This window comes from Oryctolagus cuniculus, chromosome 7 (genome assembly GCF_964237555.1).
Source record: "Oryctolagus cuniculus chromosome 7, mOryCun1.1, whole genome shotgun sequence".
Lineage (NCBI taxonomy): Eukaryota > Metazoa > Chordata > Mammalia > Lagomorpha > Leporidae > Oryctolagus > Oryctolagus cuniculus.
Window position 1 is genome coordinate 77,291,541 of NC_091438.1, and position 72,089 is coordinate 77,363,629.

The 72,089-nt window shown below is 43.7% G+C and overlaps 1 protein-coding gene across 1 annotated transcript; it reads right to left on the reverse strand.

Annotated features, from left to right (window-relative positions):
- Window positions 1-7,006: 7,006 nt before the first annotated feature.
- On the reverse strand, window positions 7,007-31,467 carry DR1 (down-regulator of transcription 1). The gene is made up of 3 exons (XM_002715855.5): window positions 31,248-31,467; window positions 19,702-19,865; window positions 7,007-9,028 (listed from the first exon to the last, which is right to left on the reverse strand). Exons 1-3 carry the CDS (start codon window positions 31,465-31,467, stop codon window positions 8,882-8,884), a joined length of 531 nt encoding a protein of 176 aa, XP_002715901.1. The 3' UTR covers window positions 7,007-8,881.
- Window positions 31,468-72,089: the final 40,622 nt, after the last annotated feature.

Genomic DNA, 72,089 nt, shown 5'->3' on the forward strand with positions numbered 1-72,089 from the left:
GTATGATCGAACTGCATACGCAGATCTAACACTACTAGGCTTAGAAAACATACTCTGCTCTGTATATAATACATCAAATAAATATTTCTGAAATAATACTATCTCTTCATCTCTTAATAATGCTTCTATACCCTGCTATATAGATTCTAAAAGTTTAGTAGCGATATAAATATGAAGTTAATGGCATCTTTTATAGTCATAAAAGAAAAAAACCTTATTAGAAGGTATTTGCATAATCAGACAATTGATCATTCTGTATATTCCTCCAGCAGTCAGAGGATACTTATATGCCCAAACAACAAGCATAGTTTTGTCATCTTTTGCTAGATACCTATAATCCTTTCTGATTCAACACCCAGTTCCTAATAAAAATCTCTCAACACTAAAATATATTCTGACAAGTCTCCTTCTATCACTGCTACTTCTATATTAGTGACAAGCACTATTCATACAAAATACACAAAGGCAAGAAACGAAAGGAAACAGCATGGACTATATTATTCTCCAAACTCACTATACTGTGCATAAGATATGGAGTTTCATAAATAAAACACTGCACATTTTGTCAGTTATTTTTAATGGTAGGTCTGTGATAGCAGTCTACCACCTGGGACTCCCAATACCTACCTCACATAGGTGATGAGCAAATAAGTAAAATATATAGATCATATACAAAGAGTGGGTCTCCTGTTCATGTCACCTTTATCACGCATTATGAATTGCCTTTATATGTGCATTCACTGCTCTGTTTCATATATAGATTTGTGCACTCAAAATAGCATGCCTATTAGGCACTCAGTTATTTGTATACAAACATGTTCATCATAGCATTACTTAAGCAATCCAAACATCTAACAATGGATGAACAGAAAACAAAATGTGATACATAATACAATGGAATATTATTCAACCTCAAAAAAGGCAATTCTGGTACACGCTACAATATAATTCTTTGAGACATTATGGTAGGTGAAATAAGTTTGATTCTACTCCAGGAGGTACCTAGAGTAGTCAAATTCAGAGACAGAAAGCAGAATGGTGGTTACCAGAAGCTGAGTAATGGATATAGATTATGTAATGGAGACAGATCTTTCAGCTTGTGAAGATGAAGCACTATGGAGATGCATGGTGGTCGTGGAAGCGCAACAATGTGAATGGACTCTTAACCATTAAGTTAAGAGGTGAGCATCAGGGCTAGAGCAGTGGTATAATGGGTAAAGTTGCCACCTTCAACACTGGCATCCCATATGGGCACCAGTTCGAGTCCCAGCTCCTTCACTTACAATCCAGCTCCTTGTTAATGGCCTGGGAAAAGCAGTGGAAGATGGCCCAGGTGTTTGGGCTCCTGTCATCCATATGGAAGACCCAGATGAAGCTCCTGACTTCTGCCTGGCCCAGTCCTGGCCATTGTGGCCATTTAGGGAGCAAACAAGAGAATGGAAGATCTGTCTTTCCTCCCCTCTCTTTCAAATAAATAAATAAGTCTTTAAAAAAAAAAAGAGGTGGGCTTTTAGCCTACTGGTTAAGAGGCCAGCACACCACATCTTAGTGTCTCCATTCAATTCTTAGTTCTAGCTTCCAATTACAGCTTCTTGCCAATACAGACCCTGGGAGGAAGCTGTGATGGGTCAACTGGACTCCTGTCATCCATGTGGAAGAACGACACACCCAGCTCTCAGCTTCAACCTAAGCCATTGTGGACATTTGGTGAGTGAACTAATGGATGGGAGTTCTCTTTGACTCTCTGCTTTCAAATAAATGTTAAACTGAAATAGTAACTTTTGTAGTATTTATACTTAACCCCAATTAAAAAAATCTTTTTTAAATAACATGTTTGTTAAAAGGTACACATAGCTTGAGCTGGTGTTGTGCCACAGTGGGTTAAGCCACCTGTTGTGATACCAGCATCCCATATCAGAGTGCCCATTTGAGTCCTGGCTACTCTGCTCCCAACCCAGCTCCCTGATAATGCACCTGGGAAGGTAGCAGAAGATAGTCCAAGTAATTGGACCCCTGAGTCTCCAAGCAGGAGACTCAAGAGTTCTTGGCTCTTGGCTTCAGCCTGACCCAGACCTGGCTGTTGTGGCCATTTGGAAAATGAACCAATTAGAACTCTCTTTGTCTCTCCTTACCACTCTGCCTTTCAAATTAAAAAAGCAAAAGCAAAACAAAACAGATATACATAGCAATGAGGTAATATACCTGAACTGTTTCAAATGGGGAATGTCTAGCTAGCAACAAGGTGACAAACCAACAAGCAGGTAGAGATCTATAACTGGACCAGGACCCAAGCAAGTAAGGAATAAGCAGACGTGAAGTCAAAGGTCTCTTAGGGGTGGACACTGGGTGTAGTGGTTAAGATGCCACTGGGGATACCTGTGGGGAGCAACTCGGACTAGACTAAGTTACTGGAATTAAGACTTATTCTATGCATCTGCTCTCCCACAATATGGCGCTGGGAGAGGAGGAAACAGCTTCTACACAGCTGCCTCCAGTTCAACCAATAAACTGTAGGACCTGCTCCTGATTGGAGGAGAGCAGCGTACTCGGCGTGTGGGTAGCAGAGTTGGGATTGGTGGAAGAGGACTATAAAGGAGGAGAGAGACAACATGCACCAGGAACATCTATCTGAAGGAACACCTGTGCAGCCCCCGAGAGAGCCAGTCGGCAGTGTGCCTCTCCCCCGCGGAAGTGGGGAAAGTGGCAGGGGGAACCGCCCTTCCACGGAGGTGGAAGGGATGGTAGCCAACCCGGGAAGAACCAGCAGCAAACCTGGGGAGGGCCGAGCAGACAAAAGAACAACGCAGGGTTTAGTGTCATTCCTCCACGAAGAGGGGGAGCAACATAATGGTGCCGTGACTCGGATATGAAGCCTAGGCAGGGTTTCGTGTCGTTCCTCCACGAAGAGGGGGAGCGACAGATACCTGTACCCCTTATTAGAGTACCTGGTTCGAGAGTCCCCGCCATGCTTCCGATTCCACCTCTGGCTAATGTGCACCAGCAGAGACAACAGATGATGGTTAAGTACTTGGGTCCCTGCCACCCGCAGGGAAGACCTGCCATGAGTTCCAGGATCTTGGCTTCAGCCTGGCCCAACCCCAACTATTGCAGGTATCTGAACCAGTAGATAAAAGAAGATCTCTGTCTCTCTGCCTTTCAAAGAAATAAAAAAATAAAAGATTTGGGAGGGGGGAGTTTTCTGTCTTTCCTAGAAACACACTTACGGCAGAAACTGGTCAAAAGTTAAAAGCTTTGTCCTTTTATCTGCTTTTTTTCATTTATTTGGAGGAACAGGATAAGGATCAGTGGTGAAATATTAGGTGAGAGAAAGGTTCTCATGCTTTTTCATACTAGCCAATCCTACTAATGATACTCTGTGCCACAGACAAGGGGAAAAATGAAGGGAACGTGCCAGGGTTTGTGGTAAATCTTCTAGGGACAGAGAAGAAGGAAACAAGAAAATCCAAGTAAAGCCATTGGAAGCCAGTGCCTGTACTATCTGGATTGGATAATTCCATGATGGTCATGGCGATAGAAATGGACAGTCTGATATAATTTAGAGACCTTGAGGAAATATGCGTGTCTAAGTAAGATAACCAAATTTTTAAAACTCAGTTAAAAATTTAACCATCAATTTTCCCATATAATTTATAAACTTTTTCATACTTTTTTTAAGATTTAATTAAGTATTTTAAAGGCAGAATGCCAGAGAGACAGACAGAGGGAAAGACAATCTTCCATCTGCTGGTTCACTCCCCAATGGTCAAAACAGCTGAGATTAGGCCAGGCTGAAATCTGGAGCAAGGAACCCCATCTGGTCTCCCCAAGTGGATGTCAGGAACTCAAGTCCTTGAGCCATCATCTGCTGCTTCCCAGGCACATTAGCAGTGAGCTGGATCAGAGGCAGAGTAGCCAGAACTCTGATATGGAAGGCAGGCATTCCAGGAGGCAGCTCAACTAACTAGATCACAATGCTTTGGCCCTCAATATACTATTCTCTCTTTCTTAAAGATTTATTTATTTGAAAGGCAGAGTAACGGGGTTGGGGGGAAGAGATCTTCATCCACTGGTTCACTCCCCAAATGGCCTCCACGATTGGGGCTGGGTGAGCTGAAGCCAGGAGCCATGTCTCTCATGTGGGCCATCTGCTACTTTCCCAGGTGCATTAGCAGGGAGCCAGATCAAAAGCAGAGCAGTAGACTCACCCCAAGATACTATTTATGATTACCTAAAACTTGTCATTTTTTTCCTCAGGATCAATAACCTAGTGAGTGTATAATACTGGTCTGCCTACCAAATTTTACTTTATTCCATATATTAATACCAGACCTGCTACAGAAGCAAAATGGAGAGTCAGTGTTGTGGCATAGCAGGTAAAACTGCTGCCTGCAATGCCAGCATCCCACGTGGGTGTTGGTTAGTGTTCCAGGTGCTCCACTTCTGATCCTGTTCCCTAGTGGCCTGGGAAAAGCAGCAGAAGGCCCAACTGCTTGGGCCCCTGCTACCCATGTGACAGACCTGGAAGCAGCTCCTGGCTCTGTCACGGCCATCTGGGGGAGTGAATCATCAGATGAAGGATGGCCATCTAAACTCTTTCAAATAAGTAAATCTCTGAAACTCTCTCTGAAACTCTTTCAAATAAGTAAATCTTTTTTTTTAAAGTAAAATTAGGTCTATTTTAGGTATTTTGAGAAATTTTGAACATTCCAAGACACTAGGCCATTAGGGTAACTCACTGTTATGGTATATATTAAAACGGTATGGGAGCAGGTACTCGGTGCAGTGGTTAAAATGCTGCTTAGGATATCTGTATTCCCTATCAGTATCTGGGTTCCAGCCCTCTCTCTGTTCCATAGCACAACTTCCTGCTAATGTGCACTGTGGGAGACAGCAGGTGATGTTCCAAATACTGGGGTCCCTGCAACCCTTGTGGGAGACTCAGATGAGGTTTAGAGCTCCTGGCTTCCACCTAGCTCAGTACTGGCTGTAGGCATTTGGGGAGTAAACTATCAGGAATAAACCCAGGAATACAGGCAGTCACTAGAAGTTGAAAAGAGCAAGAGAACAGATTCTCCCCTCACAACCTCAAGAAGGAACCAATTCTCCTGATACCTTGGTTTTAGCCTAAGCAAACTGATTTTTTTAAAAAAAGATTTATTTATTTGAAAGGCAGAATTAGAGAGGGGAGAGAGAGAGAGAGAGAGAGATCTTCCATCTACTGGTTCACTCCCCAAATGGCTGCAATAGCCAGAGCTGGGCCAGGAATGGGTATAGGGGCCCAAAGACTTGGGCCATCTTCTGCTGCTTTCCCAGGTGCATTAGCAGGGATCTAGATCAGAAGTGGAACAGCCAGGTCTTGAACCGATGCCCACAAGGGATGCCAGCATCGCAGGCAGAGGCTTAACCTGCTATACCACAATGCCGCCCCTAGGAAATTGATTTTTGACTTCTGATCTCTAGGATTACGAGAAAATAATCTGTGTTGTCTTAAGTCACTAAATTTGTAGTAATTTTGTTACATGATTGAATTTAAATGAAATAGAAAACAGGCAAAACAAATTTATGGTTTTAGAAGTCAAGATAATAGGGGCTGGTATTGTGATGCAGGGGGCTCACTGGCTGATTTGCTTCTGATCCAGCTCCCTGCTAAGTCAGCAGATGATGGCCCAAGAACGTGGGCCCTTGCTGCCCATATTAGAGACCCTGATAAGAGTTCTATGCTCCTGGCTTTGGCCTGGCCCAGACCTATCTATTGCAGCCATTTGGGGAGTGAACCAGTGGACAGAAAATCTTTTCCTCTCCCTGTCTCTCCCTTTCTGTTACTGTGGCTTTCAAATACATCAATCTTTAAAAAAAGGGGGGGGGGGGCAGGGGAAGATTTACTTCTGGAGAGGAATATTAAGGGAAAAGGAGGATAAGCCTAAGATGCATGCATCCTGCAACAGAGCACCTAGGTTCAATTGCCAGCTCCAGCTCCTAACTCCAGCTTTCTAATGCAGAATCTGGGAGACAGTGGTGATGGCTCATATAATGGGTTCCTGGCTCCCTGGCTTCAGCCATGCCCCAGCCCCAGCCTTTGTGGGCATGTAGGGAATGAACCGGTGGATGGAAGCATGTTCTTTCTTCCTGCCTCTTCAACAAATAAATATTTTTAGGAGGACACTGGGGTGCTCATATTCTCTGTGTGTCAATCTGAAGGCTGGTGGTATAGATATGTTTAATTTGTGCAAACTCTTAGTTACAATCTTCTATGTGTATAGTATATGCAATTTTTAATTGGTTTCTTCTCAAACTTGCCAGTCTGGTAATCTGCTAAAAAAGATGGATATATATTCAAGGGGATGGGGAAAATATTTACTAAACAATATCTTTATTACTCAAGTACTTTAAAGGTTTTGCTTCTTTCTCCAAAAGATTTAAAAAATTTTAACAAGTGGCATATAGTTAACTTTGTTTTTAAAGATTTATTTATTTATTTAAAGTCTGAGTTATACAGAGAGTTATCCATCTTCTGGTTCACTCCCCAATTGGCTGCAACAGCTGGTTGCTGCGCTGATCCGAAGCCAGGAGCCAGGAGCCAGGAGCTTCCTCCGGGTCTTCCCATGCAGGTGCAGGGGCCCAAGGACTCTGGGCCATCTTCCACTGCTTTCCCAGGCCATAGCAGAGAGCTGGACTGGAAGTGGAGCAGCCGGGTCTCGAACCAGCGCCCATATAGGAAGCTGGCATTGCAGGTGGTGGCTTTACCCGCTACGCCACAGCGCTGGCCCCTAGTGACTTTTAAATGTTAAAAAAATAAGCTAAAAGTAAATCAATGCATAATTAGCTTTTTTATACCTTGATCCCAGGATTTTTATATTACAAGTAAAACCACATTTTCTAAAATAGCAGTAAATACAAGAGAAAGGCAGGTACCACACACCAAATGATATCTTTTGGGCCTAACATTCTTGACACTAGCAAAAATGGGAATAGAAATCTCCCTATAGATCATTAAATATAAAAACAATTTATAAAACACACCAGAATTTTATTGCTTGAAGAATACAGCATATGAAATCACAAGAATGTCAAAACGAAAAGTCACTAGGCTTCAAACATATAATACATTATCAGATGCAGTAAAATATAATTAACCTGAATTCTGCATCAGAAAGAAAAAAGGTATGGAAAAATATCTAAGTTTACTTGAGAAAGATATACTTAAAATAGAAAGTATAAGGATGTTACAGTACAAATTAGAAAAGCCAACACTTATTAACTTATTATTTCTCTAGACTAGACTACCTTTGGTACTTAAACTTTTTAAAAAACAATTCCTCCTACCTCATCCAAATGCACTTCATGCATATGACATCCATGAAGTAACTTCAACTTAAAACATTCAGCAAAATTAACCTTTTTGTTATACAGGAAAGTGTCCTTAGTAAATGTACAAGATTTTCCTTTATCTAAAACCATGAAAATATGATCATTAAGAAATTTAATACTTTACTTATATACCTTCCAATTAAAATTGGAATCCTGGCAGCCACAATCTATTTTTGGGCTTGGTAATATAGAAATTTAAATGATTTGGCAATTGACAGAAATTTAATTACTTCATACTACCTTAAGTGGCTTTTCCTTTCTGGTTCCAAAATACAAATATGCCATTTCTTCAACACACTGGATTCCTATAATAATCACTACCACACTTTATTGGAATCAAATTAAAGCTTCTCCCTTTTTACGAGCAGGTTGAAACTATGTTTCACATAGGGCTGATCAGTTATGACACGCTTTCTTAAACAAAACCAATCTTAAAGCTATCACTCAATTATGATGAAGGGGACGATGATGCCATTTCAAAAGGTAGCATTGGACTCTCTAGGCCATCTAGTCAAGAAAATGCAAATATAATGCTAAAAACAAACAATAAGTAAACTATAAGTTAAATTAAAAAACAAAACCCTCTTTCATAACAAGCATGCTCCTTAACTTTCATTTCTTTCCCCTAGCAAAGCTTTGACTATTAACGAACCTCAGTTAAACCTCAGAACACAAGCAATTGTTTCACAAGTCCCACCTATATATTTTGAATAATATAAACATGGAAGGACTATATGCAAGTAATACTATTAACAATTATTGAACTGGAGTGAAACAGTAAGAATCATGACAGTCCTCAAAACTGGGCAGTCTTTGAAATGTAATAGTGTAGCTCAAGATGAATTATGCCATATTAAAACTATAGCTTTTATCTTTACACAAAATGAAACAAAATCAAAAACATAACCCACACCAAATTTATACAACCAGTATTAAACATACTTCTTCCTCATTTTTGAATGTCTTATTTTGAAGTTTTTCTCAACAAGTATATTTATCTGAGCATATATATTTACTCATTTTAAAAGACAAAAAATTCAGATACTATAGAACTGAACTATTTTTTTACCAACCTGATCCAATGTCTACTGCCTCACACAGTACCCCTCCCAATAATTTAAAATTCCGAATTTTTAGTTTAGTTAAAAGGGCAAAGGAAACACAAATGTAGATTAAGAGCTTCTGTATAAATTTCACTGTATTATTATAAACTCGAGGTTTTCTGTAACACTGTTTATTGATCAAATAAAGGATTCACTGCTATCTAAAATTTCATAAACACCATTAAAAATTCAAAATTGATATTATACTGAACCTTAAATTTTCAATAGTTCAAAGAGACAGTTTTTACATATATAGCACACAATAGATGAGATTTAACAGCAGACATCTCTAGGATACCAATGGTAAGTCCACCAAGATGCATACAAAATTACAGATAAGCATTTCTTTCACTGTTTTGTTGTGCATGGAAAAACATTTATAGAGGAAATAGAAACTCAGCTGCTGAATTTCAGATATCATCATCGTCTTCTTCATCCTGAGAAGATCCTGCCTGATTGGACGCACTGGCTGAGGCAGCAGCAAGCTGGGCTTGTTGGGCAGCCTGCTGCATTTGAAGCCATTCCTGTTGGGCCAATTCTGCTTGTTGCTGTCTAGCCTGAACACCAAAAACACAAAAGCAAATAATTTTTAAAAAATTTCAATACACATTTTGGTTAAATGTAAATTAAGCCAATAACAAGTCACTTTCAAATTCAATAATTTCATGTTACTATATAATTATCATACAAATGGAAAACATGAACTCGATAAGAAAAGATTGCTTAGAAAAAAAGATTTATTTATTTACTTGAAAGTCAGAGTTACATAAAGAGAATGAGAGTCAGAGAGAAAGAGATCCTCCATCTTCTGGCTTACTCCCAAACAGCTGCAATGGCCAGGGCTGGACCAGACCAAAGCCAGGAGCCTCATCCAGGTCTCCCCATGTGGGTGGCAGGGGCCCAAACACTTGGGCTATCTTCCAATGCTTTCCCCAGGCCATCAGCAGGGAGCTGGACTGGAAGTAGAACAGCCAGGACAGGAACCAGTGCCCATATACGATGCTGACATCACAGGCGGCAACTTTACTACTAGGTCACAACACTAGCCCCTGAAGATTGCTTTTCTACCAAACGCATGGGTCTAAGTAGTTTCCCAAACTTGGTTCTCTTTAAGTGGTTCCTTTTCATGACCTTTTGTTCAATTTAAAAGTTGAAGTAGTTGACAGAAAAATCACAATGGTCTCCTTTTTGCTCCTTTACTATATTTCTCTCTTCATTTTACTTTCTATCCCTTCAAAATACAATTTTTATATAGACATTTTTTAACCTAAAGTTCTCTACTGTAGTGGTTTTAAACCTTAGGGGGAAAGTACTAATACAAAAACACAATAGCTACCCTGTTATTCCTTTTGGTTTTTTAAAGACTTATTTATTTATTTATTTGAGAGGCAGAATGAGAGAGAGTTCTTTCCACTGGTTCATTCCTAAATGGCTGCAATGACCAGGGCTGAGCCAGGTCGAAGCCAGGAGTTTCTTCCAGGTCTCCCACATGGGTGCAGAAGCCCAAGCACTTGGGCCATCCTCTGCTGCTTATCCAGGCACATTTGCAGGGAGCTCGATGAGAAGTGGAACAGCCAGGACCTAAACTGGCACCTATATGGGATGCTGATGCTGCAGGCTGTGGCTTTAACTTGCTGAGCCAAGTGTTGGCACCCCTGTCATTCCTGTCTAAGTTTCGATCACAATTCCCCACACCTGTGCTTCAAAAACAAACTTAAAACATAAAATGTTTCCCAAAAATACACCATACTTTTTTAAAAATTTATTTATTTGAAAGGCAGAGTTACAAAGAGGTAGAGGCAAAGGCAGAGAGAGAGAGAGAGAGAGAGAGAGAGAGAGAAAGAGAGAGAGAGAGAGGTCTGCTAGTTCACTCTTCAAATGGACACAATGGCTGGAGCTGAGCTGATTTGGAGCCAGGAGCCAGAGCTTTTTCCAGGTCCCCGACACGAATACAGCGACCCAAGGACTTGGGCCATCTTCTACTGCTTTCCTAGGCCATAGCAGAGGGCCAGATTGGAAGTGGAGCAGCTGGGTCTCGAATTGGCACCCACATGGGATGCCGGCACTGCAGGCGGCAGCTTTATCCACTATGCCACAGCACTGGCCCCAATACCATGCTTTTCCATCTTTACTACCTTTACTTCTGCTCATAGTCACACTCTATTTGAAATTTCCTGACTTCACCTCCTGAAATTTTAACCCTTCCTTCAAGTCAAATTGAAATACTGTTTTATCTTCCTAGAATCAGTCAAGGTGTAATCAGGAGATCAAAGTCATACTAGTTAAGAGAATACAAACAATTTAATAAAAGACTGTTAGCAGTACAAAGTTGGTACCAGGCAACTGAAAACATAAGAAGTAAACAGTAAGATATTATGTAGGAAATAACTATAGCGAGCAGCCACCAATCCCAAAACAGAAGGAACAAGGAAAGACACTAGAGTTTCAAAAATATAGAAGTTTAGAGGAACCATTCCATGAAATGGAAACTCAGACCTCTGAAAAAGGGTCATATGAACCAGCTATAATATCTGAGTTTGGAGAAAGACTACAAGGGTTGGGATCAAGCTGGCTTCTAAATATTAGAGAAAATACAAACTGGATTCAGTTCCAGCTACAGGAAAAACTGAGGCAGCCAGAGTGAATGCAGAAATGTTGGACTGCTCAAAGGAACTGAAAACCAGGAGGAAATAAAACCAACAAACCCCTTCATCCTTCATCCTTGCATTTTCCTTCTTGAGACCCCTAGAGGGACAGAATCTAATACAGAGTCAGCTGGCAAAGCAAATGTGGTTTGCAGAGTATAACAGCCATTCCATCCCTTCCATGGTTTCACTTTTCGGGTTTCAATCACCTGTAGTCAACCATAGGATCAAACACAGTCTGAAAATATTAAGTGGAAACTTCCAGCAATAAAAAAAATCTGTGAGTTTAAATTGCATGTTATTCTGAGTAGCATGATGAAATCCCATGCCCGGAGCAGGCATTTGGTATAGAATTCAAGACACCTGAATTCTATCTTAGAGTACCTGGTTCAAATCCCAGCTCCTCCACTTCTGATCCAGCTTCCAGCTAATGCACACTCTGGGAGGCAACAGGCGATGACCCAAGTTCTTGAGTCCTTGCCACCCACTTGGGAGACCCAGAATGAGTTCTGGGCTCCTGGCTTCAGTTTGAACTAGCCCTAGCTGTTGCAGGCATTTGGGGAGAGAACCAGCAGATGGACGATCTCTCTGTCTCTCTTTCAAATGGAGTGAAAAGAAGAAAAAGATGGAGGGAGGCAAAGAAATCTCAAGACATCTGTGGGGAGCAACTCGGACTAGACTAAGTTACTGGAATTAAGACTTATTCTATGCATCTGCTCTCCCACAATATGGCGCTGAGAAGGGAGTAAACAACTTCTACGCAGCTGCCTCTCGCCAACTTGAGTGATGACCTGCAGGAGCTGATCCTGCTCCTGATTGGAGGAGAGCAGCGTACTCAGCGTGTGGGTAGCAGAGTTGGGATTGGTGGAAGAGGACTATAAAGGAGGAGAGAGACAACATGCACCAGGAACATCTAAGGGGAACATCTATCTGAAGGAACACCTGAGGTACATCTGAGCAGCCCCTGAGAGAGCCGGCCGGCGGTGTGCCGCTCCCCTGCAGAAGTGGGGAAAGTGGCAGGGGGAGCCGCCCTTCCACGGAGGTGGAAGGATCGGCAGCCAACCCGGGAAGAACCAGCAGCAAACCTGGGAAGGGCCGAGCAGACAAAAGAACAGCACAGGGTCTAGTGTCGTTCCTCCGTGAAGAGGGGGAGCGATAACATCTAATTCTGTTAGTACTAATCCTAATACCCTTTGTCCAGGGTATTCATGCTGTACTTGCTACCCACCTATGAATCACTTAGTAGCTATCTCAGTTATGGAACCACAGGGCTTATACTCTTACACAGCATTGAGTACTATCCGTGAGTTGAGGCATCCATTGAGGGTTCTCAGAACATATCCACTGTGGACAAGATGAGACTATCTACCAGGGTGATCACAAAGCACAGTACAGAAGGGTGTTTTGGGTTATAATTGCTTAGTAACTGGCATACTCCTCATCAAAGTATTCAGCCCAATAGTACAGTTGTTAGTATATTTATATATATATATTTAATACTTCTCCTATAAGATACTAAGTTTCTTAAGAATGATACATGCTTCATCTTTGTAAATTTGTAGCACTATTTATAATATATCTGTATTATACAGTAAGACTCAGATGTTAATTCAATTTTGACTTAACAATTTGTTCATCATGAAGGGTAGGGGTCAGTTAGTAAGTAGTATGGGTATAGGTGATGGTAGTGAAGTAGAAAAATAAATGTTATTACTCTACAAAAAGCTATCAAAGCAACCACAGTATCAGAAACTAAAATAGGAGGAGGTCTATGTCAAATGTTATTAAACTCAAGAGTGACAATTAGGCTGGCGCCGTGGCTCAATAGGCTAATCCTCCACCTAGCGGTGCCGGCACACTGGGTTCTAAGTCCGGTCGGGGCGCCGGATTCTGTCCCGGTTTCCCCTCTTCCAGGCCAACTCTCTGCTGTGGCCCGGGAGTGCAGTGGAGGATGGCCCAAGTCCTTGGGCTCTGCACCCGCATGGGAGACCAGGAGAAGCACCTGGCTCCTGCCTTCGGATCAGTGTGGTGCGCTGGCCGCAGCGCGCCAGCTGCTGCGGCCATTGGAGGGTGAACCAACGGCAAAAAGGAAGACCTTTCTCTCGGTCTCTCTCACTATCCACTCTGCCTGTCCAAAAAAAAAAAAAAAAAAGAGTGACAATTACAATTAGAGAAAAAAGTCACTAAATCAGGTGATCAGATGTCCCTGGTAGGACAGAAGTCAGACTGTAAGGAGTAAGTGGCATACATTTTAGAAAGAAAATAACATGAATCATTAGAGCAAAAGATGGGGAGGCTGGTGGGGAGGGCAAAGACTCATATACGATTAAAGGAAAAGAGGAAGAATATTGCAGTTATTAGAAAAAAACACTGGAAGTCTGGCATTGTGACACAGCAGGTTAAACTACCACCTTTGACACTAGCATCATATCAAAGAGCCGTTACAGTCTCAGCTACTCCACTCTGAATCCCTGTTAATGAGCTTGTGAAAGTATCAGAAGATGGCCCAAGTATTTGAGCCCCTGCACCCACATGGAGACCCAGATGAGCTCCTGGCTCCTGGCCTCAGCCTGGCCTGGCCCAGCCCAGCCCCAAATATCACAGCCGTTTGAGAAGTGAACCAATGGGAGAAAAAACACTGTCATTCTTTGTCAATCTGCCTTTTAAAAATAAGTAAAATAAATCTTAAAAAAAAAAAAAATCACAGGGCAAACCAACTTTGGGAATTTAATCAACCTAAGAATTCCTACTGGGGTAGGCATTTAGCACAAATTTTTTTAAAAGCAGCTTGGGATGCTTGCATCCTCCCTTATCACAGTGCCTGGGTTCTAGTCTCAGCTCTGCTTCTGATTCCGGCTCCCTGTTAACACACACCTTGGTAGAGGATGGTGATGGCTCAAGCAACTGGGTTGCAACTACCACGCATAGAGGAGCCCCAGACTGCTTTCCAGGCTCTTGGTTTCAGTCTGGCCCAGCCTTGGGGGTTGATGGCATTTGGGGACTGAACCAGTAAATGGGAGATCTCTGTCTCTGTCCCTCTTGCTTTCAAATAAAAATAAAAACAATTAAAGAATTCCTACTCTGCGAACTAAATAACTACAGATAGGTATAATTTTGTGACACAGGAAATAATTTAAATTTCTATAATACTTGTATTTGACCTGTTTTTTATTCAATGGTCTAAAAAACCAGGTACAGATTACATTTAAAATTTAACTGACTTTTAGGTACCATATCAGCTCTCACACTTTTCCTCTGACCATAAAAACATTTCTATAGCTTTAAAAATCATTGCTGGTTTTTTTTTTTTGTTTTTTTTTTTTTTTTTTTTTTTTGGTAGGCAGAGTGGACAGTGAGAAAGGTCTTCCTTTGCCGTTGGTTCACCCTCCAATGGCCGCAGCAGCTGGCGCGCTGCAGCCGGCGCACCGCGCTGATCCGATGGCAGGAGCCAGGTGCTTCTCCTGGTCTCCCATGGGGTGCAGGACCCAAGCACTTGGGCCATCCTCCACTGCACTCCTGGGCCACAGCAGAAAGCTGCCCTGGAAGAGGGGCAACCGGGACAGAATCCGGCGCCCTGACTGGGACTAGAACCCGGTGTGCCGGCGCCGCAAGGCGGAGGATTAGCATAGTGAGCCGTGGCACCGGCCTGATGATTGATATTTTATTTGTATCCATCTCTACAAATGAAAATTTTAGTGACATTTACTCTTTTTTCTTTCCAACTTCCTACCTAAATCATCCAAGTATTTTTCTTTGAAAATGCAGTTATGAAAGAAAGATAAATAGGCATATACTTCCTAATTTGCTTCTTTTGGAGATTTTCATTATATTTTTAAGATTCTTACTCCCACATACTAAATGACTCATTTATAAACTTCAGTTAGCTCCAATCTCAACGTATTAAAGGTTCCCCGCTTCCAAATATTTCCTGCTAGCTTCAAATGAGGCTGTCACTGGTTTGCACTTATAATAAAAACTGGGGCCAGTGCTGTGGCATAGAGGGTAAAGCTACTGCCTGCAGTGCCAGCATCCCATATGGGCATCGATTTGTGTCTTGGTTGCTCTTCTTAAGATCCAGCTCTCTGCTATGGCCTGGGAAAGCAGCAGATGATGGCCCATGTCTTTGGGCCCCTGCACCCACATGGGACACCTGGAAGAAGCTCCAGACTCCTGGCTTCGGACTGGCCTGGCTCCGGCCATTACAGCTATTTGGGGAGTGAACCAATGGATGGAAGACCTCTTTCTCTCTGCCTCTCTTTAACTCTGCCTTTCAAATAAATAAATCTTTTTTAAATAAAAAGATTTATTTATTTAAAAGATTTATTCATTTATTTGAAAGTCAGAGTTACGCAGAGAGAGAAGGAGAGGCAGAGAGAGAGGTCTTCCATCCGATGGTTCACTCCTCAGGTGACCGGAATGGCTGGAGCTGCACCAATCCGAAGCCAGGAGCCAGGAGCTTCCTCCGGGTCTCCTATGTGGGTGCAGGGGCCCAAGGACTTGGGCTATCTTCTACTGCTTTCCCAGTCCATAGCAGAGAGCTGGATGGGAAGTGGAGCAGCCGGGTCTCAAACCGACACCCATTAGGGGATGCCAGTGTTTCAGGCCAGGATATTAACCCACTGTGCCACTGGCCCCAAAATAAATTATTCTTAAAAAAAGTAAGAATAAAACTAAAGGAAACTGATCAAAAGATACACTTATGGGGCTGGTGCTGTGGCACAGCGGGTGAAGCCACTGCCTTAAGAGTGCCAGCATCCCATATGGGTACCTGCTCAAGTCCTGGCTGCTCCACTTCTGATCCAGCAGAAGATGGCCCAAGAGCTTGGGCTCCTGCACCTGAGTGGGAGACCCAGAAGAGGCTCCTGGCATCCGATCAGCACAGTTCCAGCTGTTGCGGCCATCTGGGGAGTGAACCAGCAGATGGAAGACCTCTCTTGTTCGCTCTGTATCTGCCTATCTGTGGCTCTGCCTTTCAAATAAATAAATCTTAAAAAAAAAAAAAAAAAGGATACACCTACTTATCAATTTATTTCATATTTAGAACATAAGTACTTGGTGCTCTAGTGGAAGAAGTTTAAGTAACTGCTGTAATTTTACCTTTCTCCAGGTCTTCCTCACAAGAGCAAAGAAATACTAGGGCCCTTTACCCACAAGTCAAGGAAGAAAAGATAAGACGGAGAAGGAAGAAAAAATAGATGATAGAGATAGAGAGGCGAAGTCAGATACGGCAAGCACGTAACTGTTTCTTTCATTTACCTTTTACCCAGAGAGGATAAAGCATATTTTGTTCAAAAGTTCTTTAATAAATTTAAGCAAAAAGGGGCTGGTGCTGAGGCGCTGTGGGTTAAAGCCCTGGCCTGAAGTGCTGGCATCCCATATGGGCACCGGTTCTAGTCCCGGCTGCTCCTCTTCTGGTCCAGCTCTCTGCTATAGCCTGGGAAAGCAGTGGAAGATGGCTCAAGTGCTTGGGTCCTTGCACCCATGTGGGAGACCCAGGGGAGGCTCCTGGCTCCTGGCTTCGGATCAGCACAGCTCCGGCTGTTGCAGCAACCTGGGGGAGTGAACCATCATATGGAAAACCTCTCTCTGTCTCTACCTCTCTGTAACTCTTTCAAAAAAAAAAAAAAAAATTTAAGCAGAAATTGGTGACTAGGTCATTAGCATGATACTGTACAAAGAGTACAGGGAGTAGAAGAAATGAGTTTAAATATAGACTCCAATACTTCCTTTCTAAACTCAATCTGTTCTATGTGAGTTAATCTTTCTCAGCAGACTAAGCTGTGTCTTTTTTGTTGCAGCACAATGCCTGGTAAACAGTGAGGACTTCAGTAAATATCTGTAGAAGAATTGAATGAATGAACGTTTCATGCCAAATTTCTTCAACTCTGTTTATTGATATATAATTGGAAAGAATAAATTTTATATTATTTCATTAAAATCTCTGAAAGGTACATAAAGCATCTAGCAGAAGACTCTCTTTCATCAGTTATTTAATTTGGTACCCTGTAGATGATCTGCAATAGCAGAGAATCAATAATTAATAACCATCAGTGTTTTGTGAAAAATCATCACTACTTTCTACTTAATATTCATATGGATTATAATACGGTTTCCATGTGTTCATCACTACCTCAAAAGCATTTCCTCTTTAGCACCCATCAGATTGTCATGAGGATTTAATTAAATAATACAGGCAAATTACTTGGCAATGTGATTAACACATGGTTGGAATGCAGTAAGCATTAGAAACCTTTTATTTTTATTAGTTTAAAGGGTACCTGATAGCTAGTGCCTCATAACACTTAAGACTCAAATGCTCTTTGATGCAAACCAAACTGGCTGTTACAGATCAGAAAGATCAGCTATAGAGCTAATCTGTAAGAGTTTATCTAAAATGATACTTCCTATTACTAATGATTACTACAGTACCTGCTGGAAAATCTCACTTCTATTCAATCCAAAATTGCCTTACAATTTCAAACAAGGGCAAGACTTAGTTAAAACAAAAACAAAACAAGTCTTGTCATCTGCTCTCTTGCTTTTGTTTGTTTGCTTGTTTTTGTTTGTTTGTTTGTTTGCTTTTAAGATTAATTCACGGCCGCGGCTCACCAGGCTAATCCTCCGCCTTGCGGCGCCAGCACACCAGGTTCTAGTCCTGGTCGGGACGCCGGATTCTGTCCCGGTTGCCCCTCTTCCAGGCCAGCTCTCTGCTGTGGCCCGGGAGTGCAGTGGAGGATGGCCCAAGTGCTTGGGCCCTGCACCCCATGGGAGACCAGGAGAAGCACCTGGGTCCTGCCATCGGATCAGCGCAGTGCACCGGCCGCAATGCGCCGGCCGCGGTGGCCACTGGAGGGTGAACCAACGGCAAAGGAAGACCTTTCTCTCTGTCTCTCTCTCTCTCTCTCACTGTCCGCTCACTCTGCCTGTCAAAAAATAAAAATAAATAAAAAAAAAAAGATTAATTCACTTAAAAGGCGAGTTACAGAAAGGGAGAGGAGTCTTCCATTTTCTGGTTCACTCCTCAAATGGCCGCAATGGCCAGAGCTGGGCTGATCAGAAACCAGGAGCTTCTTCCGTGTCTCTCACATGCGTGCAGGGGCCAAGCACTTGAGCCATCTTCTGCTGCTTTCCCAGGTTCATTAGCAGGGAGCTGATCGCAAGAGGAGCAGCCAGGTCTTGAACTGGTGCCCATACAGGATAGGGGCACTGCAGGCAGCATCTTAACCCACTTTGCTACAGTGCCAACCCCTTTTGCTTGTTAAATAAAAGAATATTAGTACTTGGTGCTAATGTTTTCAGACCAGGCATTAGAACTCTAACAAGGAAGAAAGATGAAAAGTTTCTCTCTCTCTCTGTTATACTAGATCTTTAAAATTTTTTAACATTAGGGGCACATATCTCTGCTGGTAGTTAAGATAGGTCAGGATCCCCACAACCCTTACTGGAGTACATGGGTTGTGTGGCATAGTAGTTTAAGCCCCACCACCTGGCACACTAATATCGTATTGGAGTGCTGGTTCAAGTCCAGGTTACTTTGTTTCAGAACCAGCTTCCTACTCATGTGTTTGGGAGGAAGCAGGTAATGCCACAAGTACTTGGATTCTTCCTAGCTGTGGGAAACCTAGATAGAGGTCCAGGCTCCTGGCTTTAGCCTGGTACAGCCCTAGCTGTTGCAGGCATTTGGGGAGTGAACCAGCAGATGGAAGATCTCTCTTCTTTGCTTCTCCCTGTCATTCTGCCTTTCAAATAAATAAATAAATCTTTGAAAAAAAAAAAAGGATTAGAGCATTTTCAAGGTTTATTGAAGACCTAATATTTTTTAAAGATTTATTTTATTTTATTTGAAAGGCAGAGTTAGAGAGAGAGGGAGAGGCAAAGAGAGTGAGAGATTTCCCATTGGCTGGTTCACTCCCCAAATGCCCACGATGGCTAGAGCTGGGCCAGTCCGAAGCCAGGAGCCAGGAGTTTCTTCCAGGTCTCCCACGTGGGTGCAGGGGCCCAATGACTTGGGCCATCCTCCACTGCTTTCCCAGGCACAATAGCAGGGAGCTGGATTGGAAGTGGAATGGCTGGAATTCGAACCTGTACCCATATGGGATGCTTGCTCGGCAGAACCTGCTACACCACAGCACTGGCCCCATTGAAGACTTAATTACCAAGTAGATGTTAATCAGATTTTCCTTGATCATAAAATGTAATATAGTATCTTCTCATCATTCATCATTTTAAATCTAAAGAACATATAGGTACTCTTCACATGCATTTAAATTCTATGAGGAAAAAAACTAGCATAATAAAATCTCAATATTTATTTGGTGAAGTTTCCACTTTACAAAACAGGTTGTTGTAAATAATTCATTTTTACACAAACCATAGTCAAACCAGCCAGTTCTACATATCAGATTCTATAATCAAAAAATTAGCCAGAGAAACAGAATCCTCTGGGAACGTATGTTAATTTAGGAAATGATTTCAGAAACATGTATTATTTCTGCTAGCAAACAGGGCGGAATTCAGATGAAAACAATTTAAAACGCATTACTGTGCTTGTTTCGGCAGCACATATATTAAAATGCATTACTTACTTTTGCAAATAATTCTTGTTGTTGCCTCAATAACTCCTCTTCAGGAATGCCAAGGTTTTCCAAACGAGAACTGGCCTTTCTTCTTTTTAATGCTACAGTCTTGCATTCTTGTAAGACTTCTTTTACTTCACTGATGTAAGAACCAAAGCCCAAACTTTCTAGTGCTAGAGAAATGAAAATATGAAAGGATGATAAAACATAGCTCTTTCTCCACCAAATAACATCAAGTTTTTATGGGTTTTTCTTTGAGGGAAAGGAATGTTTTCGTTGTTTTGTAGTAATTATATCTATTTTATTGTCGTACACAATTGTCTGGGTAACTAACACAAACTATTTTATCAACTTTCTTAATATTAGGTTATAAAGCAGTTAAAATATAAGGAACATTTCAAGGCATAGACTTCCAATTTTTTCTTCCTAATTTCTAAAAGATCAAAGCATTTCCTGTGAAAATAAAAGGTCCAATGTAAAAGCATGTGGTTTTAGTAAGAAAAATATTTTCCTATAATACTCATAGTAAGTCAAACATCATTAAATCAGTCACTTTCTCAAAGAATACAAAAAAGGAAAATATTTGGAATATGTTAGTAACATATTTTGTGCCATTTGGCTTAGAGAGAGTGTGCTGGTAACACATGCTCTATTAAGTCTCAATAGAATAGGATGAAAGAACAGATAAATTTTTCTTTTGTCCAATATAACAGAAAGCTATTTTTAGCAAAGACACTAAAACTGCCAACTTTAAGAAATACTGGTGGAAATAACTCATGAAATTCAGCATTTAGTTAGCCAACAGGTTTCCCTTGAAAATAAAATGTAACAGGAAGCACTATAAAAACATTTTCAAACGACGTGGCTGAAAAACTGGGTTGAAAGATTGACTACGAGGATAGAGGCATAAATAAAAAATTCTTTCCCTTTCCTTTTTTTGTTTTACATTTAGAAAGAAAATTTTCTGAGAAAAATAATGCACTCTATAAATATCTTTTTAAGCAAACAGGACACAAGATTTCCTTCTGGTTCACAGTATTTAATAGTGATCTATTTGTTGACTAAATCGTATTTTGTATTCTGAGCCAATAATGAAATACAGGTGGTGAAAAACACAGTGTATCAATTTAGCTCATCAGTTCTTTGAAAAATTATGATGAACTACAATGCCTTCAGCAAAGATGCTCTCAATTCTAACTTCAGGAATTTGCTCTTGAGGGAGAACACCAAATGTTCCTTTACAAAATCACATTCCCATGTAAGCTGTGTTTTTTTTTTTAATCCATTTTGAATAATTTGCAACTTTATTTCAAATGTTAAACTGTTTTCCCCAACCTTCTTTAGAAATAATCTGATGCCAAAAAAGCAGGGAACTATTATTTTCATTTTAATTAGGTTAACCTACTTCCCCAAAAACACACCACCCCCACCCTGGCAAAAAAAAAAAAAATCTCAGAAATGTATTATTCTCATATGTACATCAAACTGACCACTACATAATCCTTGACTTTGAAGAGTTTGAAGTGTAACAGAAAAATAAGTGAAGGAAGCTGGCGCCACGGCTCACTAGGCTAATCCTCCGCCTTGTGGCGCCGGCACACCGGGTTCTAGTCCCGGTCGGGACGCCGGATTCTGTTCTGGTTGCCCCTCTTCCAGGCCAGCTCTCTGCTGTGGCCCGGGAGTGCGGTGGAGGATGGCCCAAGTGCTTGGGTCCTGCACCCGCATGGGAGACCAGGAGAAGCACCTGGCTCCTGCTACTGGATCAGCGCGGTGCGCCAGCCGCGGTGCGCCAGCCACAGTGCGCCAGCCGCAGTGGCCATTGGAGGGTGAACCAACGGCAAAGGAAGACCTTTCTGTCTCTCTCTCACTGTCCACTCTGCCTGTTTAAAAAAAAAAAAGTGAAGACTAGACAGCTTACATGTTTTCACTTGAAATAATGGACTTTTTTTTTTAAAGTGTCAACGTTAGAAGGCAAAGTTTTTGCTTACTCTTTTCTTGTTTTAAAAATACAATATAGTAGGCTGGAGCTGCGGCTCACTAGGCTAATCCTCTGCCTGCGGCGCTGGTACCCCAGGTTCTAGTCCCGGTCGGGGTGCCGGATTCTGTCCCAGTTGCTCCTCTTCCAGGCCAGCTCTCTGCTGTGGCCCGGGAAGGCAGTGGAGGATGGCCCAAGTGCTTGGGCCCTGCACCCGCATGGGAGACCAGGAGGAAGCACCTGGCTTCTGGCTTTGGATTGGCAGTAGCAGCCATTTGGGGAGTGAACCAACGGAAGGAAGACCTTTCTCTCTGTCTCTCTCTGTCTAACTCTGCCTGTCAAAAAAAAAAAAAAAAAAAAAAATACAATAGAGTACTTCAGTAATATTAGCTGAAAACAACACTAAAAGAAAACAAGTAGATGGCTCATGATTTCCCACCATACTCTAAAGTTTGATCTCATTAGATCTACATAAGGTCCTTCAGGAACTAGCCCCATCTACCCTTTCCAGTTTTATTTCTGCCATTAAATCCCTGCATACTTCTGCTAAATCTAACCACTCAAGGTTTCCCAACAGGAACCAGATTCTCACATTCGAACTGATGGTAATGCATTCAAAGCACAAATAAATCTCATCTTCAAAATAAGTTTGCCTGATTCCTCCAAATAGATGTAATCTTCGCCTTTTGAAATCAGATAGACTCAGAACAGAAATTTGGTTGACACAGTAGTTGTATAACCTTGTTTATGTTGCTTAATATCTCTAAGCTTCAGTTTTTCCATACATAAAATGAGAACAGCACCTATTTCACAATCCTACAATCAGAAGAATGGTTAAAATACACAGGCCCTGCAGCCGAATTGCCAGGGACTGACTCAACTCTGTCTCATACTAGTTGTTTTGACGCTAGATAAGTTCCTTCAGCTCTGTACCTCAGTTTTCCTACCTCTAAAAAGAATAGCAGAGACTGTCATTGAGGCATAGCAGGTAAAGCCACTGCCTGCAGTGCCAGCATCCCAAATTGGTGCCAGTTCATATCTAGGCCGTTTGACTTCAGATCAACCTACTAATGCACCTAGGAAAAGCAGCAGCAGATGGCCCAAGTGTTCGGGCCCCTATACCAATGTGGGTCTGGAGACCTGAGCATTTGGCTTTCGCCTGGCCAGAGCCCTGGCTCTTGTGGCCATCTGGGGAATGAACCAGTGGATGGAAGATCTCTCTGTCTCTCCCTCCAACTCTGACTTTCAAAATAAATAAATATATCTTAAAACAAAAAAATCTCATTGGATCAGATTAGCGTGAGAATAAATTAATAGAGAGGGGCCAGCGCTGTGGTGTAGTGGGTTAAAGCCCCAACCTGCAGTGCTGGCATGCCATATGGGTGCTGGTTCAATTCCTGGCTGCTCCACTTCCGATGCAGCTCTCTGGTATGGCTTGGGAAAGCAGTACAAGATGGCCCAAGTCCTTGGGCCCATGCATCCATGGGGGAGACTCGGAAGAAGTTCCTGGCTCCTAGTTTCAGATCAGCTCAGCTCTGGCTGGTGTGGTCACCTAGGGAGTAAACCACTGGATGGAAGACCTCTCTTTCTCTCTCTGGCTCTACCTCTGTTAACTATTTAAAATAAACAAAATAAATCTTTAAAAAAATTAATCATAGATCCTAGCCCACAGAAGAAACAAAACAAATACTATTATATTGTTATTAGCTTTAGGATTGTCAACAATTAATATGAAACATTTAACACAATGGTTAACACATAAGAATCACTTAAACAACTTGAACTATGTATTACTCAACTTTATTTTTTCTCTTAAATCTAAAAGAGCATCTAATAACTGTTATAAGACTGAAATAAATATACAGCTACATATTATCACATTTAAATTCAAGTTAAACAAGTATATTTATAAAATATCAAGTTCACAAGATAACAATCAATACAATGGAGAAACAATAATTTAAAATGGCATGAATTGCTAGGCATTAAGAAATCTTCCTTCAACCATGGACAGCATGGGTAAGAAACAAAAACCTCGTCTCTGAAAACATTTAAGGCTCAGAATACTTTTTTTTTTTTTTGACAGGCAGAGTGGACAGTGAGAGAGAGACAGAGAGACAGGAAAGTCTCCCTTTGCCGTTGGTTCACCCTCCAATGGCCACCACAGCCGGCGCACTGCGGCTGGCGCATCGCGCTGATCCGATGGCAGGAGCCAGGTGCTTCTCCTGGTCTCCCATGGGGTGCAGGGCCCAAGTACTTGGGCCATCCTCCACTGCACTCCCAGGCCACAGCAGAGAGCTGGCCTGGAAGAGGGGCAACCGGGACTAGAACCCGGTGTGCCGGCGCCGCAGGCAGAGGATTAGCCTATTGAGCCACGGCGCCGGCCCAGAATACTTTCAAAGAATTTGCGGCTGGCGCCGTGGCTCACTAGGCTCCAGTATCCCAGGTTCTAGTCCCAGTTGGGGCACCGGTTCTGTCCCGATTGCTCCTCTTCCAGTCCAGCTCTCTGCTGTGGCCTGGGAAGGCAGTGGAGGATGGCCCAAGTGCTTGGGCCTTGCACCTGCACAGGAGACCAGGAGGAAGCACCTGGCTCCTGGCTTCGGATTGGCGCAACACCGGCCGTAGCGGCCATTTTGGGGGGTGAACCAACAGAAGGAAGACCTTTCTCTCTGTCTCTCTCTCACTAACTCTGCCTGTCAAAAAAAAAAAAAATTAAAAGTAAGGCTAAAGTTAACATTTAATATTATTTGAAGAGCTGCTATATATAAATAACTATACTCTCAATAAATGGTTTAACAGGAACAGCCACAAATTTAATTTCAAAAAAACTGCACTGACTTAAACTCAATTTGAAACATATTTAGGCAAATAGATAAACAACTGGATGAATTATCTTTTTTAAACAGGTTGATATATCATTTGTTACTATGCATTAGTAATCATTCCCATTTTGTACAAAGGAAAATATTAAAGGACTGTGAAATGGTTCCTAAGCAAGGCCAACAAATACAGTTGTACAGGTCATTGAGGACCCAACACTATACTATCTCAAAGGAGGCCATCCATACTGTAAACATGATAAATCTCTGTTTACTGTAGTACTTTTTCTGGCAGATGGTAACAAAGGTTTTTAAGAAAGGGGAGCAGCCAGCACCATGGCTCACTGGGCTAATCCTCTGCCTTGCAGCGCCAGCACACCGGGTTCTAGTCCCAGTCGGGGCGCCAGATTCTGTCCCGGTTGCCCCTCTTCCAGGCCAGCTCTCTGCTGTGGCCAGGGAGTGCAGTGGAGGATGGCCCAAGTGCTTGGGCCCTGCACCCCATGGGAGACCAGGATAAGTACCTGGCTCCTGCCATCGGATCAGCGCGGTGTGCCGGCCGTGGCGGCTATTGGAGGGTGAACCAATGGCAAAGGAAGACCTTTCTCTCTGTCTCTCTCTCTCACTGTCCACTCTGCTACATCCAGAGGAGCCGGTGCTGTGGCATAAAGCCACTACCTGCAATGCCAGCATCCCATATAGGTGGTGGTTCTAGTCCTAGCTGCTCCACTTCGAATCCAGCTCCCTGCTAATGTGGGTGGGGAAGCAGTGGAAAATGGTCCAAGTCTTTGGGCCCCTGAACCCATGAGAGAGACCCAGATGAATTCCTGGCTCCTGGCTTCGGACCAGCTCAGGTTGGCCATTGTGGCCATTTGGGGAGTGAACCAGCGAATGGAAGATCTCTTTCTCTTCTTCTCTGCCTCTCTAAATAAATAAATAAATAAACAAACAAACGAACTATTTCCAGAATGGTCTATAGTGTATATTACAGGAGAAAAAATATTTTGCATATTTTTCAACTTCAAAGACATATTAACAAGTCACACTAACTTTTTAAATAAAGGTAAAAACTTCCTGCAAATAGCTATAATCTTCAGGTTTCTTATTTGATAAAACCTTTGTACTCCTGAAAATTTGTTATAACATGAATTTGTGTGAATCACATATACTTCAAATGCATTAAGCAGGTTTTCCATTAAAAAATGTGAAATACAATATCTTGTAGAATATATAAATCAGCATTCTCTAATTTCTGGGTTTTTTTCTTTGTGAAGAGGAAAGAGTGATACATTTCACTTAAAATACATTCAGAAGAAATAAGCTGAAGTGCTGTATTAGCTCACCAGACTAGCACAGGTTTCTGAAGACTCCTAAGTACTATGTCCACCATGGCTATTTCTACTTCAGGGAATCTGGGACAACACTGAGACTAATGCTGAGTAGGAACTCAGTATCGTTCATCTTTTCATCCTCAGCACTATCTAGCACAATGCCATTACTTAACAGTATTTGGTAAATAACTGATGGGTACAAAAGGAAAACAAACACAAGGTATATCAATTTTAAGAAAATAAAATAAAATCTCCCTGGTGCTGCGGCTCAACAGGCTAATCCTCCACCTAGCGGCGCCGGCACACCGGGTTCTAAGTCCGGCCAGGGCGCGGATTCTGTCCCAGTTGCCCCTCTTCCAGGCCAGCTCTCTGCTGTGGCCTGGGAAGGCAGTGGAGGATGGCCCAAGTGCTTGGGCCCTGCACCCCATGGGAGACCAGGAGAAGCACCTGGCTCCTGCCTTCGGATCAGCGCAGTGCGCCGGCTGCAGAGTGGCGGCCATTGGAGGGTGAACCAACGGCAAAAGGAAGACCTTTCTCTCTGTCTCTCTCTCTCACTGTCCACTCTGCCTGTCAAATAAATAAATACATAAATAAAATAAAATCCTACCTTGAAAAGTACCTGATTATGTGATAAATCATGTGTGCAGACCAAATGGCCTGTGTGCCTTTGGAAAAACTATCTGGATGAATGCCTATTTAGGAAATATAACATAATATTTTCATAATAACTTCTCTGGAATCGCTCAAATCCTGACTTCAAAACTACTTCACATTCACTTGCCAAAACAAACTGTGGTTTAGGTTTTAGTGCAAATCTACTCAAAGTGTGGTCCATGGAATTACACTAAAACTGTTTAAAATGGCTGTGATGAGTTAAGGAAATTCAAAATAAGCATTCAGGAACCTCCACAGCAGCGCAACAGTGTAACTTCATGTCTACTGAATCTAATAATATAAAGCTAAGTTTTTATCTTAAAATTTTTGCACTTCTAGAGACCACTTTCGTTGTATTTTACAGAAGTATCAGTGTGAGAGGAACTAGAATAAAATAAATGTCCTTCACCGAGACAGCTTAGAGTAGCTCAATGACTAAAGAAAAAATTACCCAGACACCTTTTCATACTTTCACTACTTTCAATTACTATTCTTAGAAATGGGGGGGGGGGGGGTGTAGCAAGAGATTAAAATGCAGGAAAAAGAAAATAGTATCATTTAAAAATAGTATTATTGGGGCCAGCGTTGTAAAGGCACAGCTGCCATGCCGGCATCCCATATGAGCACTGGTTCAAGTCCTGGCTGCTTCACTTCTGATCCAGCTCTCTGCTATGGCCTGGGAAAGCAATAAAATATGGCTCAAGGCCGGCGCCGTGGCTCACTAGGCTAATCCTCCACCTTGCAGCGCCGGCACACCGGGTTCTAGTCCCGGTCGGGGCGCCGGATTCTGTCCCGGTTGCCCCTCTTCCAGGCCAGCCCTCTGCTGTGGCCAGGGAAGTGCAGTGGAGGATGGCCCAGGTGCTTGGGCCCTGCACCCCATGGGAGACCAGGAAAAGCACCTGGCTCCTGGTTCCTGCCATCGGATCAGCGCGGTGCGCCGGCCGCAGCACGCCGGCCGCGGCGGCCATTGGAGGGTGAACCAACGGCAAAGGAAGACCTTTCTCTCTGTCTCTCTCTCTCACTGTCCACTCTGCCTGTCCAAAAAAAAATATATATATATATGGCTCAAGTCCTGTACCCACATGGGAGACCAGGAATAAGCTCCTGGCTTCGGATCAGCTCAGCTCTGACACTGTGGCCATTTGGAGTGTGAACCAGTGGATAGAAGATCTCTCTCTCTCTCTCTCTCTCTCTCTCTCTCTATCTGCCTCTCTCTAGCTCTGCCTTTCAAATAAATAAATAAATCCTTAAAAAAAAGTCTTATTTATACTTTGATTTTGTAAATGGCATCATGATGTAAGATTAAACATACAGACCAGGAGTTTAAGATTATAATCAGTATCACTTTAAAAATTATTTATTATAACATTTTTCACATAAGATTCTCAACCCGAGTCTCAATAACTTCAAGCTATACCTGAAATAAATTACTACTTATAAAAGGGTACTTAAACTTTATGAGAGAATAGAATTTTATGCAAAAAATTTTGAAATCCATGCATCCTTTCTTCATAATATACACTTTTCATGAACTTTTTAAGACCCCCCCCATATGCATGGATTTCAAATTTTTGTATCAAAATAAACCCTTTAAATCCATTTTCCTACCAACTTTGTATTTGCATACATAAATAAGGAAATTTAATTAAGATATTTGCCTAAAGCCACGGAATTTCTGGAGTAGAACTTAAAACAGTTTTTCATTCTCATTATTAATTCCTTCTACAACAGAACATACGTGTTCACAAAAAATTAAAAAAACAATGAATGAAATGAACACCACTTATGGCTCAGAATCCCCTCTACTCATGTAACTGTAATCTCCAACACCAAATCTACTTTCTTAAACTCAAAATAAGCAAAACAGAAAAAAAGTTTTTTACAACTAAGTCATAGTATTTCAAAGATGTACTGTTGGTAAATATTAACTTGTATTTTACACAACTGCCTCAGATCACAAAGTCTAAGTCATTAAATTATTACTAGAACAACCTACAACATGTGAGAATTATTCCACTTTTAAATGTATATTCTTTTTTTTAAATTCTTATTCCACTTGGATATATCTTATATTCCTACATCACCAATGCTAACAGAAGTATAAAAAAGCCGTATGTTCCATAATTTCCCTAGCTTTCCAGAGTTAGTCCATACTTTAAACATGCAAAACATATACACCGTGAGCCTTTCTTTAACAAAAATTTTAACCTCTCAAAACAAAACTACTTTAAAATTATTAAGCAATGAGCTTATAATCATACAAAATTTATCCACCAATTGGGACAAAATTTCAGATTCTTACCACTTAACAATAGTAATACCACAAGGAATAAAAAGATAAATGTATAAAACTATAAAAGCTAATAATTTTTAAATTAATAAATCATCCTTATTACACAAGGAAAATGCTTTCACTGTAACTTTCTGTCTCATACATTAAATTGAATTTAACATATTCCAAAGTTGAACTATTTAGCACACTACAGCTGCACTTTTACTCCATCATGTCAATCAGAAATCTAAATATATCCTAGAAAACAACAAACTTTCTCCCAAGACAGACTGTAATGTGTTATTAGATTTTTGGAATGACCCCTACTTCTGTAGTGTAAACAAATGTTTAGCCAGATCCTGTTGAAATCTTTTGCAACTTTCATTAGAAAGGCAATATTTACAAGAGATCCTTTTCCTTTTTTATGAGTTGCAAAGGAAAATTATAGCTATCTGTGTTGAATACTCTTGTGAAAGACTGACGACAGCAATCACGCATACAACTGTAAAAATAAAAACACAAGAGGAAAAATAGACACCTTGGCTTTCATTCTACTTGCTGTAGTATTCAGCACACCAACCAGGTAGAAAAAAAAATATTAGCTTTAAAAATCGAACATGATTTTTTTCCTAGGGATTTTTTTCCTCATTATGTACTGAAAGGGCAGGCATTTGGCAAAACAGTTGGGTCCCCGCTTCCGACACCCACATCACCTAAAGGAGTACTTGGTTCAAGTCCTGACTTCTCTGCTTTGGATCCAGCTTCCTACTAATGCACCTGGGAGGCATCAGGTAATGGCTCCAGTATTTTTTTAAAGATATATTTATTTATTTGAAGGTTAGAAAAAGAAAAAAAGAAGATTCACTCCCCAGATGGCCACAATGGCCAGGGCTGGGCCAGGCCAAAGCCTGGAGCCAGGAGCTTCATCTGGGTCCACCCACGTGGGTACATGGGCCCAAGCACTTGGGCCATCTTCCACTGCTTTTCTGAGGCCATTGGCAGGGAGGTGGAACAGAGGTGGAGCAGCCAACACTCCAACCGTAGCCCATACGAGATGCCAGCACTGCAGATGGTGGCTTAACCCGTTGTGCCACAGCGCAGCTCTGTCACTCATGTGGGAGGCCCAGATGGAGTTGGCTTTGGTCTGACACAGCCTTGGTCTGCTGGGAGCATTTGGGGAGTGAACCACCAGCAGATCGATGAAAGATCTCTGTCTTTCTGTCTTTCAAATAAAATGAAGGAAAAAAAAAAGTTTTAGAACTACCTTCAGGATATCACAAAGAATCAACAATGAATCATTTAATCCTTTCATCAATATTGACAATAAAAGATTGGATATGATCAATAAAAGCAGAAATGTTCTGTACTTCATTAAAGTCACCTTTTAAAAAGTTAAATTCTAAAATTGAAATTGTAGACAACTGCCTGTCTGTCAAAATGATTAAAATTAACCATGATTTTTTTCTGATTTCAAAATCAATCATTAGATTTTAATTAGGTATTATAAAAAACAAGTTTTCACCTCAAACTTTTTCATTAAGAGTACATGTACAAGTCATAGAAAGTGCCTTCCAAAACACTGTGACTTGTAAGTACACCACCCCTCGCTAAAACCATCAAAATCCAGTCTCCCAATTCCATAATACCGGACTAAATCCTTTCCAAGTTTGGAGAAAAGGAACTATTGAAACTTTCAGAAGTGCTATTCAATAAAAACTTAAGTGCTACATCCAAATGGGAATGGAAGCAGGGAAGGACGGGGAAATGTTCCATTTAAAAAAAATCTCTTATATAATCTTTCAATCCAGGTTTTTAAAATCTATCCCCAAAAAATAAAGCAAGCAACATAAAAGCAAAAACAAACAAAAAAAGAAAGAACACTCGCCCTTTTTTTTTTTTAAAGAAAACTGAACAGGCGTGCATTACTAACTTGATGAACCTACCACAAGCAAACCATTTTTAAAGGAGAAAATACACTCCCTTTGTTCAACACCAATTAACTTTTCTTTTAAAAACATTCACGTAAAGAATTCTGCTATTCATGTAATCAGAAAGTGCATCTTCTCGTCCACATTGTTGTGCTGGGACTCCGCTCATGCCTGAAGTTTCTGTCTGAACTTTAACTTTCCAAGGGAGAAGAACTGGGCTCCTTTCCCACTCGTCTTTCTTCTCCAACTCCCACTTGGGGCTGCCAATCGTGGTTGCTCTGGCTTCCCCGGCTGCAGATGGAGACCCCCACCAACACTTTCCCTCGTAGGGATGTTCGCTGACCTAAATGTTCTCCCGACAAGTACTCGCCGGCTGAAGGTATGGCAAGAATGCTAGCTACACAGGTATGTTCTTAAGGCACCAGCTGCTCCCAGGCGCCCGTGGCTTTTTCATTAACAGCACTCACCGGGGAAGAGATCCGAAGGCGTGGGCACGAACCGGTCCCACGAACCGTAAACAGCGCCCCCTTCCCCCGCGCCGGACCCTCACGGAAACCAAATCCCATTCAAGCGACTCACCTTGGATGACGTGCTCCGGCGAGATGGTCTTCTTTTCCGATTTGTTGCAAATCTCGTTGGCTTCAGAAGATATAAGGTGAATGAATTCAGTGCAGCAGTTCACCACCAGCTCTCGGGCATCGTTGGCCACCCGGACATTGGGCAGAGTCTCTTTGATCATCTTATTGATAGCAGCTCGAGGGATCGTGAGATCATCATCGTTGCCAGACGAGGAAGCCATCGTACCTTCTTGTCTCCCGCGCGCCCCGACTTTTCAAAAAAACTCCCCGGCCCTGGTCCCCTACTCCACGGAAATTTGTCAAAAGGCCGCCCTGATGCCGGGGGGCGCTCTGAAGAGGGTGTAGAAAAATGAGGAAGGGGGAGGAGCGCGCCCTCGAGAGGGCGGGGAGCCCTCTGGTGTGTGATTTAGGGCGAGTTTGGGGAGAAAGTCGGAGGAAGAGGGGGGTTCTGGGGACAGCACTGCTCAAGCTAGGGAGGAGAAAGCACGATGGTCTGGAAATTGGCTGGAGAACCACCTTCGGTATCCTCTCAGAGGGGCGGGCGCTGTCGCCTAACCAAGTCCCCAACGGCGCTGGAGCAGAGGCAAGATCCAGGGGCACTGGCCTCGCCGCAGGACCGGGCGGACACCCACCGGGCTCGGCTCTACAGAGCCCGAGCCCCCGCTGCCGCCGCCGCCAGCAGCCGTTGCCGCCGCCTCTGCCGAACCATCCTTCAGACACCCGCGCCGCCGCCTCACAACATGTCGGCCGCGACCGCTACTGGAACCGCGGCGGACGCCTGGGAACGAATACGGACAGAGCCAGGCACCGGGGGTGCCGCAGGGGCGGCCGGCGTGGCCGTTTAGCTCGAACGCAGATCGTAGAAGCCGAGGCGGCGGCAACGGTGGTCCCTTCTGAGCCCAGGGAAGAAGGTTTGCTGGAAGCCGCTCCCGACACCCTTTGCGCCACCGGAAGCCGCTTCCCCCCAGCTTCCCCCACCTCCCAGACCGACTTCCGGGTGTGGCTACCTCCCTTCCCCCACCCTCGTGGGCGGGAACCGCCCGTCCTCGCAGCCAGCCGCTTCCGCTCGCTGCTGTCCCAACACACGCGCTGGGACCCGGGACCCCGTTCCCTGGCTGGGGCTAGGGCTGGGGCAGGGCGAGCGTGCGCCTCGCTGTAGCGGGGGTCCCAGTCACGCGCTTGCTCTGCAGCTGCAGTGCCAGACCCGGGAAGGGCCGGCTGGAGGGCCGGGCGAGAGGAGATCGACTCAGGCCTGGAAACAGTCAGTTAGCTGCGTTCGGGGACAAAGCAGGGCCGGGTATTGTCAAAAGAAATCTACCCAGTTACCCGAATTGGGATTGACATGGAAAGGAGCAGGGTCTGGGCCCAGGAGTGGTAAGCGGGGAAAGCAGACCCCCACGTGCGTGTGCTTGCACTGTCTTGAAGAGGAAGCTTTGCAGATATGTAATTGATGTTATTCGGATCAAAGCTCTCAGGGCCTCCACCTATTTTCTCTTTCATGGGAGACAACTTAAGAGAAGTCACGAAATGGCTAAGCCGGAAACTGGAAGTCAGACGCAACGTATTAACATTACAAGGTTCCAACTTGGCCATTTTTCACGGTTTACCACCCCCCCACACACACACACACGTTGACTTCTGGAGGGGAAGAATGATATGGCATCCTCTGATTTTTGCTTCTTTTCACGGTAATATCAACAGGTCTCGAGTTTTTCACAGAAATTATGTTATTTTAAAAAACAATTTTTATATTGTCACGTAGGAGAGGCTACATTGTACATAATGGGATGTTGCAATTTTCAAAAAGATACCATTTCAGTCCATTTGGACACATTTCGTTCAATCATTGTTCTTGATGATGTTACACAATTGGGTTGTTTGGAATGTTTTCTTAAAATTTTCAGTCTAAAACCCCAAATGTGCCTCATCAAGAAGACTTTATAGTTTATTACACTGACTTTTTAATATTTTCTCCAGAATCTTCTGGGTTCTTTAATTTCTCAAGTGTACACCCTTGTTTTTTAGTGCCATTAAGTTAATCAAAACAAAATGTCTTTCATAACATGAATTTAAAAACTCTCCAACATAGGAATGTGAAACTTAGATGTATCATCTTTGCAATGTGTTTAAGACAGTTTACTGGTGGTTTAAAGACACTATAGTGAGAGCAGCCGGTTGGGACATCGGCATCCCCTCTCAGAGTGCCTGGATTTGAATCCTGGCTCTGTTTTTGATTCCAACTTCTAGTAATACAAACCCTGGGAAGTAGTGGGTAATGATGACTCAAGTAGTTGGGGCCCTGCCACCGACATGGGAGACCCAGATTGAGATTAAGTTATTATGTTGTCTGAATTTATCTTGTCCCCACCAAGTGTATCCATATGAAAAAGCTAGTCAGCAAAAAAATCCTGAGGTATCACATTGTCACCAACCTAGATCATGTCACCACTGAAGAAAATGTAACAAATTTGTTCTCTTATAACATTCATGCTATTTACTTATGCTATATAAGTCCATAGAGCACACCATCTAGTAAATTTATTATTTTACGCTTTTGTAGTATGTGTACTATAGAGACCTAGATTCCAACCCCAGCTTTTTTTACTTTAACCTTACTTTTTTCTTAGAAATGGAAATATTAAGTAACTCACTGGATTTAAGGTCAAATGAGAGGATATGTGAAAGCATTTTTATATTATATAGTATTTTTTAATATTTTTATTTATTTTACTTGAAAGAGTTACACAGAGAGAGAAGGCGAGGCAGAGAGAGAGAGGGAGAGTGAAAGAGAGAGAGAGAGGACTTTCATCTGCTGGTTCACTCCCCAGATGGCCACAAAGGCCAGAGCAGCACCGATCCAAATCCAGGAGCCAGGAGCTTCCTCAGGGTACCCACATGGGTGCAGGGGCTCAAGGACTTGGGCCATCTTCTACTGCTTTCCCAGGCCATAGCAGAGAGCTGGATCAGAAGTGGAGCAGCCAGGACTTGAACTGGCACCCATATGGGATGCCAGCACTTCCGGCCCCTATATTGTATAGTATTATATGATGTTATATAGTTTATTATCTTTATCAGGTCTAGGCAGTCTTCAGTAATATTACCAAGTATTTTATGCCTGAGAGGAAACTAAATAGAAATGGTAGTGCAATACATCATGACATATGCTCATCTGTATATATAAATGACATTTAAATAGTCATTTATATCCCTGTTTTTGTTTTTGTTTGTTTGTTTTACTTTTTTGACTAGAATTAGACAGTGAGAGAGAGAGAGACAGAGAGAAAGGTCTTCCTTCTGTTGGTTCACCCCCCAAATGGCCGCTACGGCTGGCGCTGTGCTGATCCGAAGCCAGGAGCCAGGTGCTTCCTCCTGGTCTCCCATGTGGGTGCAGGGCCCAAGCACTTGGGCCATCCTCCACTGCCCTCCTGGGCCACAGCAGAGAGCTGGAGTGGAAGAGGAGCACCGGAACTAGAACCTGGCGCCCATATGGGATGCTGCCGCCACAGGCAGAGGATTAGCCAAGTGAGCCATGGTGCCGGCCCATTTATATCCCTGTTTTAAATAGGCTTTTTGAGGTAGGCCTTGCACAGAAGGTTAAGCCCCTTCTTGGGACTCAGGCATCCCATATTGGAGTGTTGTCTGAATCCCGCTGCTCTGCTTCTGATCCAGCCTCCTGCTAATGTGCCTGGGAAGGCCCAGAACTTGGACTTCTGTTACCCACATGGAAGACATAGATGCAATTCCTGCTGCTGGCTTCAGTCTGGCCCAGACCTAGCTGTTGCAGCTATCTGGAGAGTAAACCAGCAGACGGAAAATCGATTCGTGTCTCTCTCTCTCTCTCCCTTCTCCCTTCTCTCCTTCTCTGTCACTCTGCCTTTCAAATAAATAAAGTTTTTTTAAATAGACTTTTTGAGAATAACATCTACTTAATGAGTTTTAAAGAGTGCTAGAGTGCGTATATAAACATTCTAAAAATCATGATAAGGTAGAATAGAGCTGTAGGTTATTTCTCTTGTGACTGAGTTAGGCTGATTCTGTAGTAACTGTCTTTTTAAAACAAAAAACATTTATTTATTTATTTATTTATTTATTTATTTATTTGAAAGTGTTACAGAGAGAGGGAAAGAGAGAGAGATTTTTCCATCCATTGGTGCACCCCCCAATGAACTCAATAGCCAATGCTGGGCCAGGCCTAAGTCAGGAGCCAGGAGCTTCCTCTGGGTCTGCCACATGGTTGGCAGGGGCCTGAACACTTGAGCCATCTTCCACTACTTTTCCCAGGCTGTTGGAAGGGAGATGAATCAGACACAGAACCGCCTGGGCTCAAACCAGCAGCCACATGTGATGATGGCATCACCAGTGGTGGCTTTACTTACTATGCCTACCAGCCTCTGCAGTAACTGTCATAATGTGTTTTCAACTAAAATTACTGACAATAATAGATCTATAACATTGTTAATTTGAAGCTTAACATTTTAAAAAAGCAAATAACAATTCCATTATGTTCGTTTGCCATTGCAAACACAGTAATTGCCATTCAGCAACAATTCAAATACAAGTACTCTTAAATGTATTCTGTTATCTATATTATTTCATTTAGTCCTCAGAACAACCTTGTTTGGCTGTTTTAATCTCCATCTTATAAATAAGGAAAAGAAGCTTGGAAAAGCTAAACAGCTTAACATAAAGTTAGGACAGCGGTCAGTATATGCTAGATTATGTTGCAAGAACAAATTTGCAAATCTCCAAAGGCTTATTTCTTGTTCATTCTATGGGTTTATGTGTTTGCCATATGTCAGCAAGACAGCTTCACATGTGTTAATGCCTCAAGAATCCATTAGCATTGTTGAATGCATGCAGCTGAAGAAAAAAACCACACGAGGACATATTATGGTTTGTGAAAGTCATGTAGCCTGGAATGGCTGTTTATAGAGTTTATGAAGAGGTATATGGGATATGACACTGGAAAAGTAAGGCCCAAAATAAATTAGTGTCTGTTGTGAATTACGGCTAGGTGGTCACTATTTTCTTTAATTTGCATATAGCCATACAATGTTATGACAGGTGGGCAAACAGTTTACTGATTTGTTCAAAGTCTCACAGAAAATAATGGATCTGAAATTTGAAGCCAGATTGTTATTTAACTCCAAATCTGAGACAAGATTCAATATGGTAACTATCTCTTTTGGTAAAAAAAAAATACATTAGTCATAACACTTTAAAAATATGAAGCACTTTCACGTGTTTTTGGTTGTTAGTTTTTAATCACACAGGTGAGAAAATCAGAACTCAGTGTCATTATTCAGGGTCACAGAGTAAGTGGCAGTTTGGAAATGCAACCCACACTTTCTGACTACAAAGTCTCAGGTCTTTCCAACTTCCTTTAAGGAGTCTGGAGTTTCTTTTGTAGGCAGTGGAAAGAGCCAATGAACATTTCTGAGAAGGGAGAATGACATAAAAAAATAATGTTTAAAAAAGCTTATTCTGGGATAGCATGTGGGATGGACTGAAATAGACAAGAACACTAGTTATTAGGCTATTGCAAAAACAAGTTAATGATGGAGATTTGAGCAAAGAGAGTTCAGTGGTAATAATACGGGGGGAGGGAATAAATCAGAGGCCCTTGGAAAGAGTTTACAGGAGTGCATGTGCTGTGAGAAAGGAGGAGCATGGCTAAGTAAGAATGGGAGGAAATTATAGCCAAGCGGTGGTGGATTTGAATGGAGAAAAATGACCATCTAAATGGACATACCCCATGAGACTGGAGAGTGGAAATGCAGGAGTCATCTCTACATAATAGGCTCTCAAGAAATATTTGCCAACTTTGAAGATGGATGAAGACTTTTAAGGATGGCAAAGTAACAAAGAAAGCAAACAGAAGAAAATCGGTCAGGAAAGACTTGCTGGAACCATAAGGTAAAGGAAGTTGTAGGGAGAGAGTTGCGGGAGTGTGAGATGCCACAGAGAAGCGCTGTTGGAAGGGAATCGAAGGTGGTGGCACTACAGTCAAAGGTCAAGAGGAGAAAGCCAAAGTTAACAGGCAAGGAATGAAGGAGAGGAAGAACTGAAGCTAGGGATCAGAGAGCACCCTTTCCAGAAGTTGGGTGCTGAAAGGAAAAGGAGGACTGGGAAATGAGCTGGCGGAAGAAGCAGACTCACGGAGGATTGTATCCCAAATGTTGAAACAAAAACAAAAATCAAGATGCTTAAATCCTGAAAGATCAAAATCCTGAAAATATTTCTGGAAAAAAAATTTTAATCTTCAAAACACATTGTTTATACTTTTAGAAGGGGATTTGTTTGAGAAACATAAAAACACAACAGAACACTTCACAGGCTACTTTATATAATAAAACAGGCAATAATAACGTATGTATTGTTATGGTATTGAGGATTGTGTCTTTTGGGATTATGGCTGGCCCCACTGCAATCTATGGACTGAACTGTAAGTATAATTATTACCAGTGTCCTCTACAAAGTCATGGTTGGGGTCAGAGGCAGTAAAGTTGTTACAGGAAGGAAGGAAGGGGGGAAAGAAAGAAGAGAGGGAGGGAGGGAGGGGGGAGGGAGGGAGGGAGGGAAGGAGGAAGGAAGGAAGGAAACAGTGATGTTTATTGTTACAGAAGGGAAAATTGGGTCATTTTTCAGTCTTCAGACATTCCAGCAATATATGCTGATTACCCAGTCCTGCTGCTCTTAATGAGGCTGTAACTGTTATGGATGACCACCCATTCCATGTCTCCTTGCTTGCAATTATGTTGTATCCCAACAGAAGACTTGCCTACTAAGATAAGTTAAGTCTTCATTTCTAGAGATCTAAGTCCTGGGTGACCACCTGCATTAAATGTGTCAGTCAGAAAACAGCAATGCAGCAAATGATAGAACATCTCTGAGTTGGAGTGACTGGGAACCAATGAGTTTTTTTTCCCCTAATAAATAGCTTCTGTTGGGGCTGGCATTGTGGCACACCGAGTAAACTGTCACTTGCAGTGCTGGTATTCTATATCAAAGCAATTGTTCGTATCCTGGCTAGTCTACTTTGGGTCTGGCTCCCTGCTGATGTTCCTGGGAAAGCAGCAGAGGATGGCCCAAGTACTTGGACCTCTGCCCATCCATGTGAGAGACCCCGATGAAGTCCTGGCCATTGCAGCCATTTGGGGAGTGAGCCAGTGGATAAAAGATTCTCTCTCTCTCTCTCTTTCAAATAAATAAATGTCTTTAAGAATAATTAGTTAATTAATTAGTAGTTTCTGTTTTGCAGATGATAAGACTGAAGTACAGAGTTTAGATTAACTCCTCCATGACGAAGTTAGGATTTAGCCCTATGCTGTCTGGTTCCAGAACAGCCCTCCTTCTTGGTTTGGTTTGGTTATGCTGCTTCTGCTGGATTAGTACAGAGATTGAGTGTGGGCACTGGGCCTTCCACACCTGGGATTGTTACCTCTTGGCTCTTTAACTTTTACAAGCCTTGTGACCAAGAACAAGTTACATAATTTTTCTAAATTTGATCTTTTCATTCAAAAAATAGAGATATGCATTGTGTATGCCTGTTATTTGATAAATAGATTTATAAAAATATCTGTATTATCAATCTGATAAAAATTTGCTGAACACTCTATGCTAGGTACTACGAGAATAGTGGACATAACTCCTATGCTCATGGATCTCCCAATATAAAGGATCTGAACTAACCATAAAAAGAAGATCTCAGTATGTGTGGTGTTCACATGTCTGTCTGTCCTGCCTTAGGTTATGACCATCAAGACCAACATATGGGAACTAATGATGACTGAACTGAAGAGGACAGGTCAGGAAAGGGATCAGGAGGGAAAACTCCCAAGAGAAAGGTGTCGCCCAGTTTGCTTAAACCAAGCACAGAAAGTTTGGGTTTTATAAGGGGAGGGAGTTGGTTACAAAAAGGAAGTTAGAGCAGATGAACTGAGAACTGAGCTACAAAATGGAAAAGTCTTTGTGGATGCCTACCACGAGAGATCTGTGGCGACAGAGGTAGGTATTTTCAGTACAGGTAGAAACCATGATTAAGAGGGAAGAAATCATACACACTTTTAAAAAAATTATTCTCAAGAGCTCATTTGGAGAACAGCCATATCTTATAATGTGAGCCAAGAGATAAAATCAAATCTGTCTCTCAAGAGGAGAAAACCAGCCTCTCCGCAGGCTGACTTCCCCAGCCGCCTGGCTTGTTTTCATTAGTGCAAATGAGCACTGCAAATGAGCAGGCTTCGGAGACCCTGCCCGGCGCTCAGACTGCTTGCTTGGTGATCACAGTGATCACAGTGTAGCTCTTTTTCCAGTCAGGCTCACACACAGGACTTACTCTTGGCCCTTAGTAGTAACTGTTATCTTTGACATATATCAAACACACCAAAATATGCTGAAGATATTGGAATGTGTGTAGGGGAAGGCAAGGGAGTTACATATGTGTATATTACCCTTTGAAATGACCTAATAGAAAACGTATGTGAACTTTGTTATGAAATTTGATATCAATCATTGTCACAGTTAAGGCCAACATTCACCACAAATAGTTTCTAGATTAACTGAACAATTACAGTATTTTCAGGAGCACCTAAGAGTAAGTGGCTTAATTGTGGCTAAATTACAGACACAATGGCTGAGAAAGCGATCATTCTCAAATAAATCCCAGTGTACAGTGCTCACCACCAAACCAATCATCTTTACTAAACTAAAATTAGGGCTATTATTTAAGTCACAAATACACTCTCTTGTGATTTTTGTTTTGGAGAAAGGGACAACCTAAGCACACACAAAAAATCCATCTTTTACATAGATGCTTTTCTATGTGTTTGCAGCTTCAATTTAAAGAATAACAAGACTGATTCCAATTTCTGTGGTGTTATTACATTGATTTTTCTAGAAAAAACACATTTAGTTTTATGATCTACAAACCAGTCACATATAGTTATCTTGGTATATGAAATTAATTATTTTAAATTCATAAATAATATTTTAATAAGTTTATTGACTTGAAAAGTAGAGTGACAGAAAAGAGAGAGAGAGATCTTCCATCCATCCAGGGTTTGCTCCCTAAATGGCTACAATAGCAAGAGCCTGGGTGGCAGGGATCCAAGTACTTGAGCCATCATCTGTTGCCCCAGGATGTGTGCATATTAGCAGGAAGCTGTATTGGAAGCAGGGTAGCTTGGGCTTGAAGCAGGCACTTCAATATGGAATGTGGGTGTCCCAAGTGACAGCTTAACCCACAGTGCCTTATGCCTGCCCTAAATTCATAAATAAGATTCAACTTCTGAAAAATGATGGTAAATAAGCACATCCATATTTAACAATATCAGATTGACTATTGAACAAATTATGATCATAAAAATGCTCACATATGCCTTTTTAACTCAGATGTATAACAAAAAGCAAAGACTAGAATTTCTCTCAAGTCTGTGCTATCAGTGATACTGTTATAAAATACAACACTTTAGGATTAAAAAATCATTCATTCAGTATATTTATGATATTTAAATTGGCACTTCTTGGGCTGGCGTTGTGGCACAGCGGGTAAACCCACAACCTGAGGCACCAGCAGATAGGCACTGGGTTCCTTTCCTGGCTCCTCCACTTACCATCCAGTTCCCCGCTAATGGCCTGGGAAAAGCAGTGGAAGATGGCCTAACTATATGGGCCCCTTCTACCTACATTGGAGACCCAGAAGAATCTCCTGGCCCCTGGCTTCAGCTTGGCACAGCCCTGGCCATTGCAGCCACCTGGGGAGTGAACCAGCAGATGGAAGATCTCCCTCCTAAATCTTCAAAAAATTTAAAATAAAAACAAAATAAACTGATACTTCTTCACATAATTACTGATTTAAAACAGCTGTAGAAGAAGCCCTCTCCCAACTAACACTGAGGGAATGATTAGATTCATGGGGCATTGTTATAATTTCTCATTAAAATTCAGTGTTATTTAGACCCAAGTAGGCAGATAATAAAAGTGGCTTTCATAATTGGTGAAGGAAGTATAAATTTTTTTGTTTTATTTTTTTCTGTATTAAGAGATAAGGAGAGAGAAAAGAGAGAGAGAGAGAGAGATGGAGGGACAGAGAGAGAGAGAGAAAGATCGTCCATGCACTGGTTCACTCCTCAAATGGCCACAATGGCCGTGGCTGAACCAGGCTGAAGCCAGGAGCCAGGAGCTCCATCCAGGTCTTCCACGTGGGTACAGGGGCTCAACCACCTGAGCCATCCTCCACTGCTTTCCCAGGTTCATCAGCAGAGAGCTGGATCTGACTTGAAATGGCACCCAAAATGGATGCCAGCACTGGAGGCAGAGGCTTAAACTTTTACAGCACAGCACCAGCCCTGGAAGTATAAAGTTTACAGTAATTGAAGGGGGTATTCACCATTTGTTGCAAGGAAAAAAAAAATAGACCACATGCCAAAATAAATTCCTAGTGGATTAAAGACTTTTATATAAAGATGAAACCACAGGCTTACTAGAAGAAAATACAGAAAAAACTTTGTATAATCTTGGAAGTAGAGATTATATTACGTGAAATATAAAGGACAAGACCGATTTTTTTAAAGATACTCTAAGAACTGAAAACTATGCTTTAAGAAAAAAAGATGAAAAAATTAAAGGACAAATTTCAAATTGAAAGAAATAAAAGAAACAAAGAGTTAAGAAATCTTAAAAATCAATAAGCTGGGGCTGCCCTGTGGCATAGTAGGTTAAGTTTCTGCCTGCAGCACAGGCATCCCATATGGGTGCTGGTTCAAGTCCCAGCTGCTCCACTTCCTATCTAGCTCCTTGCTGATGCCCTGGGACAGCAGTGGAAGATGGCCCCAGTGCTTGGACCCCTGCAGGGAGACCTGGAGGAAGCTCCTGCTTCCTGGCTTCCGATCAGCTCAGCTCTGGCCATTGTGGCCAGTTGGGGAGTGAACCAGCAAATAGAAGACCTCTCTTTCTCTCTCCCTGACTGTCACTCTGTCTCTCAAATAAATAAATAAATTTTTTTTTTTTGACAGGTAGAGTTATAGACAATGAGAGAGAGAGACAGAGAGGAAGATCTTCCTTCCGTTGGTTCACTACCCAAATGGCCGCCACGGCCGGCGCACTGCGCCAATCCGAAGCCAGGAGCCAGGCACTTCCTCCTGGTCTCCTTCGGGGGGTGCAGGGCCCAAGCACTTGGGCCATCCTCCACTGCCCTCAGGGCCAAAGCAGAGAGATGGACTGGAAGAGGAGCAACCAGGACTAGAACCCGGCGCCCATATGGGATGCCAGCACTGGAGGCAAAGGATTAGCCAAGTGAGCCAGCCCCTTAAAAAAAATCAATAAGGAAGGGGCTGGTGCTGTGGCATATTAATGGCCATATGGGGAGTGAATCAGCAGATGGAAGACCTTTCTCTCTGCTCCCTCTTTCAAATAAATAATAAATAAAATCTTTTTTAAAAATCATAAAAATCAATAAGGAAAAGGGGGCAAGAGATTTCTACAAATAAGACCTAAAAGAAGGAATAAAAAGGGTCAATACCTGGAAGCGGCATTGTTTAACAGCAGGTAAAGCTTACACCTGAGACATTGGCATCCCATATGGGTACCAGTTTGTGTCCCAGTGCTCTGCTTCCAATGCAGCTCCCTGCTGATGGCCTGGAAGAGCAGTGGAAGTTGGAGCAAGTGTTTGGGCCCCTGCATCCACATGGGAGACCCAAAAGAATCTCCTGGATCCTGGATTCTGCCTGGCCCAACCCAGCCCCTGAGGTTGTTTGGGGAGTGAACCAACAGATGGAAGATGTCTCTCTTCTCTGTCATTCTGCCTTTCATTTTTTTTTTTTTTAAGATTTATTTATTTATTTGAAAGTCAGAGTTACACAGAGAGAGGAGAGGGGGAGAGAGAGAGAGAGAGAGATCTTCAATACAATGGTTCACTCCCCAGTTGGCCGCAACAGCTGGAGCTGCACCAGTCCAAAGTCAGGAGCCAGGAGCCTCCTCCGGTCTCCCATGTGGGTGCAGGAGCCCAAGGACCTGGGCCATCTTCTACTGCTATCCCAGGCCATAGCAGAGAGTTGGATCGGAAGGGGAGCAGCCGGGACTTGAACCGGCACCTATATGGGATGCTGGTGCTTCAGGCCAGGGCATTAACCCACTGTGCCACAGTGCCAGCCCCCTGCCTTTCAAATAAATAAATAAATAAACAAATAAATCTTAAAAAAAAACAATTTTTTCATTTCCTTCAATAATCAAAAATATAAATTAAAGCACTATTTTTGCTTTAATCAGTAATGCTTATTTTAAAAGATAATATCTTTATTAGAGATGGTACTAATCTGTTCTGGAGAGTTCTTTGACCCAGTGTCTGAAAAGTGTATACTTTTAACCAGAAATTTCACTTCAAAAATGATACCAAGGCAGCATGGGCTAAGAAAATAGTTAATGACGCATGCCACAAGACATTCATTGCAGATTCCTGCCTTCCTGCCTTCCTCTTTCCTCCCTCCCTCTCTCCCTCTCTCCTGTTTCTCCTTTTTTGGTTCATGTTTGGTGTTGGTGAGTAATTATAACATCCAGCAAACGAGGACTGGTAAAACAAAGTATGGCAAATTCATTCAATAGAACATTCGTGCTATTTAACCAATAGAAATAACAGCATAGTTAACACATTCAAAAAGATGTTCATAACAAATGATTAAGCTAAAAAAATCAGAATATGGAGCAAAATGAATTAGTAGAATTTCCACTCTCCCCATTCCCACACTCTCACACGCATGCACGCGAACACACTTACATACACACACGAAAGGTACTGAGAAGATAGAATAATTAACCATGGGAAAAGGAGACTATGGCATTGTTAAAATTTTGTTGCCTGTCTTTACTTTTTTTTTTTTTTTTTTGATAGGCAGAGTGGACAGTGAGAGAGAGAGACAGAGAGAGAAAGGTCTTCCTTTGCCGTTGGTTCACCCTCCAATGGCCGCCGCTGCAGCCGGCGCACCGCGCTGATCCGATGGCAGGAGCCAGGAGCCAGGAGCCAGGTGCTTTTCCTGGTCTCCCATGGGGTGCAGGGCCCAAGCACCTGGGCCATCCTCCACTGCACTCCCTGGCCATAGCAGAGAGCTGGCCTGGAAGAGGGGCAACCGGGACAGAATCCGGCGCCCCGTCCGGGACTAGAACCCGGTGTGCCGGCGCCGCAAGGTGGAGGATTAGCCTATTGAGCCACGGCGCCAGCTGCCTGTCTTTACTTTCTAACTTTGTCATAACAAACAGAACTTATTTTTGATAAAATATTTTAAATTTAAACATATAACGTTGGGGCCCAGCACTGTGGTGCAGTAGATACAGCTGCTGCCTGCAATGCTGGCATCTCTTTTGTGTGCTGTTTCTAATTCAGGCTGTTCCACTTTCGGTCCATCTCCCTGGTAATGGCAAAGGCAGCAGAAGATGGCCCCAAGAGTTCGGGCCCCTGCTACCCATGTGGGAGACCTGGATGAAGCTCCTGGCTTCTGCCCGGCTCAGCTCTGGCTGTTGCAGCCATCTGGGGAACGAACCAGTGGACTGAAGATCTCTCTTTGTCTCTCCCTCTCTCTTTCTATAACTTGACTTCAAATACTTCAAATTGAAAGACAGAGTTATAGAGAGCCGTAGAGAGAGAGAGAGGTCTTCCATCCACTGGCTCACACCCCAGATGGCCGCAATGGCCAGAGCTGTGCCAATCTGAAGCCAGGAGCCAGGAGCTTTTCTTTGGATCTCCCATGCAGGTGCAGGGGCCCAAGGACTTGGGCCATCTTCCACTGCTTTCCCAGGCCATAGCAGAGAGCTGGATCGGAAGAAGAGCAGCTGGATGCTCTGGGCATTTGAGGAGTGAACCAGCAAAGGGTAGCACCCTCTGTCTGTCTCTCTGCCTCTCAAATTAAAAAAAAAAAATTACTAATGTAGATTTGTTTCTCTTAATTTTTCTGAATTGAATGAATAATATTTTAAAGCAGTTCTCTGAGTAATTAGAATCACTTTGTGCAGACAGTAGGTATGGACTTCAATGTTTGTTGATTTCCCTCTGAGTTAGTGAGTCATCAACCCTGAAGCTGGAGTGGGGCTGGTTTACGCCATGGAGAACTTAATTGTCCCCATGGTAACACAGAGCCTTCCTCCCTGCCACTCCTGCCCACATGCATGTTATATTTAAAGCAGGCAATCATTATTTACTTTATATTTGAAATTCTGATCCATTTTCAGAGTGCAAATACCTAACCTCAAGTGTTCCTTTGTATAAAACATTGCCATAGCAACAGTAAGAAATAATAATTACAAGTAATATCCTAGGAAATTAAAAATGATCTTCCAATCCTATAGCACCTGAGGATTCAAATTTTTCTCTTCAATTTTGTACCACAATTATCAAGATGTTGGAATTAAAATGAACATAACCAAATAGCTAAGTCTTGTATATTTTTGAAGACACCCAACAGGTAACATTGTATGTTTTTTTTTTTTTTTAAAGATTTATCTACTGGGACTGGCGCTGTGGTGCAGCGAGTTAAAGCCCTGGCCTGAAGTGCCAGCATCCCATACGGGTGCCAGTTCTAGCCTGGCTGCTGCTCTTTCAATCCAGTATCCAGAACAGGGCCAGACTAAAAGCTGGGAGGCTGGAACTCAATCCAGGTCTCCCTCAATGGGTGGTGGAGAGCAAGCACACAAGCCGTCATCTGCTAACTCCCATGACCTACTGTGGCAGGAAGCTGGAATCAGTGCCCAGAGCCAGGAATTGAACACAGGTTCTCTAAGGTGGAATGCAGGTGTCTTAGCTGTTGGGCCAAATGCCCACCCCTACATCACTGTTTTTAAACATTCTGTTTGGGGAATATTTAGGTTACATAAGAAAACAAATTCTTATCCCAATTCATTCCAGAATTGTCCATACAGATTAAGAATTGATACTAATTAAATCATTGATAATTAAAATCATTCATATGAAAATCATTAAAGTATCATTAATTTATACTAATTAAAATCATTCAAGCAAAATCACAAAACACTCTGAGCACTTCAATCATGCTTTTTAAAAAAGTGTTTCTGAAAACAATCTCCCAAAATAGTCTTGTAATTTGTTCATTTCAAGGATCTATACTAAATTCTAGGGCTAAGCAAGGGAGCTAGCTAATAGTCTAGTTAAGGAGTGAAGATAGCTGCTCACCCATCCATTCATTCCATTGTTCAGTAAAATTTATTGAGCACCTACCATACACCAAGCAATGCGCCGGGCACTGAGCATTAAAGAAGACCTAAAACCTGGCCCTTGCTCTGGAAAAGTTCACATTTAGATGGAGAGCTAGATACGTACACAGCTCACGGCTTCGTGATTGTCTCAGCACTGCTTCACCCACAAGTCCCCTCAGGCAGAACTTTTCTGGCCACAGCCCCAAGAGGCCAAATTCCCCACAGAGGGCTAAGCCGCCTCGCTTCCCCACCTGCTTTCCCTGCCACGGCTGGCCCAGGATCTCAGCCCAGAAACGGGGTGGGGACTGGGTGGTCTCTCCACAAGTTGCAGTGGTGGGATGCAGAGGCTGACTTTACAGCGGGGAGTAGAGCTGAAGTGGCAGCTCCTGTAACAGGAAGGCTTCCCAGAAAGAACTGTGCGTCTGCAGTTGACCACGCGGTGGGAAAGCAGTTCCCCTCACAGAGGAGACGCCAACGAGGTGGTGGTCGCAGAGAAGTGGTTGGAGAAGTGGGGAGAACCGTGGTTGCCATCGTGGTGGGGGTCAGTGAACCGCAATGAGGAAGGGCCAACGACTGAACTCAGTTCTTAAGGCTGTCTCCACTCTTGAATGTTTAATACAAAATAGCATTAAAGTTTTTTAAAAAAAATAGGACTCGGGGCCAGTGTTGTGCAGTGGATTAAATAGCCATCTGCAATGCTGGCATCCCATATGAGTTGTGGTTTGAGTCCCTGTTACTCCACTTCGGATCCAGCTTCCTGCTGTTGCACCTGGGAAGGCAGCAGATGATAGCCTTGGGCCTTGGCCACAAAGTACTTGGGCCCCTGCCACCTGGGGTGGAGACCCAGATGGAGTTCCAAGCTCCTAGTCTCAGCTTGGCCCAGCCCTGGCAGTTGCAGCCATTTGTGGAGTGAACTGATGGATGGAAGATCTCTCTTTCTCTCTTTCTCTCTCTTCCCTTCTGTCTCTCCCTCTGTCACTCTGCCTTTCAAATAAATAAAGTAAATCTTTAAAAAAATAGAACTTCATAGAAGTTCATAGATAGAACTTCAAGAACTTCATAAAACTTCTGGTTCAGCCATGATAGAATAATAGATTAACCTTCCAACATGAAATAACCATAAAACTAGACAAAATCAATAAAAACAACCATTTTCAGACATTGGCCAATAAAGCGCAGTGCTTGATTCTTGAGAGAAAGGGAACAAAGAAGGTATGAATTACAGAGCAATTTACTTCAGAAACAAAGAAAGCATTAGCCATCTATTTAGAAATAGATGAAACTTCCTCTTAATTTCTTTATGTCATCTGGTTTTAAAACCATCATCTGTTTTTTTGTTTTGTTTTGTTTTGTTTTTGACAGGCAGAGTGGACAGTGAGAGAGAGAGACAGAGAGAAAGGTCTTCCTTTTGCCGTTGGTTCACCTTCCAATGGCCGCCGCGGCTGGCGCACCGCTCTGATCCGATGGCAGGAGCCAGGTGCTTTCTCCTGGTCTCCCATGGGGTGCAGGGCCCAAGCACCTGGGCCATTCTCCACTGCACTCCCTGGCCACAGCAGAGAGCTGGCCTGGAAGAGGGGCAACCGGGACAGAATCCGGCGCCCCTACCGGGACTAGAACCCGGTGTGCCGGCGCTGCAAGGCGGAGGATTAGCCTAGTGAGCCACGGCGCCGGCCTTCATCATCTGGTTTTAATCTAGAAGCTCTCATATGTAATCCAACATTGCTACACAGGAGAATAGTTAACCCCAGTCCATGGCCATCCTAGGGAAATTACTTTTATAAAAATGAGACTATAGTCTCCATAATGGATTGTACAACTAATTTAACTCTCCAGAAATCTGACCTATAATCCTAGAAAATATGTCCAGATAATCATCTGCAAGTTCAGGCTTGGAAATAAATAAACAAGAGAACCCCCCAGGGTTGGCTTCCATCTGTTTAGGTCAGTTTTCCACCTGGACCTCAGTAGCTTGCTGTGAGGAGACATGCTGTGCTTTCACATGCAAGGAACGGTTTTGGAGAGGAAGGGCAGGGTGATTCGCACTGAGAGCATTGCACTTTGCTACTGAAGGAAAGTTTCCTACTGCAGATGTGAGTAGTACTTACTAACAAAGGAAACTGGAACATGCAAGCAGAAGATATGTTCTTTTGGACTTTACCGACCACTCAACTTCACTCACGCAAAACCTTTTCACAGTGGAGAACTAATTAGTACAACAAAGTGCTACACTATTGCAGCAACAAATGTATGAAGCCCATCTCGCTTTTAAGACACAGGCTGTAAAGCTGGAAGCTCAAGTAACAGCTGAGGGGAAGGCTTCAGGCTGCCGAGAGGTGGTGCTTCCCGAAGTCATTCCAGGTCCCAAGATTCTTCAGTCTTTTTATTTCGCCACCCCCTGGGGTGCTGCTCTCATTTACATGATCCGAGTTGGGCTTGAGTTCACTCTGTGGAAAGGGAAAAGGAGGGGTACCGAAGGGAAGCGGCTGCCTGTCAGGATCCAATGTTCAGAACTCAGCTTCATGGTCACACTAAACTGATAAGGGAATGTAGTCTCCTGGGCAGAACTCTGTCCCCAGCTAAAGCTCAGTTGTTACAAAAGAAAGCAAGAATGGTTTTGGGAGACAACACATCATCTGCTCCACAGATTTGTAGCATACACTGCTGGTGGAGGTACAACTAGGACCAGTTTTGGGGAAGGAATTTTGGCAATAGGTATCAAAAGTCAGCATAATGTATCTGTGCATTTGAAAAAATTTTGATATCTTTTCTTTAAAAAAAGATTTTATTTATTTGAAAGGCAGAGTTAGAGAGAGAGGTAGAGACAGAGAGAGAGGTCTTCCATCCACTGGTTCACTCCCCAGATGGCTGCAACAGCCGGAGATGCGCCGAACTAAAGCCAGGAGCCAGGAGCTTACTCCGGGTCTCCCATGCGGGTGCAGGAGTACAAGGACTTGGGCCATCTTCTACTGCTTTCCCAGGCCATAGCAGAGAGCTGGATAGGAAGAGTAGCTGGAACTCCAACCGGCACCCATATGGGATGCTGGCACTTCAGGCCAGGGCGTTAACCTGCTGTGCCACAGCACCAGGCCCCAAAATTTTGATATTTTACATGGAATTGGTATCTAGAATATACAAATAATTCATTTTTAATTAAAATGTTTGTTTCTTCATTTTTATTTGAAAGGCACGTAGAGATCTTCCATCTACTTGTTCACTCCCCAGATGGTCACAACAGCCAGGGCTAGGTCAGGCCAAAGCCAGGAGCCAACAACTCCATCTGGGACTCCCACATAGGTGGCAGGGACTTACGTACTTGCCATTACTTGCTGCTTCCCAGGGTATGTATTATCAGGAAGCTGGTACCAAAAGCAGAACTCAAACCCAAGCACTCTGATGTGGGGTGCAAGTGTCCCAAGGGGTGTCCTAACTGCCAAATTCCCACCCCTGTATCTCTGCTTTGAATTCAGAGGAATTTATCCTAAAAAATAAAAGTATGAAGATTTAGTTATAAGGATATTAGTTGCAGAGTTGTGTTAACAACAGAAAAATGAGGGCTGGCATTGTGGCTTAGCAAGGAAAGTTTCTGTCTGTGACACTGGCATCCCATGTGGGCATGTTTGTGTTCTGGCTGCTCTACTTCCCATTCAGCTCTCTGCTATGGCCTGGGAAAGCAGTGAAAGACGGCCCAAGCCCTTGGGCCCCTGCATCCATGTGGGAGACCTGGATGAAGCTCCTGGGCCCAGCCCTGGTGTTGCAGCCATCTGGGGAATGAATCAGCAGTGGAAAATTCCCTCCCTCCCCACCCCCCCCCACTCTCCACCCACCCTTTCCCTGTAATTCTGACTTTCAAATAAATAAATAAATCTTAAAAAAATAAAATAGGGCCGGCGCCGCGGCTCACTAGGCTAATCCTCCGCCTAGCGGCGCTGGCACACCGGGTTCTAGTCCCGGTTGGGGCGCCGGATTCTGTCCCGGTTGCCCCTCTTCCAGGCCAGCTCTCTGCTGTGGCCAGGGAGTGCAGTGGAGGATGGCCCAGGTGCTTGGGCCCTGCACCCCATGGGAGACCAGGAAAAGCACCTGGCTCCTGGCTCCTGCCATCGGATAAGCGCGGTGCGCCGGCCGCAGCGCGCCAGCCGCGGCGGCCATTGGAGGGTGAACCAACGGCAAAGGAAGACCTTTCTCTCTGTCTCTCTCTCTCACTGTCCACTCTGCCTGTCAAAAAAAAAAAAAAAATTAAAAAAAAAAATAAAAAATAAAAATAAAAAAAAAAAACTGGGGCTTGTGCTGTGACATAGCAGGTAAAGCTGCCGCCTGTACTGCCAGCATCCCAAATGGGGGCCAGTTCGAGTCCTGGTGGCTCCACTTCTGATCCAGCACTCTATTACAGCCTGGAAAAGCAGCAGAAGATGGCCCTTGGGCCCCTGAACACATGTGGGAGACCTGGAAGAATCTCTTGGCTCCTGGCTTGGGATCAGCCCAAGCTCAGGCTGTTGCGGCCATTTGGGGAGTGAACCAGCAGATGGGAGACCTGTCTCTCTCTCTGCCTCTCTCTAACTGCCATTCAAATAAATAAATAAATAAATCTTTAAAAATAGAAAAACTAAATATTTATCACATTGCTTACTGTGGAGACCTTTATATGCGTCCACGGATACCAAATGACGACTATATCACAGCTAGTGGGTCAGGAATCAAATCTCTGAACATTTGTAGGTCACTGTTCCATGCTTTTTCTGTAGCTATCAGCTGTTGCGCAGCTACCATATGCTTTAGCCTGTATAGAATTTTGACACGCATTATTTCTTTTGGGACTCAAACCAGCACCCATATAGGACGCCAGCACTGCAGGTGGTGGCTTTACCCTCTACACCACAGCACCGGCCCCAACATGCATTATTTCATTTAATGAATCCTGCAAGATAGGCACTAATATACACAAAGGGAGCCTGAGAGAGTTTTAGGAACTAGTTGAAGGTCAAACAGCAAATAGGCGATGTGGTTAGATTTGAATTCATTTCCGTCTGATTCCTCCCACTCCTCTGCGCGCCTCTGTTCTCATTTGCCTTGCCTTGCAGGCCCAATGAACAGAGAGCACAGGGGACAAAACAGTGTGCACCTGCAGGGCACATGCTGGAGCAACCACAGCCTCACCACGGGCTGGGGCTGGGCAACACCCAGCCTTCAGGATTCATCAGGGTACCTATGTTTAAAAACAGTGGAAAGCAACTTGAACTATTTTAGGTAGGAAGGGAGACAGGATAAGGAAATAGGGGCCTCCGAAGGGTTGGAACTGGAACAGCAATGTCCACCGGCACTCAGGGAGAGCTCAGTCTGCTCCTTCATTTTTGGCATCTCAGTTGTTGGAGCCAAATGACAAACGGCAGATGGCAGCCACAGCTTCCACGTTGACTTTCGTTCCAGCCACATGGAGAGATTTGTCCTCTCTCTGCTCCCATCCTCACCTCCGATTACTCTGGGCAGGGACTATGCTGGGCTTGAGCCAGCAGCCTGTCCCCCCCAGGACAGTCACCGTGGTCACAGAGGAGACTGGGGAATGTTGTCTGCAATCCTGCCACAGGAGAGGGGCTCGGTTAAGTGATTCACTGTGAATCATCAACATGGCCCAAAATCTGTTTGTAAGGGAGTTCTCTGTGAGCTCCTGGACCAATCTGGTTCTCCCCTTCTTCCTTGCTTGTAGTTGTCAAAGCAACCACAAAATGTGCTGGGAATGCAGTGTCATTAGACAGAAGTAACTGCTGGAGACAGCAAAGGCCTTGTTCCTGTCCCACCTGGGGGATATCACAACCTGAGTTAGGGAGGAACTGCCCAAGACAGCTTGAACTTCGGTTCTTTCTCGCCCGGAAGCACAGTGTCCCTCCAAGATTTGCCCAGTGAGTCATGTTGCCCCTGAGGTACCTAACCCACAGTGGGTTCTTTTTAGTGTCCCTCAGCTGCAGTACTGGTGGGCTACCCTCAGCTGAGACTCCATGTACCCTGCCAGCCTTTGTGAGCCTTGGGGAAACCACTTACAATGGACCCTAGCTTCTTTTGCCCCGGGCTGCTCATCTGTGAGGATTACATCAGTTCCACATAACTTGTTGCACTTGAGTGTGCTCTGTCTCACCAGACTCAGCAATTGGTTAAAACTGAAGCCCAAGATGCGGTAGATGTAAGGGTTCCAACTCCCGGACCAGGTGGTTGGCACAGTGATGGTCTCTGCTATCCTGCATGTAGTAAGAGTCTTCCCTGAGGGGCTGGTGCTGCGGCACCGGCATCCCATATGGCTCCTCTTCCAGTCCAGCTGTCTGCTGAGGCCCGGGAAGGCAGTGGAGGATGGCCCAAGTGCTTGGGCCCTGCACCCGCATGGGAGACCAGGAGAAGCACCTGGCTCCTGGCTTCGGATCGGCACAGCACGCCGGCCATAGCAGCCATTTGGGGGGTGAACCATCGGATGGAGGACCTTTCTCTCTCTCTCTCTCTCTCTCTCTCTCTCTCTCTCTCTCTCTCTCACTGGCTGTAACTCTACCTGTCAAATAAATAAATTAAAAAAAAAATCTTTAAAAAAAAAAAAGAGTCTTCTCTTGGGACTAGTTATTGGTGAGCCTGCTTCACTGTGTCCACAACACTCGGGCAGTGCTGTGGCCCTTGTGGCTCCTGGCAGGGCGGATCCTCCTCCCTTGGGGACAGCGAATGTGTGAGAGGCAGGCAGAGATGTGATCCTTCTGCATTTACACAGATGCACTTCCTTGATGCTTCTGTTGACCTGGAAGGTCAGACCGAAAGGTAATTGAGAGAAGCATGGGTATTATCTTCTCTGTGACAACATTCCCTAGAAAATAAGCAGAGCTCATTCTCGACAAGTGACAGAGATCAAGTTTGTTCAAAAGAATTGATTTCACTCCCTTTTTAAAAATACTTATTTTATTTATTTGCAAGGCAGAGTGACAGAGAGAGGGAGAGACAGGGAGCTTTCATATGCTGATCCAATCCCCAAATGGCTGCAATGGCCAGGTCTGGACCAGGCTGAAGCCAGTGTCCAGGAACTCCATCCAGGTCTCCCATGTGGGTGACTTAGGCCACCATCTGCTGCTTTCCCAGCACATCAGCAGGAAGTCAGATTGGAAGCGAGCAGCCAGGACTGGAACCAGTGCTCCAATATGGGATGCTGGCGTCAATTAGCAGTTTAACCCACTACACCATAAGGCCGACCCTTTGTCTTTTTAAAGCAACTTCCATGTTTCATTGTAACTGCTTACTTAAGAGTAAGCTCTGCTAGGGCAGCAACCATTTCTACGTGGCTTAGGTTTGCATCTGTAGGCTATGGCATGGTGCTGCTGGTCATACTATAGACACTTGGTAAAGATTTGTGGGTTGAACAAGAAAAATGATTGCGACATTTAAGAGTAAGGATTTTTGTAGGTGGTTATAATGATTCAGATTCAACAAGGTAAGCTTCAGCTGGAACATCTTGAGATTAAAAATGAGACAATTACACAGAAAAGAAGGCATCATATTAGACTAGGGGAGAGGTAATTCCCTAGTCTTACTGGCTTCTCAATCAGAAAAAATAAACCTCCCTCCAATTAATATTAATTATGGTTTGTTGGCATACTGGAATTTTGCTGAAATTATCTGTCTGGTGAACTGTTCGTCTTTCTCACGCCACAATGGAGATTCAGCTGTTTTTAGCTATTTATAGTCAATGTTGCTAGAAAAGGCCCCACAGGTGTTGTGGCAGGTGAACAGAAGTTGCAGAATCAGAGACACTTTAAGTGATTCTTGTAGTTCAGATGCTGTGCCTGGAGTCAGGAGACTGGGGCGGGTGGGGGACAGAGCCTCCTTTAAGCCTCCGGACTTGGGTCTGGTGTGCTACAACTTTTACTCGTGAGAGAACAGCACCAGGCTGTTTCCCTGCTGTCTGAGTGGAGGCTGAAGCCAAATGAATTGGTTCTGATGCCCAAGAGATTTTTCTCTTTTACTCGGTTTACACATTCCATAACTCAGTCACTCTGTTTAGCCTATTTCCTTTCCCTAACAGGATTTCCTTTTGTTCTGGTTCAAGTCGACTCTGACTACTGCCTGTCTGCATCCCCCAGCTAAACTGCACTCAGGCTCACTGGGTCCACTTGGCACGTCCCTCGGCTCTCCCCAGGGCCACGTTACACTTCCTTGGTCTGCTCACTCTCCCCTCACTTCAGGCCTTCTCTTTCCTCAGACCTTCAGCACATCCTCCCTATCCTCCTCTCAGGCAATGATCTTGCTTCCTACTGTGCTGCAAAATGAGAAGCCGAGAAGCCGTCAGAAGATGACTGACACAAAAGGGAGAACCCACAGTGAGCGTTGGGGCTTAATTCCTGAACCTCCCTCCCTCAGTTCCCTGCCATCCCAGCTGTTACTGGACTCCTGGCCATTTAGGCTCTAATCTGTTGGGTCACAGTCATTCTAATATGAGAATAGGAAACAGAAGTAATAGAGAACTAATGATGAGGATACTAATGTATTTGTGGTTTATTTCTAGGTGTTAATGCAGTTCCCATGCTTCTGAGAGATTTTTCCCACAGTGTTTGCAGTTAATAAGGGAGGGGGGGAGTGATTTCATTTAGAAATATGGCAGAATTATCCCCGCCTCAATGCTGAACAGCCTCAGAGTCCTGATCAGAGACGGCTCAGGAAGTCAACCCAAGTCCATCGGAGCACTCTGAGAGAGCCTCCTTGCTGATAGAAGACGCTAAAGGAGCATGTAGGTGGTTTTCAGAGCTTTTGTTGTTGTTATTTTCACAATAAGAAATATATTTTACATCATGGTAGCACACACACACAGACACACAGAGTCACATATATGACTAAAGCAAAACTTTCGCTAGACTATATTTATCTTTACCATATGCAATGAATCAAAGCTTATGGTTTGGAAAATACTGTAACAAGGGATAATTAGAGATGTTAACAGACAAAAATCTTTAAGATCCTATGATCAACTAGATGAACATTAATCCGGAACCCACTCAACTATAACCTCTCCTGACAAAGGAGTGGCCACAGGCATGACTGGCTGCTTAGCTAACAATAAGTGACTCATGACTGTTTGTCTACGTGGTAAAAAACAGAGCTGATGTCAGAACAAGGAAGCCAAAAACATTTAAGGAAAGAGAAACCTCCTCCCCATGGTTCTTTTTTTGGTCTCCACGAGGATAAACACCACTATCCAAGGAGCTTTGGCCTTGGCCTCATGAGCTCTGAGAATGAAGCCCTTGGAGCAAGGGGCAGGATGGATTGTGTGACTTCTAAGTTACTTTCTAACTCTAAGACTCTACTCCTTCAACAAATGTTTACTCATTGCTTAACATGTGCCAGGCACCATGCCAGGAGACACTGACCCAACAGTGAGCAAGACCAGCATGGTGCTGATGCCTTCTGAGAGCTGGCACTCAAGCTGAGGAGACAGAAAACAAACTAACAAATAAAGGGAATGCCACTAACCATAGGATGGCAGTGAATGATAGGGGTGACCTACTACTCTTCTTATTGTTCTTATTAATTATTACTGTAGAAGTAGCAGTATGATAGTGGTAAGGTGAATCTATATATATAGTGATATAATAATTATGACCATGAAAGGATGGTCAGGAAAGGCCCGTCCGGGAAGGTGACATTCAATCTACAACCTGGAGAATGCGAAGGAGGAAAACACAGCCTGAGCCAGGACAACAGCCTTTCCAGGCATGGAACAGCACGGATGCAGGTCCTAACTCGGGAAAGAGCTTGTCATATCCTAGCCACTCCCAGGGGCCGGGTGCTTCTACAGCAGAGTTAGCAGAGGATGGGGGGTGGAGGGTGCTTGAGGGAAGTCGGGAGAAGTAGGCAGATCAGGGCCTTGGAGGCCAAAGTTTAGAGTTTGGATTCTCTTCTGTGTCAAATGGATAGCCATCCAAAAGAGTTAAACAAGGGAGCGACATGACATGGTTTTTAAAGGACATTGTGTGGAGAACGTGTTGGAAGTGGGGAAGAGGAAAAGTGGGAAAACTGTTTAGGAATCCAGGCAAGAGATAATGGGAGCTTGGATTATGCTGGCAAACTCTAAAATTCTGTTTTGATTTCAGTAAGTAGGCAATGAAGAAGTATTTGTGAATGTTAACTTCAAAGTCTTGTTTATTCCGCTTCCTATACATACATTTTCCCCACTTTTGCTGTTGTTGAAATCTGAGGGCCCCAGACTTTTTTTTTTTTTTTTTTTTTTTTTTTTTTTTTGTGCAGGGTGGTAGTGCTGGCTGCTTTTAATATCCCAGAGCTTTGTAATTATGGGTGTGTAGGAGTTGGTTGGATGGTGGAAGAACTGGAATGAGTTGAAACTAGTGGAAAGAAGAGGCTGGTGCCAAATTGTTGTGCAGAATACTGCAGAGGCTCACGTGTAACTCCCTGAGCATTCGACCAAGCTTGGGAAAGTGTTAGAGATGCTGTGTGGACAGGGCCCACCTTCCTCAAGTAGGAGAGAAGACAGATGTATATAACCCACAGTTCACTTTGGAAAGTCTGAGATAAGAGAGCCCTACCTACATGAGTGTCTCAAAACCTCCTGGAGACAAAGACACAGAATTTGGAACTGGTAGTCAACCCTCTAGAACATCATGATTAAAATTCTCAAACCAAACAAGAAGAAAGGGGAAGAAGAGTGGGTGAGACTGCCTGGCTAGGGTACCTGGGAGGTGTGGCTCGTCTCCGGAGCCCGGCTGTCTGCACAGGAGGAAGCGCTTGTTATGATGTAGGTGAATGTCTCTGGCCTGGTCTCTGACAAAACATCTTCTAAGTCCTTAACAACAAAGCTGAAAGAAAAAGGAAGCCTTGTGGAAGCTGAAATTGAGCCAGCCTTCTGGCTAGCTGACAACTAAGAGAGCTGTAGCACGCACCGGAAGGAAGCAGGCAGGAATCCCTCTCTACCCCAACCCCATTAGTCTGGAGGAGAGCCCCAGCAGGAGAAAGAGGGAATGAGTGGAGAGGCCTGGCCCAGATTTGGCAGGAGGCTGATCCTGGAGAGCAAGAGGACAGTGCCCAGGGCCTTGGGGCCACTTGCTTGTCTTTATGAAGGAAATAGTGGGGGCAGGTGCTGTGGCGTAGCAGGTAAAGCCGCTGCCTGCAGTGCTGGCATCCTGTATTGGTGCCAGTTCAAGTCCTGGCTGCTCCATTTCCGATCCAGCTCTCTGCTAATGTATCTGGGGAAGCAGTGGAAGATGGCCCAACTGCCTAGGCCCTTGCACCCTACGTGAGAGGCCCAGATGGAGTTCTAGGCTCCTGGGTTCAGTCTGGCCCAGCCCCAGCTGTTGTGGCCATTTGGGGAGTGAACCAGAAAATAGAAGACCTCTCTGTCTCTCCCTCTTTCTCTGTAACTCTGCCTTTAAAATAAATAAATAAATCTGGAAGAAAGAAGCTAGAGTGGGAACTTCTAGGCAGCTACCCTAGCACTGTCACCCACATACTTAAAAGCCTCACACACAGCCTGGGGAAGGGAAGGTATGACTGGTGGGTTGGGGTCGCCACTGCTGCAGCTCAGTGCAAGCTGGAGGGCTTTGGGAGACTTAAAGATTTATTAAATCAATATTCAGTGTGGGAGTTACTTACCTCCAGATCTGTCAGGAGACAGGAAATAGATAAGGAAAACTTCCAGCCCTCGACTACTGCTCAAAGCAGAGAACAGGGGCCGCTGTTGTGGCACAGTGGGTTAAGCTGCCACTTGTATTTATTTTTAAAGATTTATTTATTTGAAAGAGTTACACAGAGAGAAGAGAGGCAGGGAGAGAGAGAAGTCTTCCATCCGATGGTTCACACCCCAATGGGCCACAACAGCCCGAGCTGTACCAATCCAAATCCAGGAGCCAGGAGCTTCTTCTGGGTCTCCCATGTGGGTACAGGGGCCCAAGGACTTGGGCCATCTTCTACTGCTTTCCCAGGCCATAGCAGAGAGCTGGATGGGAAGTGGAGCAGTCAGGACTAGAACCAAAGCTGTCACTTGTGATGCCAGCATCCCACATTGTCAGAGTGCCAGTTTGAGTCCTGGCTTCTCTGCTTCCAATCCAGTTCCCTGCCAATGCATCCTGGGAAGGCAGTGGAAGACAGTGCCACTCATGTGGGAGACCCCGCGTGGAATTTCTGGCTCCTGGCCTCAACCTGGCCAAATTCAAGCTGTTGTAGCCATTTATGGAGCGAACCAGCAGGTAGAAAATCAATCTCTCTCTCTCTCTCTCTCTCTCTCTCTCTCTCTCTCTCTCTGTCTCCCCTTCTCTCTCTATTGCTCTGCCTTTAGAAATGAATCCTTAAAAAAAAAAAACCTAAAAAACAAAAAACCAGGACAGAACAATTATAGACACACATTCAGAGCCATGCTGTGTTCTTTCGTCCCACACATGTGGTTGACCAAATGTGGACAACTCTAAAAATAGGTTCTCTAATCAAGATTCCAGATCAGGCACAGACTGAAAGAGGTTTGAGCTATGTTTCATTTCTTAGAGCTCCTGGTGAGAGACTGATTCTTAAAAGCCTCTTTCTGGGCTAAATGCAAGACCCTACAGAGTTCACCTGGCTGCTGATCAATTATGGTTGCATATCCACTTCTATCCTGGTTCTTTAGCCACACTAGTAAACAGCATGCTGGTTTTCACAAAAAGAATGTCAAGGCCCTCATGACATTATTGACATGCTATATCATGTAGAAACACACTCAGTTCTCTGATATGTCCTGGGAATGAATCACACATGTTGCCTTCAACTTTGGGAACAGGCTAGAACTGGTTCAGCATGTCCAGCAAGTTGATCTGGCTTCCAAAAGCTGCTTTGTTATGTGTATACGTATGTACATTTCTCTAAGAAAAATAATTTAACCAGGCTTTCACTTGTCCGAAGTACTTATTTGTTTAATTACTCTTTTCATCATCTTCTTAAATGTGTCTAGTTCACAGCAACATTCTGGAGGAGTGGTATATGTGAGGCCATAGAAGACAACTAATCAAAAACGGTTATAAAATTCATTTTAAGAAAAAAACCACATGGGGCTGGCACTGTGGCATAATAGGCTAAGCCTCTGCCTGCAGCGTTAGCATCCCATGTGGGCACTGGTTCATGTACTGGCTGCTCCTCTTCCCATCCAGCTCTCTGCTATGGCCTGGGAAAGCAGTAGAAGATGGCCCAAGTCCTTGGGCCCTTGCACCCACGTGGGAGACCTGGAAGATGCTCCTGGCTTTAGATCAGTTCAGCTCTGGCCCTTGAAACCATTTAGAGAGTGTACCACTGGATGGAAGACCTTCTCTCTGTCTCTCTTTCTCTCTCTCTCTGTAAATCTACCTCTCAAATAAATAAATAAATCTTTTTTTAAAAGACCATTAAAAATTGAGTAAGGAAATAAATTTTGTGCCAAATGCATTAGATATCAAGTAGAATATTTTGTACAAAGGTAAAAAATGATCAACACATACACAAAAAATGTTTCAACTTAATTGCTGAAAAACATACAGATTTTACCACTGGGAAAGAGATAGAAATGTGGATATGAATGTACGATGGACTTGCTAAGGCTATAATAAAGCATGTGAGGATAGAAAGCATTGACATTTGTGTTTTCCTGGGTTTTCTGTGTTATGAGAGCCTGATGGAGTTGATTCTTTAGTGAGCGGGAGGAAGGAGCAGGCACTGTGGTAAGGACACAGCTCGGGGTTCCTGCATCCCACATCGGAGTGCCCAATTAGGGTCCCAGGTACCCTACTTCCAGTCCTGCTTCCTGTTAATGCACATCCTGGGTGGCAGCAGATGATGATCAAATCCTTGGGTCTTTGCCACTCACAAGGTAGACTCAGATGGAGATCATGGCTCCTGATTTTGCTGTGGTTTTTAGCTTTGGCTGTTGCAGGCATTTGAGGAATGAACCAGTGGATGGAAGACTGATCTCTCTCTCTCTCTTTCTCTCTCTATCATCTTGCCTTTCAAATAAATAAAACTAATGTAGACATTAAAAAAAGAAATGCTACAATAGTCTTTACTCTCAGCTGTCTGGGAGGGAGGGAGAGAGAGAGAGAAATATTCTTCTGCCTCTCAAAAAAAAGAAAAAAGAAAAGTGCAGTAAGAAGACCAGTGAGAGGCAACAATGCCAATGTCATTGACTCAGGTGAGCAAGAATTAAGATGGAGAGAAATGGTTAGGTCCAGGATGTGTTTTGGAAGTTGGAGTCAATGGGATCTAGATACTTACTGAAGCACTGAGTGTGCTGTGTGAGGGAGAGAGAAGAGCCAACCAGGGCTCCCAGGTGTGTGTCCTGAGCAACTGAGTGTCTGTTTGAATCATTTATTAGGATGGGGAAAGCCAGGACTGAGGCACCCTTGGGATGGGACAGAAATTCAGTTGCTTGGTCTGACAAATCTGAGATGCTTGTTAGTCACCTAGTAGACATATTGATTAGGCAATTAGGTGTATAAGACTGCATGCAGCTCAGGCAAGATGTTGAGTCCAGAAACATAAACTCAAAACACATCACACATAATGGGACTAGATCACCTGGGAGACTGTAGAGAGAGGAGCTGAGAGCTCCACATAGTCCACCTTTCAAAAGTTCAGTAGGAAAAAACAGCTGGGGGGGTGGGGAGGCTGGCATTGTGGTGTAGCAGGTTAAACTGCTGCTGGTGACATTGGCTTCCCACATAGGCGCCAGTTTGTGTCCTGGGTGCTTCATTTCTGATCTAGCTGTCTACATATGAACTGCGAAGTCCTTGGGCCCCTGTCACCCATATGGGAGACCTGGATGAAGCTCCTGGCTCCTGGATTTGGCTTGGCCCAGCGCTGGCCATTGTGGCCATCTGGGGAGTGAATCAGAGGGTAGAAGATCTCTCTCTATATATATATAGCTTGGACTTTCAAATCAATAAATAAATCTTTTTTTTTTTTGACAGGCAGAGTGGACAGTGAGAAAGAGAGATAGAGAGAAAGGTCTTCCTTTGCCGTTGGTTCACCCTCCAATGGCCGCCGCAGCCGGCGCGCTGCAGCCGGCGCACCGCGCTGATCCGATGGCAGGAGCCAGGTACTTATCCTGGTCTCCCATGTGGGTGCAGGGCCCAAGCACTTGGGCCATCCTCCACTGCACACCTGGGCCACACCAGAGAGCTGGCCTGGAAGAGAGGCAACTGGGACAGAATGCGGCGCCCCGACCGGGACTAGAACCCTGTGTGCTGGCGCCGCAAAGCAGAGGATTAGCCTAGTGAGCCGCGGCGCCGGCCTGTTAAATCAATAAATAAATCTTTAAAAAAAAATTCAGTAGAGGCTGGCACCGTGGCTCACTAATCCTCCGCCTGCGGCGCCGGCACTCCAGGTTCTAGCCCCGGTTGGGGCGCCGGTTTTGTCCCAGTTGCTCCTCTTCCAGGCCAGCTCTCTGCTGTGGCCCGGGAAGGCAGTGGAGGATGGCCCAAGTGCTTGGGCCCTGCACCCGCATGGGAGACCAGGAGGAATCACCTGGCTTCTGGCTTCAGATTGGCGCATCTCGCCCGCGTAGTGGCCATTTGGGGGGTGAACCAACGGAAGGAAGACCTTTCTCTCTGTCTCTCTCACTGTCTAACTCTGCCTGTCCAAAAAAAAAAAAAAAAAAAAAAAAAAAAAAATTCAGTAGAGGTGGTCTCTCTTCATTTCTACAGCTAGTCTTTTTGAATGTTTATTTTTATTTATTTCCATCTACTTGCAAGGCAGAGCAACAAAGAGGGAGACAGAGATCTTCCATTGCTGGTTTACTCCCCATATGTCCCTCAACAGTCAGAGCTGGGCCAGGCCAAAGCCAGGAGCCCAGAACTCCATCTGAGTCTCCCATATGAGTGGCAGGGGCCCAACGACTTGAGCCATTATCTACTGCCTCCCAGGATGCAGTGGCAGGAAGCTGGATCAGAAGCACAGTAGCCCAGACGCCAACTAGCACCCCAATATGGGATGCTCATGTCCCTAGCAGTGCCTTAGCCACTGTGCCATAATGCCCATCTCCACAGCAAGTCTTCTATATATATGTTCTCTGATCTTACCCAACCCCACCCACTTCTGTAGATTGTTAAAAACTGCTATCAGTTCTTTGACACTCCTCTTATCAACAGGTAGGATCTAATTCCCCGTCCCTAAGGTCAGTAACTTGTCATAAGCAGTCTGACCGTTTCTGCCCAGGACATTTGGAACATCGCCCCTGAGAATCTGAACCATCATGGAAAGGCTACCTGAGATTCTCTGGTTGATATTCCCAGCTTAGCCCTTCCTTCCAGCAACACCTGCCAAGACATCAGACATGTGAATGACATGCGCAATCTTGTAGATTAACCATCTACCGGAAAACCTGGCAAATAACCACATTTGATATCATGTGGGGAAGAAGAATTTTGCCCAGGTGAGCCTGCCCAAGTCCCTGATCCCCCAAATCCTGAGATAACAGTTAAGTTTGGGATCCTTTGTGGTGCAGCAACAGAAAACTGGAACATCTTCCCTCTTTCTCTGAGATCTTATTTTTACAAATAGTTCTCCCTTCCAGCTTATCCTATTTATCCTACCTTCTCAACACACATTATTTTGTTACCAACTTTTCCTCCCTTACTGTTCCTTCTCTGCCACTTGCAAGTTCGCTCACTCTTTCCCACCTTGATTAAAACCATCCCTAACCTTCAGCTTCTATTCTTTCTTCAGCTTATTGTAAAATCTGGCTGTTTCCCTGACCACTATGCTGAAGTTGATCTCCTTGAGTTCACCAATGATCTCCTAACTGATAAAGTCAACAGATACTGTTCTGTCCTTATACTTAAGTATATAAAGTTTTCAGAGTTCTCATCATGACTTTTTAAAAAGAATGAATCAGGAGAGCTGATGTGGCTCATGTGAGAAATAAGGTGAGCGCCTGAACCAGTTTGCACAGCCAGGGATTTCAGGTCTTTAAAGCATGAGTTTCTCCAGCTGTGACGTGAGAAGAACCTCAGCAGCAGAGGGAGCCTGAAGACTCAGGGGATCTGGAGTGAACCAGCTGGGTGGAAGAGCCTAGAGTAGGTGAGAGGAAAAACACCAACATGAGAAATCACTTGACTTAGAAATCTGAACCAGTGTTTGAGTGACAGCAGGATCAAACTCCTGGGACCAGAGCAGTAGATTGTCAAAAAGGAGTGTAAGCATCGAACAGTAAGGAGAACGGTCTGGAGAAGGCCTTGAAGCTGGCTCTTCAACTATTCTGCCTACAAATCAATTGAGGAATTCTTGTGGGGTGGTTCCTGCTTAGGTTGGGTCCAGGTTCTTGTCTCGACACAAGAAGGAATTCAAGCAAATACTCAAAGGTCAGCAGAGAAGGAAGGTTTATTTAAAGTGAAAATATACACTCAAGGAAAAATGCAGGCAAGCCTAACAGAGAGAGAGAGAGAGCTGCCATTAAAAGGTCTGGGTTGTCCTTTTATTTGGGCATAGGGAATGGGTGTCTAGAGCTACGCTTAATTGAATACTCCAGGAAGGCAGAATTTGGGCCAGGACTGAGTACCAACCATTTCCTTGCCCTTTTTTGGAAGTCTCAGAAGTGTCATGGCATCAGGTGCATGCTGGGAGTGGGAGTGTTGGCCAAAGCAATTTTATTATAATAGTATTATAATGAACTAAAGGTCATTGTAGGGGTGCAGAAGGGAGCTGTGTTAGATATTTCCAGCCGGCTCCCGTTCTTAAGCAGTACAGCTGCTGCAGTCTGAACTGAAGGGGGTGGGATTTTTCAGTGGGGCACATGGGACGGCAGCACAGGTGCTGCAATTCTCGGCTCCTTGTTACCCACATCAGTCTCATTAATTAGATGTTGATCCCCCTGCCTTTCCCGAGAGATTGTGGGTTAGGCTGAACATTTGCCTTTCAAATACACACTTGAGGTCATTCTAGTACAGGCGGTCTGTAGGCTAGATTTTGAGAAACACTACCCTAAAGCAAGAGGAAGGGCCTGGCTGGCGTGTTCTGGGCCATCCAGTTACTCCCTCTTTACTTGATTAGTTAACTCATTCATTTGCTCATGATGCCAGAAGCTAGGCTGGGCTCAGCTGAGACACAGCAATAGCTGAGCTGGGTTTTCTCTCCCTGTGTAGTTTCAGGGCTCCTCCTCTTTTCACGGCCTTTTTATGTGTCTCTTTCCACAGTGTCACTGCAGCAGTTTAGCCAGGCTTATCACATGGTGGCTCAGAGCTCCCAAAAGAGGAAGCCTCTAAGGCTCCTTAAAACTGAGGCCTAAAACTGGCAGTGTCACTTTTGCTAGAGACTGCTGGGTGAGGCATGTCACAGGCCCGGTCCAGATACCGTGCAAGTGGGAGATGTGGCTCACTGAGGAGCCATAATGTAATAGATTAGAAAAAAAATAAGGGAAGAAAACATACGAGAAAGATAGGGTTACTGGGAACAGGGCTGTGTCAGGTTAGCCATGTTATACATAATACAAGGCATTTTCACTTTTTTTTTTTTTTTTTTTTGACAGGCAGAGTGGACAGTGAGAGAGAGAGACAGAGAGAAAGGTCTTCCTTTGCCATTGGTTCACCCTCCAATGGCCACCTGCGGCTGGCGCACTGTGCTGATCCGATGGCAGGAGCCAGGTACTTCTCCTGGTCTCCCATGGGGTGCAGGGCCCAAGGACTTGGGCCATCCTCCACTGCACTTCCTGGCCACAGCAGAGAGCTGGCCTGGAAGAGGGGCAACTGGGACAGAATCCGGCGCCCCGACCGGGACTAGAACCCGGTGTGCCGGCGCCGCGCCGCAAGGCAGAGGATTAGCCTAGTGAGCCGCGGTGCCGGCCAGCAGTCTCACTTTTAAAAGGTGAACCACAACTTAGGCTCTGAGTTTCCCAGCATCCGGAAAGACCAGATAGGAGTAAAGGAGTTAATAAATAACTTAAAGCAGCCCTGATATACAGTACAGTATCGTTATTATATAACAAATCACAGTTCCCTCTCCCAACAACATGGAATTTGTGGTGGGGGAATATCTGCCAGGACAAATTTAATGCACTATCTTTAGAGTAAGAAATGCTCTGAGCATTACATGTAAGTTGGTCAATGATTTTTCTATCTGATTTGAGATGCTCTTTTAAAACAATTTCTAACCAGGAGAAAGAGGAAGCTAGGCAGCAGAAGCAATGTAAAGATAGGTGCAGACCAGTTAATGGCTGCTTTACACATAGATGTAAGACACTTATAAACTTTTTTTTTTCCAGGGAATTTAGATAATCGACTCAACTGTGAAATCCAGTAAGTGTCATGATTTGTGGTTTAGTTGAGTTACAGAAGGAAGAATGAAAAAATGATAATATTTTGGGATGAAATGTAGGATATCCCAAAGAAAAAAAATCCCTTAGGATAGCCATTCTCAAATTTGTATGACTACCATTAACAATAAGATATATATTTTATATTGTAACACATATACACACAATTAAAACAAAAGTTCACATACTACATTAATCTTTATTGTGTGTGATACACTTTGATATTTTCTATTCTAGTCTCTTTTAAAAGTGCTCAGGACCACCCACTGAACTGATTTCACAACTCACTGCTTCAGGTACAGTAGGCAGCATAATAGCCCAGCAGATCTGTCCCCAGTATACTTCACCAAAAATAAGAGAAGCAACCAAAAGATTAAGCAAAATAAAAATTAATCAAGGTTCATTGAAAAAAATGTTGCAATACCATAGAGAAGTGACAAAGCAACAAGTATCTAGAAATGACATCTATGAGTGTAGTAGGGGAAACAAACAAAAAAACCCCAAACCACCGCCAGATAAGATTAGATTAGATCATGTCCATTTTGAAAAAGAGAAATGTCAGATTGAAACTCCCAAAGGCTATCATAACAGGCTATGGCACTGTGGTAAATCTTTTTTTTTTTTTTTAATATTTTTTTATTTGAGAGGCAAGATGAGAGAGAGAAATGTCCCATCCACTGGTTGGACTCCCCAAATGCCCACAATGACCAGGGCTGAGGCAGCCAAAGATGGAAGTCAGGAACTCAGTCTGGTCTCCTATGTGGATTGCAGGAACCCACCTACTTGAACCACGACCTGCTGCCTCCTAGAGTGCACATTAGCAGGAAGTTGGAGTCAGGAACTGGAGCCAAGAATCAAACCCAGGTACACCGATATGAGACGATGTGGTGTCTGCTTAACTGCTGTCCACACCCCTGCAAACATCTGGGCCAAACTAAAAATAGTAGTGATAGCTACCCAGGATTGGACAAGATCCACAAAATCCATACCAACCAAACACAGGGGCGTTAAAGACACTGACCAAACCCCTGCCCCTACCCATCTGTGGAACAGGAGACCAGAGGCCCTGCAGGACATGCCCTGAGCTAGGAAAAGGGTTTTGGCTTCTGTGTCCTGCAGCTGTGGAAAGGGGCTTTGAAGGAACCTGCCCTACTGTGTCTGAGCTGTGTGATTTCACCAAACACATCTAAACCCCTGTCTAAACCCCTGTCTCCGTGTGTGAAAAGCAAGGATAAGAAAAACCACTGCACTGGGAAGACATTGTGGTTGTCATCACTAAATAAGATTATGCGTTGAAATGCTTAGCAAAATTCCTGGCACATAGTAAAAGTTCAAAAAATAGCTCTGTTATTTCTGAATCAGTGGCAAAACAGACAGTGAGGGTCCTGGTAACCAGCTCCATGTATGGCAAGAAGAAAAAAGAAGAGCCAAGGTAGGAAACCAAGAGGGCCCAGGGCCAAAGGAGTCATTGCCTAAAGCAGTGCAGCTTCTGTGAAAACCGCACCGTTGGGAGGGGCATTTGATAGAGCAGGTATTGCTTTTCTGTGAAGATACAAATGTCTAGAACTTTAAGAAACAGTGAACACATTACATCCATGTTACTCTAGGTCTAAAGCTTGTGTTCTTAATCCCTATATTCATATTATCCCATCTTAAAATTTTCATTGGGAAATTGTGAGTCTAAATATTAGAATCAACCTCTACAATGAAAATGATAAAACACTAAAGCAAGAAATTGAAGGGGAAATAACAAAATAGAAAGACCACATGTTCATGAGATAGAAAAAGTAATATTATTCAAATGTCCACACAACCCAAAACAGTGTACAGATTTAGTACAATAAGCAACCCTAAAATTCCTAAGGATGCAGAAGACTCTAAACATAACCAAAGAAATCCTGTTAAAAAATAACAAAGCCAGAACTATCCCAATACTTGATTTCAAGACATACGATGGAGCTATTGTAATCAAAACAGCATGCCACACAGACCAATGGAACAGAATGGAGCTCCCAGAAATGTATGCACAGCCAATTGATTCCAGACAAAGTAACAAGTGGAGAAAGAATAATCTCTTCAATAAATAGTCTTGTGAAAATTCGATATCCATATGCAGAAGACTGCAACTTGACTCCCCACCCCACACAGCCCATACAAAAGTCAACTCAAAATGGATCAAAGAGCTAATTGTTAAGATCTGAAACTTTGAAAATACTAGAAGAAAGCATAGGGGAAACACTTCAAGAAATTAGTATCCACATTGTTTTTTTGGATACAACCCCAAAAGCACAGATAACAAAAGCAAAACTGGAAAAATGGGATTATACCAAACTAAGAAGCATCTGCAAGCAATGGTGAAGAAAATGGGTAAAAATAGTTGCAAACTAACCATTCATCTGACAGAGGATTAACACCAGACTATGGCAAAACAAACAAACAAACAAAAAACAAAAAACAAAAAACACAGGGGCCGGTGCTGTGGTGAAGTGCCAGCATCCCATATGGGCGCCAGTTCAAGACCTGGCTGCTCCTCTTCCAATCCAGTTCTCTGCTATGGCCTGGGAAAGTAGAAGATGGCCCAAGTCCTTGGGCCCCTGCACCCACGTGGGAAACCCGAAGCTCCTAGCTCCTGGCTTCGGATCGGCGAAGCTCCGGCCATTGAGGCCAATTAGGGAGTAAGCCTGCAAATGCAAGACCTCCCTCTCTCTCTGCCTCTCCTCTCTGTGTAACTCTGACTTTCAAATAAATAAATCTTTAAAAAAAAAAAAGCAATCCAGTTGTAGACATACACATGGCCAACAACTATATGAAAAAATGCTCAACATCACTAGCAATCAGGGAGACACAAATCAGAACTATGAGAACAGCTATTATAAAAGCTTTTTAAAAGATTTATTTATTTATTTGAAAGAGAGAGAGAGATGGAGGGACAGAGAGAGAGAGAGAGAGAGAGATCTTCCATCCTCTGGTTCACTCACCAAATGGCCTCAGTGCCACTGCTGGGCTGGGCTGATGCCAGGAACCAGGAGCTTCTTCTGAATTGCTCACGTAGGTGCAGGGGTCAAAGAACTTGGGCCATCTTCTGCTGCTTTCCCAGGCCTTTAACAGGGAGTTATATGGGAAATGGAGCAGTTGGGACTCAAATAGGCACCTATATGGGAAGCCGGTGTTGCAGGTGACAGTTTAACCCACTGTGCCACAAACCAGCCCCTATCATAAAGATTTTTAAAAAATAAAAAATGCTAGTGTGAATGTGGAGAAAAGGAAATTCTTAAATATTGTTGGTAGGAATGCAAATTAATATAACCTTCATGGACAATGTATGGGGATCCTCAGGAAACTAAAAATAGACCTACCATAGGACCCAGATATCTCACTTCTGGGAATAAATCCACAGGAAATGACATTAGCTTATGAAAGAGATCCCTGCACTTCCATGTTCATTGCAGCACTATTCACAATAGCCAAGGTATGGAATCAACCTAGATGTCCAAAAATGGATGAAGAAAATATAGCATATATACATAATGTGAGCGCTGTCATAAAAAAGAATGCCATCCTGACATTTGCAGTAAAATGGAAGGAAATGAAGGCCATTATGTTAAGCGAAGTAAGCAGATACGGAAAGACAAATACCACATGCTCTCTCTCATATGTAGAAATTTTGGAAAGTTGATACTAACTTGTAATAGTGATTCCCAGAGGCTGGGAAGGGTGAGGGGAGGGGCATGGAGGGAGGTTGGACAATGAGCACCAAAACACAATTAGGTAGAAAGAAGCAGTTCTAGCGTTCCGCAGCACCGTGGGGCAACCACAGTTCACTCTGATGGGTCAGATGCTGTATAAAGAGCTGGAGGAAAGCAACTGGTAGACTCTAAGCATAGAGAAAGGATAAGGAAATTGAAAAAGTGAACTGCCTGATCTGACCAGTTTCTGCTGTGTACCTGTGTGGAGACAGTTCACTGTATCCTATAAAAATTTACCCTATGTTTAAAAACTTGTAAAAATTGCAATCAACAAAGTTGAACATACATGACAAAGTGTGCAAAGATGGCTAAAAAATAGGTTTGTGAAATGAAACTGTAATTATGTACTATATTTTCTTAGCTTTTAAAGTATGTTCACAGACTAACAAAGCTTACCATCTATGAGGGCCTTTCTGAAAACTAACAAAAGCTCATGCTCCCTTCTTCCTCTGCTGTTATTTTTCTGCTCTAAAAAAAACCCACACATTTAACTTAGAATCCCACAAGTACCCCGTAGAGGCTCAATAAACATTTACTTGGTAAATCCAAATACTTCCCAGGAAGTAATCATATTTCCAGATCTAATACCTGAAAACTCAACTAGCACTCAAAGTTACAAAGCGATAAACATCTGTGGTATAGTCACACAAAAGAATCCCTTTAATCAATGAAAAGAATGGCCAATTAATGCATGCAACAATGTGACTGAATCTTAAAGGCACTATCAGAAGATCAGAAGGACAGATACCATGTGATTCCATTCTGAAAAAGCAAAACTGTGGGGACAGCAAACACATCAGTGACAGGGAGTGAGCGGAAGGGGACTGATTACAGACAGGAAACTTGGGGATGATGTAAATGCTCTATATCTTTATCATAGTGGTGTTTATATGACTCTACACCTTTCTCAAAATTCCCAGAAGTATATTTACAAATTTATAAATTAGTATATACAAATTGCACCTCAACAAACCTGACAAAAAAGTAAAGAGGACATAAAGGTTACAATATGACATTCTGATAATTTACTTTTAAAAAAATTATTATTTATTTGAAAAGCAAAATTAGAGTGACAGAGAGAGAGAGAGAGAGAGAGAGAGAGATCTTCTATCCACTGGTTCACTCTCCAAATGGCCATAACGGCAGGGGCTGGGCCAGGCTGCAGCCAGGAGCTACATCTGAGTCTCCCACATGGTTGTAGCAGCCCAGGTACTTGGGCCATCTTCTGTCGCTTTCCCAGGTGCATTAGCAGGGGCCTGGATCAGAAGTGGAACAGCCAGGACTCAAACCAGCAGCCATATGGGATACTGGCATGGTAGATAGTGCTTAACCTGCTGTGCCACAGTGCCTGCCCCAAGAATTTACTTTAAATACACCTGTTAATTTCAAGGTAGTAGGATATTTCATTTTAGTCATAAAAGTGATTGTCCCGCCACCACTAAAATTCCAAACATCACTTACCAACAGCATGTCACATATATAGATACTTCTAACTGTTCGTTCTGTGAAGAACAAACTGGATGAGTGAGAAAAGAAAGGGAGCTGGGAGATACAGGCTGTAATGTGGAAGAAGCACAAGGAGTCAGGAGACGAAAGGGGGTACAAAGCAAGATTTCTTACATGAAACATATCTCAAGATCTTCACATGTTCCCGATCAGAATGATAAAATTGTCATCACACCTAAGGGTGAGTTGTTCAAAAAGTACCCAGCAAATCGACAGCTGCTCCTCTTCTAGGACCATTCCCGGGGCTGGTTCTCGCCACACAGCCAGGGCTGCTGGTGGCGGGCTCCTGGATCTTCCCACCCAGCTGGCCCTCGCAGTTTCCCACTCACTCACAAGTATTTGGTGAGCACCTCTAGCTGCCAGCAGAGATTCCAAGATGGAGCAAAACACACGGATCTCCTGCTCTGGGCCTTACAGTGAGAGAGGAAAGAGGGAAAAAAAAAGTGTACAAATACGCACTTTGCGATGGGTTTCGGGGAGAAATAAAACAGGGCAGATTTGGGGTGAGCAGTGGTGAGGGGATCTGAGCAGACATAGCGCATACTGACGCAAATGAGGCTTGTGGCTGGGCGAAAGGTTGGGCAGAGCCCTCAGCAGAAGTACATGTGGCCTTCCCTGAGGGTGATAAAGCAGCCGTGTGTGGTTACAGAGTGGTAGCAGGTGAGATCAGAGAGTCAGGCAGGTCTTTGGGAGAGACCTTCAGTCCTGTTCTAATGGCAATAGGAATTAACCACAGGGTAGAGATGTGGTTTTCTTGTCAACAATCTCTCTGGCTTCTCTAACAGTGGACAAGAGGATAAACTCAGAAAACGATCAGGTGCCGCTGCACTCACCCAGGCAGCAGATGGCAGTAACCTGGCCCAGCGTGGTAGCAGGTGCAGTGGTGAGAATCCCTTTAAGCAAAAGAATCCCTTTAAGCAAAAGATTCAGGTTCTGTGTTGCAGGTAAAGCTGACGAGCAGTGCTGAGGACTGGGATGGGGTGCTGAGAGGAAGCAGTGGGCGAGTGGGAATGCTTCCCCTAGGATGGCCAAGGCTTAGAGATTAGAAGATCCCGGAGAGGGACCCATACTTCTGTTTTGGTCTTGCTGTGTTTGAGGTGTGCAGGAGACACAAGTGGAGGCATGAGGAAGC

Bases quoted from the DNA above. Each gene is read 5' to 3' on its own strand.
- DR1 (XM_002715855.5), bottom strand. From the start codon at position 31,467: ATGGCTTCCTCGTCTGGCAACGATGATGATCTCACGATCCCTCGAGCT. The intron at 19,866-31,247 runs GTGAGTCGCTTG...TCATTTCTCTAG, and splicing joins GCCGGAGCACGTCATCCAAG to CACTAGAAAGTTTGGGCTTT. The intron at 9,029-19,701 runs GTAAGTAATGCA...TTTGGTGTTCAG, and splicing joins AACAAGAATTATTTGCAAAA to GCTAGACAGCAACAAGCAGA.